Source organism: Hibiscus syriacus, unplaced genomic scaffold (assembly GCF_006381635.1).
Source record: "Hibiscus syriacus cultivar Baekdansim isolate YM2019G1 unplaced genomic scaffold, ASM638163v2 tig00111166_pilon, whole genome shotgun sequence".
In the NCBI taxonomy this organism is placed as follows: domain Eukaryota; kingdom Viridiplantae; phylum Streptophyta; class Magnoliopsida; order Malvales; family Malvaceae; genus Hibiscus; species Hibiscus syriacus.
The window spans coordinates 798,221-870,309 of NW_024063008.1; the positions used below are offsets into that span (position 1 = coordinate 798,221).

The following is a 72,089-nucleotide window of genomic DNA, read 5'->3' on the forward strand; positions in this document are numbered from 1 at the left end:
GATCTATACCCGCATCTGGACTCGCGTGTTTTTAACATAGAGTGGGGTAATTGTCGTTTGGTCCCCCATTTTTTTAAATCCTTTAATGTTAGCTGCAAATCAATTTTAATTTCCCCAATTGCTTTCGAATTTGGCCCCAATTTCGACTTTTCTTTCATATTAGTCCTTTATTTATTATGTAGATATTTTTATTTATTTCCTTTTATTATTTGTATTATATATATATATATATATATTAATCTTTTTTTTATTTGATTATTTTTATGTTATATATATTAGTGTATATATGTATGTATTTTTAATATTTTATTTATAAATTTATTATTATTATACGTATATTATGATTATCTTTGTTTGATTATTTTTCTATTATACTTTGTCATTATATATATATATATATATATGTATGTATACTATTAATATTTTATTTATATGTCTATTATTACATATATATTAATTGTTATTTTCTGATTTTATTTTTTATTACTTTATATTATATATGTATATATTTATTTATTTTTACATAATATTTTATATCTTATTATTTTTCCTGACTATCATTTTTACCTATTATATTAATTATGATAACTTATTATATATGTATGTATATATTCTTTATATTTTTTTGTTATAATTATCTTTTTACTTTTGTGCTCGTTTCATTTCCATTTTGTCTTTATTTTTACTATTGTTTTGTTTTTATTTTTTCTTTATATTTTTACATTTTTTCCATTATTTTTTCCATTTTATTTTCTGTTTATTTATTTTGTCATTGTATTCGTTTTCCTTATGCTATTTATTTTATCATCATTTTCATCTTTTTTGTTTATTAGCATTTTATATCTCAACACAATTCAGCTTCTCATTCCAAATTTAATATTTAAGTCTTTTTAAGGATTTTCGTTCAGCCAATCAGAGGTAAGTAATTCGGATCAACTTTTACCTTTTAATTTAAAATTATGATTTTCTTAATTAAATACAATTGTAAATTACGTAGTACCGAAAGGGCAGCTCAAGGGTGCTAACCCTTCCTTGACTGTAACCTACTCTCGAATCTGACATATCACAATACAGAGCTGAAAGCCGACATGTTGAGAGAGGGGAGAAGATGGAGGCTAGGTTTTGTTACTTCTAGAAGGTTTTGCGTGGAGTAAATGATAAGAGAAGAAAATAATAGAATCTGAGTAGGAAAGGAGACAAAGAAAGAAACTTAAATTAAAAGAAAAGAGGGAGAAATTATTATTTTTTCAACCCCTCAAAACTTTATTTATGGTCCATAATTAATTAATAAAACATTACTATTTTTTTCATATCTCACCTTCATTTATGATCCGTAATTAATAGAAAAGTTACATAAAAAATATTAAAGTTTCGTCTTAGGATCTCATATTGACATCTAACACACGAGTAGTATTATATCAAACGGTTATGGCAAAATCCACGAGATAATGTTCTCTAAATTTTTATTTCACGATATAATGCTTTGGATATATTATTTGTTGAGATAGTGTGAATTCTACAGTGAAGCCATAGGTCGCCATGCACTCCGGGCGACCAAGGAGGTCATGCACACAGGGCGAGCTATACAGGGAGCTGTGCATGGTCCATGCACATCGAATTTTCTTTGTGTAGGTCGCCAAGCAGTCCTGGCGACATGGTAGGTCGCCATGCACGCCCGGCGACCAAGCTGGCTACCAAACTTTAACCCTCTGCTCCCTCATGCATGAGTTACATCTATAGATGGGAGATTCCTGCATCCATAGCTGGGAGATTGCAGCCAAGCTTTAACCATATGCTCCCTTATGCATGCGTTGCATCCATAGCTGGGAGATTCCTGCATCCATAGCCGCATTATTGCAGCGTTAATTTAGCTGCTAAATGCAGCAAATATTGTTGTTGAATTGCAGCCTTTCAAAGCTCAATAGTTATACGATTCAATGCTCAATATTATTTGCTTCAACAGTCAAATTTAATGACGCTCTCCAACGCTCATTTACTTTATATAAAGGATATGGGGGTTTAGGGTAGAAGCAGAAGTAGCACATATAGAAACTTTGCCGAGAGAAAGAAAAGAAAGAAGAAGATAAAGGCTCAAACATTCTTTTTTGAAGTAATTTTTTATTATTTAATTTAGTTTATTATATGAAATTATTAGTTTGTTAGTTTAGGGTAAAAATAAAATTTAGTTAATTAGTTTGTTAGTTTAAGTTATATTATATTAGTTTGTTAGTTTAAGTTGTATATTATATTATATAAAAAATTAGTTAATTAGTTTCTTAGTTTAAGTTATTAAATATAAAAAAAATTAATTAATTTGTTAGTATCTTTAAACATATATTAGATTGTTTGTTGCAGTTATATTATAAAAAAAATTAATTAGTGCTTAATTAGTTTGTTATTTTAACTAAGTTATATTATAATAAAGAAATAGTTTATTAGTTTAAGTTATATTATAATATATTAGATTATATAAAATTAATTTGTTTAATTTATTGTTGTTTAAAGAAATATTTTTTTTACACATACAGGACATTATTCCACAACATTTTCCCACGTACAGATTGATTCGAATAAAGAAATAAGAAAGGAAAGGAAGAAGGCATAAATATGCGGGTAATTTATTATTTTTTGTTGTCCATTTTTTGTTGTTGTGTATTTGTAAATTAGTTAGTTAGTAAGGTTATATTAGATTATATAAACTAATTTGTGCGAGATAATTTATGTTTAAAAAAATATTGTGTTTAAAAATATTTAGTGTTGTTTTAAAAAATATTTTGTTTAAATTATATTATATGTGTAAATTAGTAAGGAGTAAAAATTAATTGAATGAAATAATCCGGCCAACGCATTATCTCGTGAAATAATTCTTTCGAGAACATTATCTCGACAGTTTTGCCTAACAAATGTGTTTGATATTTTAAAAAAATAAAAAAATATTATCAAACTACTCATTATTATTAGTAATCGTTACTAAATGATTAGTATCAAATCTAAATCATTAAATATTTATAATAAATAATTATTAGTAATCATGACTAAATCATATTATTATTAAATCATTAAATATCAAATCATTAGATTAATAATAATTATTAAATCATTATTAGTAATATTAGTAATCAAACAATCAAGTTAAATAACAAATTTTATTTGATCGTTAATATAATAGTATATTATATTATATTTTAATGATTTATGAAATTATCTTATATAATTTTTTAATCTAAATTTACTTATTTTTTATTTGTAGAGAAAATGAGCAACAACTTTTTCACGATTGTCCATTATAATGGACATATTATGGAAAATGAGATCGGAGTAGTTTTTCAGTATGAAAAACCAATAAATATGATGTTAAAAAACGACATCACATTTATAGAAATGAAGCATAAGATAGAAAGAAAATTCGAGCTGCAGTTGATGGTTTGAGGTATAGGTTTATGATATGCCCCAACCCAGTCAGATATGCTGCAGTTCCACTTGAAGAAGATGATGATATTGGAACCATGGTTGGATTACATGAGTCAACCAATATAACAGATATTGAGTTATTTGTTGATGTGCGTAACATATGTGATATTCCTGGGTCATCAAGAGGTGTGGCTCAAAATCTATCTGAAATGGCTTTATATAGTCAGTTTGAGGAGCCAACATACAGGTTCCCGAACAGTTTTATGGTACTATTGGAAAGTGTAAATGAAGTGGAAGGGACATCTGCAGCAACAGAGTATGAGACGAGAAACATACCGGAATTGGTTGTTGATATTGATGCTGAAAATCGATGGGGAGAAATTCATGATGATTCAAGCGAAGATGAAGAAACCGAAGAACCCGTTTTGGGCGACGATGAAAATATTTTTGGTAGAGGTGCAATTGATGAAGTTCCGGCACCGTATGAAACTACTCCTCATATGTACGAGATAGATTATGATGTGATGAGGGCACTTGAATTCCCAGACATGCCACATTTACCTCCATACCAAATGACTGAATCATTCGATAATTCTGGTGAATTTTCAGTTGGTGTGCAATTTAGAGGAAAAAATGAAGCTACGCTGGCGATTAAAGAGTACTGCATAAAATGTCATGTTGATGTCCATATTGCAAACTCCAACCAAAAAACCCTATACGCGAAGTGTGTAAAATATGGCCCAGAGTGCAAGTGGAAGATCAGAGTGTCGAAAAATCAAATGCACGATGTTTGGGTCATCACGATGTACAATGGTCCGCACACATGTTTGCGATACTCCATCGAACAAGACCACCAACTATTGGACTCCGATGTAAAATACGAATACGTGAAGGCGATGGTTGAAAGGGATCTAAGGATATCTTGTTCAGTGTTAGTTGTATCTATTCGAAGCCAATTTGGATATCAAGTAAAATATGGAAAGGTGTGGAATGCGAAGATGAAGGCAATGAAGCTGACGTATGGAGATTGGGATACATCGTACAATGAGCTACCACATTTGCTACAAGCAATGAAGCGATTTATCCCAGGAACCATAGTGAAGTCTCAAACCATGCCCGCATATGACGAAGAAGGTCAACTTCTGCCAGGGAAGAAAATATTCCATAGACTATTTTGGGCATTCAAGGCATGTATTGAAGGATTTCCATTTTGCAAACGTATGATCCAAGTAGATGGTACGTGGTTGTATGGTCAATATAGGCATGTACTTTTGATGGCAGTTGCTCAAGATGGTGAGCGAAATATCTTCCCAATTGCATTCGCCATTGTTGAGGGAGAGACAACAGAGGCTTGGGATTTCTTTCTGACCAATCTACGTCAATATGTCGTTCGTGAAGATGGAGTTTGCTTGATATCCGATAGAGGAACAGGTATTTTGGCAGCAATTGAACGACCAGGAAGTTGTTGGATACCACTGTATGCATATCCGGCATTTTGTATCTTTCATATTGGCAAGAATAGTATCGACCAGTTTCATAACGCACACATTCGTAGCGAGATAGTCAGCATGGGTAAGTTTTATTTTCAATATTTGTGCATTTTTACGTGATTTTTTAATTGCGGTTTAACACAATATTTTATGAAACGGGATACGAACTACGTCGACCACATTTTGACAAGACATTGGAGAATTTGAAGGTATTTTACGATGATCAGCGTGTTTGGAAGTGGGCTTCAAAAATACCGCAGGAAAAATGGTTGCAAGCATACGATGAAGGTCGGAGATACGGACATATGACCACAAACCTTGCTGAGGCCATTAATTCGGTACTAAAAGGTACACGCCATCTCCCAATAACGAGTGTGATGAAAGAGATGTACTTTAGATTGGCTAAAGTTTGGTCGGACAAAGGCAAGGAAATTGAGAGTCTCATAAATAGAGGTAAAACTTGGGCTCCTACAGTGGTGGAATCAATGGAAGCAAATGAGTGATTGGCAACATCAATGGTTGTTCATAATTTCGACCGTGTTGGTCATACTTTTTTCGTGTCGTGCATACGCCATAACGTCAGAGGAGAAGACCAAACATTTAGAGTTGACGACACAAATGGTGTGATTGTGGTCGTTTTCAGGCATGTAAATATCCATGTGCTCATGCAGTCGCTGCATGTATGTATGCTGGTGTAAGCGCATACACTTATGTTGATGAATGCTTTCACCTACGTAGGATATTAAATGTCTACAACTATTCGTTCAGATAGATCTCGAATGAATCATATTGGCCCAAAAAGGATCATGATGAATGGCTGTCAAATTCAATGCTTCACAGAAGTCCAAAGGGTCGACCTGAGTCCACTCGTATTCATACCAGTATAGATTTTCATGCTAGAGAGAGTGGTCAAACAAAGAGATGCGGATTATTTAGGGGTGAAGGTCATTCAAAAAACAATTTTCCTAATTTACCAAGATATAGGCCTCATCATTAGTAATCATATATGTATTTCTATGTATTTATCCGGATTTAAATTTTGTAATGATTTATAATTCGAGGACTTGAACAGATTTGAATGGACGTGTGGTTCAATTAACGCCATTTTCGTTACATAACTAATACTCATCTATGGAACACTTGTTTGATTTGTAATAATGATATGATTTAATTTAGTAATGATTTGGTAATCATGATTTAATAATGAATTTATATTTAAAATAATTATTATTATTTAGTAATGATTAATAATAATGAAATTATTATTATTATTTAATGATTTGATAGTAATAATTAGTAATAATGAAATTATTATTAATATTTAATTATTTGATAGTAATGATTATTAATGATTTTAATATTATGATTTAATAATGTTTTAATAATGATTTAGTAATAATCATTATAATAATTATTTAATAATAATTTAATAATGACTAAAATATTTAATGATTTATTGATTTAGTAATGATTTGATAATAATCATTATAATAATATTTAGTAATAATCATTATAATAATGATTCAATAATGATTTAATAATAATTTAGTAATAATCATTATAATAATAATCCAATAATGATTTAATAATGATTAAAATATTTAATGATTTGATGATTTAGTAATGACTTGATAATAATTATTATAGTAATATTTAGTAATAATCATTATAATAATGGTTCAATAATGATTTTAATATTTAATGATTTAATGATTTAGTAATGATTTGATAATAATAATTATAATAATGATTTAGAGTAGGATATTATTATTACTATACGGGTATTTGAGTGTTTATTATTAAATATTTGAGAATCTTTAGAATAAATACTATCTTGTAATCACTCCAGATTAATTAAAAAATTTCAACTCGACTTTATAGGTTTACGAGTAACACGATAATTTTTTTAATATTTCTAGAATGTTGATTGCCTTTTGAGATTAGTTATGCATCGTTAATTTTTTTTCTTCAAAATTTGTTGTAATATGTTAGGTTGATGCATTTGTGAATTGTTACTTTAATTGTAATATGTTAGTTTATTGTATTTGTGATTGTGAATGGTTACTTTGCAGTTTATATTTTGAAAATTTTTCACATACTATTTTGATAACTTTTTTTTTATTAATTTTAATAATTTATGTTAAGCTTTATATAATTTTAATAGATTTTAGATATATTTTTAAAAATAAGATAAAAATTTTAGCGAGTAAAGAGAAAGAGTCAAGTCGAAACAAGTCAAAACAATTTTCAAATCAAGTTGAACAAATAATTTTGATTTAATAATATTTTGGTTCGTGTAAAAATAAATATTTAAATTTAAAAAATAAAAAAATATATTAAATATTTAATCAAGTAGGGGTTGAACTAAAAAATGATAAGTTTGTCTTCTCAAATTTTTTGTCTAATTACAATTTAAGTCATTATAACTTTAAATATTAGACAAATTAGAAATTGTTTTTTAAATTTTGAGTTTTTTTTAATTTATGTTTAATCAATTAGGGGTTGAACTAAAAAATGATAAGTTTGTCTTATCAAATTTTTTGTCTAATTACAATTTAAGTCATTATAACTTTAAATATTAGACAAATTAGAAATTATTTTTTAAATTTTGAGTTTTTTTTAATTTATGGTGAATACAAGGTAATATATGTACAAAGACTTTCAACTATTTAACAATGTACGCTCATACCCCTAAATACATGCTTAAACTCGGGACCTCAAGGATAACAACAATCCCTTAATCACTAAGGTCGCTTGGTTCATGTAGAATTTCGAGTTTAAATACATAATGAGTATTTATATTTTCTTAAATAATCTTATATTTCGGCTCGATAATTCTTGCTCCGTCGCTGGTTAAACTCGTAATGAATTTGCTCGATAATCACCCCCAAAACCAACAATAATTTGAAAGATCAAAGATTTAAGCAGTTCCTTTTTCATTTAAAACAGTAGAACAGTTATTGGTTGTCGTATAATGAAGCAACCATAGAGCAAAATCACCAGCCAATTCTCTTACAAAGCTTATAGCCAGATAAGATAGCACAGATTGCCATAACTATAAATGTTGCGAAGGCCATGCTGGTCGATACTACGGCTCCCTTCCGAAGAGGTGTGCCTCGCTCAACCTCTCCAATGATCGGCACCGCCACTGAAGCCGATGAGATGAGAAGGTAACCCACCAACTGTTTACAAAGCAACCCCATACATTAGCTACAGTGGCGAAGAAAAAACAGTAAAGATAGATGGTGTTATTATGACGGGGGGTTGCACTAGCCTGGTCGAGGACGAAGCTTACGTAGTCTGAGGCCATATCTGAGATCAGAATGCCTCTGTGAGCAATGTCACAAACACCTTTAAACAGTTGGAAAGCTGTGTATAGGAAAGCTATACTGGCTACGATGAAGTAGTATCTTCACCGAGACAATCAAAAAACAATATCCGGTGATCTGAAATATTATGTTGTAATCTTGTAAATAATTAAAGGCAAAAATTATGTTTTGCTTACATCAATTCTGGGTACTCGGTGAAGCTAGGAGATGGTTGGTGTTTCTTCTTTGTAGAAGGCGCAGCGAGTATAAGAGCCGAGATGAAGGAGAAGAGAAGCACCGAGAACCGGAGTAGGAGAGTCGAGTGATGATGTATGGAAGATCTGGAGCTCCACCCAGTAGAAGCCACCGAGAAAGAGAACGGTGAAGGGGTTGGAAATGGCTGCTGCTGAATCTGAGAATTGAATGCCACAGGTGAATCAGCAGGCGTGATCCTACAACCAATCGTCAAAACATATTCTCTTTCATCTTTCACTGATTCCTTTATCTGCTCCATTCTTCAGTTGATTTGTTCTGGTTAATATTGGGGACTCTCTGATTTGTTTCGGAGTTGGGTTTTTGTGAATTTGGAGATCCTTCACAAACAATAAGTTGTTGACTTGTTTCTGGGATTTTGATGGGAAATTTCCTGTTGGTCATGGTTGGTAGCGAGCAGCGCATGCCTAGTGAGACAAACAAGCTTACATAAGCTTGTTAAATAGATAAGATTGATGTTTAATGGCTGAAAGGGATTTGCATTGGTCAATTTAAAACCTTATGTTTAAATCCAAATGATAAAATATATCACACTTACAAAGACTTCTGCATGTAATCCAAAATCTTTGCACGTAATCAAAATTTTAGTAATTACTAAAGGTTAAACGCATCATGATTCGGTTTGTATCCATGCAAAAAGGTATATCGATGTGGGAATTTGATGCGGTTATTGATGATATTTCGTCCATGCTATATGAATGCTGTAATGTTTGTTTCACCCGTATGTTCTAAGAATATGTGATTTTCGAACTTATTGAGTAATTTCGGTAGTTAAAAATAGTGTTGTTTTCTTTTAAGGTCTTAAATTCGAATAATTGTATCTACAAGATGTGTGTGCGTTGTTAATGACTAAATAAGATTATTAACATATAATAATCTTATAATCACCTTAGACTATTAAAAAAAGAATGTGTGATATTGTACATTTTGACTTCTGATTTTAATTTTAGTCAATTCAACCGGTTTTAGTACCAAAACAACTGCTCCTAGTCGCGGTACCACCTGGGAACTGCAGGCAGCTTGACCACAACCAAGTTGAGAATTTCTTTCGAGAGTCATGAAATCATCCTAAAACTTTCAAATTTCTTAAACTCTGATCTACGCCATCCACTGTCAAATAGAATCTGTCTCGGGTTATGTACTTCCTCTCACCAAAACATTTTCTCTATTGCTTGCATCATCGAATGAAGCCCCTAATATTCGAGAGGCCCCAATCCAGAAATGAGTTTTTTTTTCGGTTAATTGAGTGGCTCGTTTATAACCTTTTGAAATCGAATAACCTATTTATAATTTTATTAATAATTGGTTGATATGCAGAGGCGGGGTTAGGCATGATCAACGTGCGCGATGGAACAGAACCCCAGAATAGTAAGGGTCCCAAAAAATTAGATTTATTACTATTGTTATAATAAAAAAACAAACAAAATATTATGGATCAGTGGTAAAATTTTTGGGTCCAAAACCACATAACCTGCGGTCGAATCTTATAAAGGTTTTCTAGTTAATAAAGTCATTTTTTTTAAAAAAATTGAGATTTAAGGGATTTTTTTTAAGAATTTGCACAAAGCCTCTAACGTCCTAACCCCGGCCATGTTGACATATAATGTAATTTACTCGATAAGAAAATGATAAAAAGAAAATGTTTACCAACAACACCTTCTAATGACCGTTTTTTTTTTTTTTTTGCATATAATTGTTGGTAGCTTGTGTTTTGACAGTGACTTTTTATTCAGTTTAAAGCTCAAATGAAAGACCCGGGTGCGCTCTAGATGGTGTGGGGATTGCAGAGTTTAGGGAATTCATTATGGAAGCAGAGCTTATTGGCATGCCTCTATGTGATAAGAAATTTTCATGGTACGGTCCTGGAATGAGAGAAGCGGTTGCTTGTTTCTTGTTTGTGCAGCAACGTTGTTGATTTGGTTGATGAGAAACCATTCTGCTTTTAATAATAAGGATTGGAAATTTCTCAAGTTAAAATTATGGCCTTATCTTCATTAAGATTTCCAAGTGATCAAGTAGCCGCCTCTACCTTCTATATAAAGTATAAACCCTATTCCCAATCCAACAAATCCCCACCTAAGAGCCAACAATGAGCTACTAACCATTCACTAAGCTCCCTCTTCTTCTTCTTCACCATCCTTTTTCATTTCCGCCAATGCAGCGCTCTTTGAGATCCGACACGAGTGCTCCTATACTGTGTGGGCAGCAGCCTCTCCCGGTGGTGGTCGTCGCTTAGACCCGTTTCAAAGTTGGACAATCAACGTGCCTGCTGGCACGGCCATGGCTCGTATCTGGGGTCGAACCAATTGTAATTTCGATAGCAGTGGTAGGGGCCGTTGCCAAACCGGTGACTGTGGTGGACTCCTACAGTGCCGGGGTTGGGGTGCTCCTCCGAATACCCTGGCCGAATATGAACTTAATCAATTCCAAAACTTGGATTTCTACGATATTTCCCTAGTTGATGGTTTCAACATCCCCATGGTGTTTGGTCCGACTAGCTGGGGTTGTCACAATATCCGGTGCACTGCAGACATCAACGGGCAGTGTCCGAGTGTAGGCTCCCGGTGGGTGCAACAACCCATGCACAGTGTTTAAGACCAATGAATACTGTTGCACTCAAGGTCCTGGAAGCTGTAATGCGACGGATTTCTCGAGGTTTTTCAAGATGCGGTGCCCTGATTCATACAGTTACCCACAGGATGATCCTACGAGCACCTTTAATTACCCTGGTGGTGCCAATTACAGAGTTGTATTTGCCCTAGAGGCTCGACTCATCTGGAGATGGTTGGAAGCAAGAGCCGTGAAGAGTAAAGGGATTGTATTTGGCCTTTGATTTCAAATGATGATGAACCTGTTGTTGTGTTTATACGTACTTGTTTTGTTTTATGTTGGATGTGTGTTTGCTTGATGCAAAAGCAAAAAATAAAGTTTATGATGACTCGGACATCGCCATTGAATACTGTATTAATAGGGTTTCAATGTAACAAGCTATTGCTTTCATGGAAATTTCAAAGTCATACGTATTACGTGGCACATACGCATACTGTATAGGTTTATATATATATATTCTCTTTGTCTTCGCTCGTCTTTCGAGATCTAACCTAACTATAAATCGGATCACGTAATATAAAGTTTGAAGACGTTCTTAACGTTTTTTTTACTCGAAGGTGTTCAAGCTGAATACTACTTTCTTGTGGTGCAATGTTTCCATGCACATATTGTCCAGTCAAACTAGCTATCGTTTATATTTCAATAGCTTATTACACACTATTTAGAGTTAATTATATCATATTTTTCTAAACTATGATTCTCATTTTAAACTGGTCTTTAAATTTTTAAATGTTCTATTTTTATTCCTAAATTATGACTCTCATTTTAGATTAATCCCCATATTTTTTTCCATCCTCATGCTATGACTCTCATTCTAAATTAGCCCCAAAACTTTTGAATCTTCTAAATTCATCTTAATATGTAAACCATAGCTATTTAAAAAATTTAGGAATTAATATTTTTTATTAAGCCAAAGGTAATTAAAAAATAGTATGCTTAGTACTATTAACCATTTGATAATGAACGCTCAATCACCTTCGCAGTCGTTGGTGCATGAACTCGTGATATCTAAGAACAACAACAATTCCTTTAACCATTAAGATAAGTTGATTCGTGCATTTAAAAATTAATTTAAAATAAAAATCATAATAATCCTTTATTTATAGTGAAGTTGATAGTTTGACGTTTAAGAGAAGGCATAATGGTTTAACTTTAAGTGGTTATTTTATTTTAATATATATTTTAATTTTTTTAGAATCTAAATTTTAATTTTTTTATTAAATTAAATTGAACTAAGGAAAAAAATGGTAAGAGTCATCAAAGTTAATATCAATTCAAAAAATATCAATTATGTTGTCTTTTTTCAATAGTAACCTTAATTAATTATATTTTTATTAATGTTGAGATTAATTATATTATTATTTTTAGATAAAAATTAAAAAGAAGTCCATAAATCTTGAGAAAGATTAATCTTTGAACCCACAAAGCATGAGAAAGGCCAGAGTTTCTAACGCCAACAAATCTAGAGAAAGCCTATAATCTCTAAGCCCAAAAATCCCCAGAAATGTTGGAGTTTGACCTTCAGAAAGGCCATAATCTCTACCGCCCAGTGCCCACAAATCTTGAAATAAGTTAAAGGCTTAATGCCCACAAAACCTAAGGAAGGTCGAAGTCGATGCTACCCACAAATCCTAAGCTTTGATATTAAAAAACATTAATTTAATTTTCTAAAACACAGTGAGAAACATATATTATTATTTAACCATGGATATATGATTTATTAATTGAATAATTTAAATCAAATACTATAAAAATTTATTATGAGAATAATTTTTTAACTAAGTTTTAATATTTATATTGATTATTCCTGTATGTGTATGTATATTTGAATATTTCAATTTTTAGATTATGGGAATTATAGGATATTTTCGAGGGTGATTGAATGTGAAAACCGATTTGTAGTGAAGATAGCGAACAACAATTGCAAGTTACAATCCACCTAAGAGCATGACGGAAATCCAATAAAGACAGCGGGATGGTCCGAATTCTAAATCCCATGCACCAATGTCCGTGATTGCGACGGCCATCTACCTCGTACTCAGAGGCATCCCCACTGCACATGCATAGATTTCATAATTTGTCTGCTTACTATAATTTGTAATGAATATGATCATACACATTTAAGTTATAAATACGATATATTTAATGTACACAATAAGATTGACATAGAAAAATAGAATCTAAAATAGAATTAAAACAATATCTTTTACACTTATATATAAGTATAATATTAATGTCTCAAATCTAATAGTAGTCAATATCGGACAAAAGAATAAAATTAATACAATTAAAGAATTTCGAAGATAAAATTGATACAATTAAAAAAGTTAGATAAAATTATATACATAAAATGACTACTTAAATACTAAATAAACAAAAAATACATTTTTTATTAAAAAAAAAAAGGAGTCAAAGGGTTGTTCAAAACATAATCAACATGATTAAAGAGTCCTAAATCAATTGTCCTAACACTGATATATATCAGTGACTCGATTAATATCATTAACAATTGAGTAATTATTTTAATACAAATCGATAATATTAATAATGCTAACACTGATATATATCAGTGACTCGATTAATATCATTAACAATTGAGTAATTATTTTAATACAAATCGATAATATTAATAATGGTAATCTAATTTTTAGACTTTTGTAGTAAAAAAATTTACTAATGACTATTGGTGTAATTTAGCTTAATGAAACCCTGTAGACTTTTAGAAATACTCCCGAAAAAAACCAGCAACAACGTTGAAGATACGCATGTGAAGTGATTAAGTTCCATAAATAATAAGTTACTTTATCACATTGGAAAATAGAAGCAACAAAAGAGGAAAAGTGGACCCAAAGAAAACTCCATGATCGGTGTAAAAAGCTTGTTGCCGCAGCATGCAATGCAAGCCCAAGAATATCTCTGGCCAGCACCAAAGAATAACCAGCAACCAAGAAACGAATCACCCACTTCTTCATTTCGCAATTTCTGATATACCAACTTACTTACAACTCTGAACTTCATTGAATGACTGTTAGAACTTACGTTAATGGCACCACCTCCTAACTATGACAAGCTGCCTCACCATCCTTCATCTCTCTGCTTTTCTTCATTGAATTTGATTCTACTCCTTATTGCACCTCTGGTTGTGTTTTTACTTGTCGTTTCTACATTGAGTCCTCAACAGCCCTCTACTCTCTATCCGCTGTCGTTTTCTTCTTATCATTCTTCGGTTGTGCAAGAGCCAACTTCTAATAATTCCGTTGTCAATGGATCCTCCACAGATTCTTCTTTCTTGGAAGCTGAAACTGATTTTTTTGCCTTCAATGTGCCCTTTTCAGATGCGATTATGGAGAAAGAAACGCCCCAACTTGTAAGAATTTCTTTCTCCTTTTTAAAACCACTTTTTCTTTTTTTTGTTTCCATGAAATTTTAAACTGTGGGATAAAGCAGGAGGAAATGTCAAAGAATAAGGAATCCGAAGATATTTCAAGAGAAACAGCAAGTTGGAGAGGATTGAAGCAAATTTGGCAAGAGCTCGGTCTTCCATAAAAGAGGCTGCTTTGGTTAGGAATTTGACATCGACCCATCAAGACCGTGACTATGTGCCCCAAGGTCCTATCTATAGGAATGCCAATTCTTTTCATAGGTATACTAGTTTAATCAATTGTTAGTGTTGGTGTTTTCTCTTTATCCAATTCCATTCATTCAGTGACAATTAACCTGTGGGATTGGAATGAATCAGGAGTTACTTGGAGATGGAGAAGCTGTTCAAGATTTACGTGTACAATGAAGGGGAGCCGCCCATGTTCCACAATGGTCCTTGCAGGAGCATATATTCCTCGGAAGGGAGGTTCATTCATGAACTGGAGAAGGGCAAATTTTACAGAACTCAAGACCCTGACGAGGCATTGGTTTATTTCCTTCCATTCAGTGTTGTCATGCTGGTTCATTACCTCTATAATCCCGAAACCTTCAAAACCGATGCCATCGGACGGGTTGTCGTGGATTATGTCGATGTTATTGCCGGTAAACATCCTTACTGGAACCGGAGCCTCGGTGCGGATCATTTCATGCTCTCCTGCCATGATTGGGTAAGAAATTGTTCCTTTCAAGCTTAAGAAAAACCACTCTACATGGGTTTGAATGATTGTTTTTGCTTGATTTTTTTCATTTTGTTTTTTGGCAGGGGCCACGAGCATCGTCCTATGTGCCACATTTGTTCCATAAATCCATTAGAGTTTTATGTAATGCAAACACTTCTGAAGGATTTAACCCATCTAAAGATGCCTCATTTCCAGAAATCAATCTCCTAACAGGTGAAGTAGAAGGGCTGTTAGGAGGCCCTTCTCCCTCTCGTCGGTCCATTCTCGCCTTTTTCGCCGGCCGTCTCCACGGCTACATCCGATACCTCCTCCTGAACGAATGGAAAGACAAACAGGACCCCGATGTCCAAGTATTCGACCAACTCCCCAGGGGCGTTTCCTACATGTCGAAGCTGAAGAACAGCAGGTTTTGCCTATGTCCGAGCGGATACGAAGTGGCGAGCCCGAGAATCGTGGAGGCGATCTATGCCGAATGTGTTCCGGTGTTGATTTCGGACAACTATGTGCCACCGTTCAGTGATGTGTTGAACTGGAAAGCGTTCTCGATTCAGGTTGCAGTGAAGGATATCCCCAACATAAAGAAGATACTGATGGGTGTTTCTCAAAGGCAATATTTGAGAATGCAGAGGAGAGTGAAGCAAGTGCAGAGGCATTTTGTGGTGAATGCAAGTCCAAAGAGATATGATGTGTTTCATATGATTAACCATTCGATTTGGCTTAGAAGATTAAACATTCAGGTTCGGGATTTCGATCATTCTTGATTTTCACGTCTCAAGTTTTGGGTTAATAAATCTGGTGGTGACTGAAAGCTACCGAATTTGAACAAATGTAATGAACCATATAATAGTTCTATTATGATCTTTTTGTGATCCCTTTTAACCTTGTTATTTTGTTGTATAAATTTTAGAGTCGAATCGAGATCCGTTAAATGTCTATCCCTGATTCCATACTAATACCCCATTCTTGAAATAGTTCCATGTGTTTTTGTTTCTTTTATATTTTCATTTTTATTGTTATAGGTAATTGCTTTTAGTAGTAGAAGAGTTAGAAATTCAGTATTGATAAAAATAAAAAGTGTTAAATACTTAAATTCATTTATCGTGATTTTCTTTTAATTATTAGAACTGAAAAGTAAAAATAGTCGATGATTGTATTACTGAATTTAAAGTAGAATTTTGATTGATTGATTGATTGATTGTGAATTAAATTTACGACATCCAATTAAACAATTATTCTTGGGTTGTCTCCGGAAAGACGAACTAATATACAGTTAATATACGGCGTTACCGGATATATTAAAAGATATTTAACAAATTCGGTTTAGCGCTATCGGAAATGTTGAGTAATAATAATGTTGTAGGTGTAAATCATGAAGAAATATTAAAAAATTTGGCAACCGACAAACTTAGTTTGTCGGTTTGTGTCTATACAAATAAAAAATGCATCAATCCATAGTAATATAACAGGTAAAAATATGACAAAACCGGTTTCATTATGACAAAACCGGTAAAGCGCTATCGGATATGTTGAAAGTATCGATTAGATTGAAATAAATATCGACACTTTTGGAATTTAAAAGAGAATCAGTAATAGCGCTTATAAAGTGTTAATACTTTATAAAAATGTATCGATCCATAACAATATAACATGTAAAAATATGACAAAACCGGTCTCGAAATGATAAAACCGGTAAAACGCTACCGAATATGTTGAAAGTGTCGATACTTTTGGAATTTAAAAGAGAAGCAATAATAGCGCCTATAAAGTGTCGATACTTTATAAAAATGTATCGATCCATAACAATATAACAGGTAAAAATATGACCAAACCGGTCTCGAAATGACCAAATCGGTTAAGCACTACCGGATATGTTGAAAGTATCGATACTTTAATATAAGTATCGAAACTTTTGGAATTTAAAAGAGAAGCAGTAATAGCGCCTATAAAGTGTCGATACTTTATAAAAATGTATCGATCCATAACAATATAACATGTTGAAATGACAAAATATGACAAAACCGGTCTCGAAATAACAAAACCGATTAAGCGCTACCGGATATGTTGAAAGTGTCGATACTTTAATAAGTAAGCGTAATAAATTATCGATACTTTTAAATAAATAGGTAAATATCCTATCGAAAGTATCGACACCTGACATAAAAGTTCGACACTTGGGTAATTGTATCGATTAAATATAAATAACATATCCAGTGAAAATATAAATGGCATAGCTAAATTTCCTCTGAAAATAAATAGAACACGGATGAGTTTTTGATATCAAAGCGTAATTGTTGCTACATTTCAGAAGGCGTTTCTAAAGCGAAGTTTGTTTGTTTGTTGTTGCAGTCGAATCGAAAAGTACGTTGTCGAAACCCTAGTTTTTTATTATTACAGTAATCAAAAATAGGATTTTTATGTGTAGTTTGGGTTTTCGAAGTTAAGAAGCATTTGAGATCGATTATAGGTAGAAAGTGATATTCAAGGTAAAATATAAATATACATACTTTTATTAAATATTATAGGTAGAAAATGATATTATAGGTTGTATAAATGTACCGATACTTGGAGTATTGAGTGTTCTCATTCGTTTGAAGAAAATAGGAATTAGGGTTTTTGGGTTTGGTTTAGGGATTTTGAATCGAAGCCAAGAAGGATTTGGGACCGATTATATAATATTATAGGTAGAAAATAAATATGGATACATATATATAATATTATATGTAGAAAATGATATTGTAGGTTGTATAAATGTGCCGACACTTATTGTAGTGGGCATTCAAATTCTTTTGAATGAAACCGTTTTAGTACAAGAGTAGTTATCGATATTTGTATATTGAATAAAGTATATGTAACCAATATTTGATTTGATTTGTTTAAACTGATATATGAAGGAAAAATGAAGTCAAAGGATCTTGCAATTTTTGGTGGCGAAGATGACTTTGAAATTGAGGTCGAGAGTCGAAAGCAACCAAAGGGTGGATATATGTACTTATAGTAAGTATCAATGTCTTTTTGTTATTATTGTTGAAATGGTAATTAGATTAAAGTATTTAAGAACGTTAAATTGATTACAAATTTTAAATGTTGACAGTATGATCGAATGCCAAAGGATGAAGGAAGCTGGCAAACACATCAGTTCGATATGTAAAATGAAATTGACATTGAGTATTATTTAGCGTTAATGTATTGATTAAGAAACGTTTATGCTTAATATTAGGTGAAAAATGATGTGTTGGTGAAATGAAAGTCGATGAGTGATGCTGAGAAGGAACCTTACATCATACAACCAAAGATGGATAGTGAAGAATACAAAGCATGGAGGAAAGAACATGAAAAGAAGGTATTCATTAAACTTGTAAATATGTTGATACCAAGATATATAAGAACAATAACATTATATATTGTTAAAAAATGTAGGAAGTGTCGACAATGTGAATCATAAAAAGGGTGAATTCATCAATTGAACACCTTAAGGAGAATGATCAGTTGAATGTGCTCGAAGAAATAGGGTTTGGATCGTTGATAGGAGTAAGGGATCGACCTATTTGGAGGGAATTGTGTCGATCCTTGATGGTGCAATTTGATGTCCAACAATGTATTGCTAAATATGGTGATTATTCATTTCCTCTGGGGGTTTGTTGAAACGATTTTTTTCTTGAAGGGTGAAAAAAAGGTAAGATTTAAAAAACCACATTGATTCTTAATTATCTCTTTTTAATTTAAAAGACCTCTCGTTTCGAAAAATTTTGAATTTCCCTTACGATCAAAAAATACGGTTCAAAGAGTCGCCACCAATCTTTGATTAAGGTGTGATTGGGCACCCAAAAATGCTTTGTCATTTTAAATAAAAATTAATTTTAATTAAAACAACAAATTGAGGTATGCGTTACCAAAAAAAATGAGTTCGGGAGTCGATTACGTGTGGGGAAGGATTAGCACCCCCCACAACGCCCTAAATCGGTACCTAGTCGATTAATTAACGTCTTTGCAATGAACTTTATAAATTCGAACTTAATTTGGCTTTTGATCCCGTAAAACAAAGATGTAAATTTAAAAAAACATTCAAAAGCATTCAAATAAATTAAATTAAAATTACCGAATCGTTTTAGAAAGATAAAGAATGTTCGATTATTTACAAATATCGAGACCAGATCTTAAAAGTTATAACAACCTTTTCTCGATAAATTTAAATAAACGAACATTTCCTTTTCTTTCGTTCCCAAATTTTAGGTGACGAATCAATTTTTGGTTTCACTTTCGGGATACACTTTTATTTTAAAATCATTAAAAGCGGACCTCAAATCAGTTATGACTACCCACTTCAACAATTTTAAATTAAAAGGGTATTACCCTTAGTCCGATTATATAATAGGTCGAGTTATGCACGTGAGGGTATCATACAAGTTGTGCAGAATGATTCAAGAAACCTATGCCTAGATAAATACACAAATGAATAAAAATGCCATGTCAAACAAACATAAGAACTGAAATGGAATGAGCCATAAACTTTAAAGTTAAAATCATAAATTCAGCATAAATAAAGTCCTAACATATAAAACCATCACATTCCATGTACCAAATTTGAAATAAATACCTAAACATATGTAGGACTGAAATTAAATTCGCAAAAAATAAAGGAACAAAATTACGAACATGAAAAATTCAGCCTAGGGATTCAAACGAAACATGCAAAAACATAAAAGCAAAATGCCTAAAATAACAAGAACTAAATGACACCACATTTGGGACTGAACTTAAATACGCATAAACTATGAAGATCAAATTAAAAATAATAAGATACTCTATTCATGGATTAAAATGAACTAAACCGAATAAATGCATGACTAACTAGGAAATAAATCCACAATTACATGCTGGACCAAAATGTAGATTTACAAAACCGCATAGCAAATGTACAAACAAAGAATAATTCAAAACAACTATGTTCAAGGACTAAAATAGAACGTGCAAACACTTGAAAACCAAATGTGCAAACGAAAGAAAATGTATACCATATCATTCAGGACTAAAATAAAATGTACATGAAAGATGAAGTCCAAATTACAAAACAAACAAGACTCGATTGGGACCAAAATGGAAATCAACGGCAGAGGTGTAGTGACCTTAAAGAAATTATCCCTAAAATTCTAATATTAAACCTACTTTAAACTAAACCTAACCCTCATTCTTCATATTTTCTTCTTCCTCATAGCCGCAATGCTCCCCTCTCCCTATCTCATCCCTTCCTCTCGTCTCACTCTCATCAAGGCGCCGCTCCTCAACTCTTCAAACTCTCAACCTTTTTCCGTTCAACCTTAACAACCTAGTACCTGGAAGCCCCAAACCGATGCTTAACACGACCAAAGGCCCTGACCTACGAGCTACGACCCCTAAGTTCTACGGCCAACGAGACTCCTCAACCAAAGGTAAATGCTTCACACTCTTTTATTTCCTTTCGTTCATATTTTTAGCCGAGTTCTATGGGTTCTTCGTTATTATTATCATTTTTTTAAAAAAACAGAAAAAAAATGTAATGAAATAATACAGTATTCACGCTGAAATCGTTTCAAAACAAAGAGAAATAACAGAAAATAAAATGAAATAGGAAAGTAAATCGAAAACCTTAAAATGTATATCCTGCTTGGTATTGCTTCTCGAAAAATTGAAGGTCGAATCCCCTGTCCCAATCTGATTTTATGGTATTGACGCAAATGGTTTCCGAATGATGATTTAATGCTCCTGAGATTTGCGTTTTGTATTTGCTGAAAAATGGATGTGATATGAAGAATGAATTGCTTTGGTTCTTTGAAAAGACCAATGAATTTTGTTTCCTTCGATCTCCAAAATAAAAGTAAAATTCAATACAATGTTCTTTTTCCAGTTTTCCTATTATCTGTCAAAAGTAAAAAAAACCCCAAAAAAATGGAGAGCCCCCCCGTAGTTGATATCCCTCTCTCTTTTAAATCTCATTAAAACTGATGATGGGTGGTTATTTCTTAAAAACTAAAACTGCTAAAAACCGACCCTCAAACTGCTATCTTCTTGTGCATATATCTGTTGTCCATTGGGCTTGAATGGGGCCTGTCCCGACCTAGACTCGGATAAAACCGAGCATCTACAGCTGCCCCTCTTTGCTCATTGTCGTGTAACGAGAATAGAGCAAAGATCAAAAGATGATCGAGTTTGTCCGGTCATGAGAACTTCAAAAGATTAAACCATTCCACTGTTACTTCAAGAGAAGTGATACTTGAAAAATCTTCAAATAACGGGTCTGCTCCCTTTTCTTTCAAGGCATATAAGACTCGAACAATCCTTGGCAAACGTGTCTGCTCCCTATTCATTCAGGGAGTATAAGACTCAAACAATCTTCAACAAACTTGTCCGCTCCCTATTCATTCAGAGAGTATAGGACTCAATCTTCAACGAACTTGTCCGCTCCCTATTCATTCAGAGAGTATAGGACTCAATCTTCAACGAACTTGTCCGCTCCCTATTCATTCAGAGAGTATAGGACTCAATCTTCAACGAACTTGTCCGCTCCCTATTCATTCAGAGAGTATAGGACTCAATCTTCAACGAACTTGTCCGCTCCCTATTCATTCAGAGAGTATAGGACTCAATCTTCAACGAACTTATCCGCTCCCTATTCATTCAGAGAGTATAGGACTCAATCTTCAACGAACGAATTTGCTTCACTACTCTTTCGTGAAGGCTTATAGATGATTTGCTTCAAAGGTCAAACCTGAAAATCAAACATTATTCATCATAAATGTATATTTGAAAAATATTATACTAAAAAATTTAGAAGTTGAGAAAATTTTTGAAAATCCATCTCCATCGTGAAAACTTGTCTGGAGCCATTGGATATTTGAATCTGCTTTGACTCAATTTTCGTATAAACATCATTCTTGTCAAAATCTCAAGACCAGTTATCTTCATCTCGATGCTTTCATATCTTCAATCTTTAACTATCCCTGGGAAACCTGTAGATATTTAAGCCATCATGCGATTATGAATGCCATGATCCTACTCATGCCTAAAATGTATGCAATTATGCAATTCAATGCGTTTTCTTCTTTGAAGGAACTCTATCTCCTTTTGATCTCGATGGAACTCGGCTTCATCTTGGGCACATAACGTTTGACCAGTTCACCCCAGTTAACAATCTCAATTCCATATCTCTCGCCTTAATATGACCTTGGTTCATTTCTTTCTTGAAACCCGCCAGTATCCCTGACCAACTTCTCGATCAATGATAACCTCCTTGGGCCATCTTTTAATGGCTGAAATTTTCTACGAACTTCAAGATCTCATTTTCCCGTAACCACACAAGCTTACATGTTTAAACCATTGTCAACTTCAGAATACCTGCGTTCTCCAAAACCTTTTGCACAATAATACAAAATGATCTCATGTACTTCAAGTTAAGCTATATGTTTTGACCTTTCAAAATAAGATGTTTGCAAAAGGGAAACGAACAAGAAAATACATCTCTTTATTTATATAATGCAAAGAATTTTTAGGTAATTTTATGGCAAACTTTTAACTGGAAACAGTAAAAGAACAAAAGAGTATGCGTCTTCAAATATCAATAATGCAAATGCTTTTAAACTGGCACGCCGTTAGAATGTCTCGAGTGTAGCTTCTGTCAAAAGGATCTCCAAAATTGTGATGCTTACGAGTATGAAGCTACTTCTAAACTCCCAAATCTCTATCATTGGATGCCCTAAACCAGTATTGAATCTCATATGCATTCAATTTCTCTTGGTTATTTCAATCGAGACTCATTAATCTTTAGTCTCATTCCTGATCACCAACTGTCATTGTTACTATCCATATCAGGAGCTCTTTCCACTTCCAAAATTGATTCAGAACCTCCACCATGCACGAATTCTGAATTTCAAACTCAACTCAAGTCGCCCTTTGCGAGTTTTCAACTTGAGACCTCCTTTGGTTCCAAGACGCCCTTTTCGGGTTTTCGTCTTGAACCCTCCTTTTATTTCTCTTTTTTTCATTTTTCTCTTTTTATTTTTCTTTCTTTTTTTCATTTTTATTTTTTCTCATTTTTTCTTTTCTTCTTTTCTTCTTTTTCTTTTTCTCATTTTTATTATTATTTTTTTTCATTTTTCATTTTTTTCTTTTATTTCTTCTTCAAGCGAAATATCTCTTAACAGCGTCGGAATTCACTGGATATGGTAATTCTGATCCGTCCATTTCAGTTAGGACTAGAGCTCCCCCAGAAAAGGCCTTCTTGACAACATAAGGTCCTTCCCAATTGGGCATCCATTTTCCTCTGAAATCCTTCTGAATAGGCAAAATCCTTTTAAGCACCAAATCTCCCTCATGGAATTCTTGAAGGCGAACTTTCTTACCATGTGCCCGTATCATACGTTTTTGGTACATCTGACCATGACAAATAGCTTTCAATCTCTTTTCTTCAATCAAATTCAACTGGTCATACCTAGCTTGGACCCATTCTGCCTCATCAAGCTTTACCTCTGACAAAATCCGAAGTGAGGGAATTTCCACCTCAATAGGTAAGACAGCTTCCATCCCATAAACCAAAGAAAATGGTGTTGCCCCAGTTGAAGTCCGTATTGAAGTTCGATAAGCAAACAGAGCAAAGGGCAACTTCTCATGCCAATCCTTATAGGTCTCAGTCATTTTCTCTATGAGCCTTTTGATGTTTTTATTGGCCGCCTCTACTGCCCCATTCATCTTTGGGCGATAAGTAGTGGAATTATGATGCTTTATTTTGAACTGTTTACAGACCGAGTCCATCATCTTATTATTTAAATTCAACGCATTATCAGAGATAATCCTCTCGGGCAAACCATATCTACAAATGATCTCCTTCTTCAAAAATTTGCATATTGTAGACTGGGTAACATTTGCGTAAGAAGCTGCTTCTACCCACTTGGTGAAATAATCTATGGCTACCAGAATGAAGCGATGACCATTTGAAGCTTTGGGCGAAATTTGTCCAATAACATCCATGCCCCACATTGAGAATGGCCACGGAGCTGTCATTACATGCAACGGATGAGGAGGAGTATGTATCCTATCTCCATAAATCTGACACTTGTGACATTTTCGGGCATAATTGATACAGTCTGTTTCCATAGTTGACCAATAATACCCAAATCTCATAATCTGCCTAGCCATAGCATGCCCATTAGCATGGGTACCACATATTCCCTCATGCACTTCTTCAAGAATCAATTTGGCCTCTTTCGCGTCCACACATCTTAACAAGACCTGATCCAGACTTTTCTTGTATAGAGTCTCACCATCAAGCACATACCCTGATGCCATTCTTCTAATGGTTCTCTTATCATTCTCAGTAGCCTGTTCTGGATAACTCTGATACCTTATATATTGCAAGATATCATAATACCAGGAGTTTCCATCTTCTTTCTCTTCAATATTAAAACAATGGGCTGGATACTCATAAGCCTTCATTTCAATGGGAATCATATTTGAATGCTCGTTCATCTTAAACGCTGCTGCCAGTGTGGCTAAGGCATCTGCCATTTGATTCTCTTCTCTGGGGAGGTAATTGAAAGTTATTTCTTTAAATTCTTCAACAAGCTCCATAACCAACTTACGGTATTCTACAAGCTTGGGATCTTTTGTCTCCCATTCTCCTCTGAGCTGGTATATTACCAAAGCTGAATCTCCATACACCTTGAGCATTTTTACTTTGCGTTCAACAGAAGCTCTAAGACCCAGAACACAAGCTTCATACTCAGCCATATTGTTAGTACAATCAAAATTAAGCCGACTGGTGAAAGGATAATGCTCTCCCTCTGGTGAGACCAAAATTGCCCCGATTCCATGTCCCATGGCATTTGAAGCACCATCGAAGTTCAATTTCCAATATTTGCTAGTAGATGCAACTGCTTCTTCTACCGAAATAGCCATTAAATCTTCATCTGGGAAATCAAAGCTCAACGACTCATATTCTTCCGAAGCCCTGCTTGCAATGAATTCCGCTATAGCACTTCCTTTAATTGCCGTCTGGTTTACATACTGGATGTCAAACTCGGACAATAAGATCTGCCAACGAGCTAATCTTCCAGATAAAGCAGGCACACCCATTAGATATTTCAAGGGATCAAGCTGGATATAAGCCAGTAGTATGATACAACATATATTGCCTAAGCCTTCGGGTAGCCCATACTAAAGCGCAACACACTTTTCAACGGGTGAGTATCTTGTCTCACATTCAGTGAACTTCTTGCTGAGATAATAGATAGCCCTTTCTTTCTTCTCAGTTTGGTCACGTTGCCCCAGCACACACCCCATTGAGTTTTCATAAACCGACAAATATAAAATCAAGGGTTTGCCTGAGATGGGTAGCGCTAAAATTGGAGTGCTCGACAAATATCTTTTCACTGCTTCAAAAGCTCTTTGACAATACTCACTCCATTCCCCTGAGTTATTCTTGCGAAGAAGGCGGAATATGGGATCACACTTTTCCGTCAGCTGTGAAATAAACCGAGCTATATAATTTAATCTCCCCAAAAATCCTCTGACTTCTTTTTGTGTTCGTGGGGGTGGCAAGTTTTGAATAGCCTTTACTTTATCTGGGTCTATTTCAATTCCTTTTCGGCTCACTACAAATCCCAACAGCTTCCCAGATGTCACCCCAAAAGTACATTTATTTGGGTTGAGTTTTAACTGGCATCTTCTTAATCTTTTAAAAAGCTTTCTCAAATTCCTGATATGTTCTTCCTCTGTCTTAGCTTTGACTATCATATCATCGACATAAACTTCTATCTCTTTATGCATCATGTCATGAAATAACGTCACCATGGCCCTTTGATATGTTGCCCCTGCATTCTTCAGTCCAAACGGCATTACTTTATAACAAAACGTTCCCCACATGGTAACGAATGTCGTTTTTTCCATATCTTCAGGGTTCATCTTAATTTGATTGTAGCCAGAGAAACCATCCATAAAAGAGAACAAAGAATTTCCAGCAGTATTATCTACTAGAGTGTCTATATGTGGCAAGGGAAAATTATCCTTTGGACTAGCTCGGTTGAGATCTCTGTAGTCGACACACATTCGAACTTTTCCATCCTTCTTCGGTACTGGGACAATATTCGCCACCCACTCAGGATATTTAGCCACTTTAAGAAACCCGGCATCAAATTGTTTCTTCACTTCCTCTTTAATCTTGAGCAGCATCTCGGGTCTCATTATTCTCAGTTTTTGTTGTACCGGTTTACATTCAGGCTTTATTGGCAGTTTGTGAACAACCAACTTTGTATCTAAACCCGGCATATCTTCATATGACCAAGCAAACACATCCTTGTATTCTTGAAGCAATTCTATCAAATCATATCGACCTCCAACTGACAGAGTGGTACCAATCTTTATTTCTCTCTTATCCTCATTTGTCCCCAAATTCAAAATCTCAGTAGACTCTTTATGAGGCAGAATCTGCTTATCTTCATTCTCCACCATTTTCAGCAATTCAGAAGGTAGTTCACATCTCTCATCATCATCACAATCTTCGATTTCCCCTTGACATATAGGCTTCTCGAAATCAATCTCTGGGTCAGAGTCATTGGCATTCATATTATTGATATCTGAGCTCCTGAAAAAATAATGAAAGAGAAGATATATATATACATATGGGAGGATCTTTTCCCATATAAATAAATAAAATAAAATACATACATATATACAACAAAGAATGAATGAATGAAATGCATGGGAGAATGTTTGCCATTTGGAACTAACAGAATGCATCCTTTATTGAAAGCAAGAAAAAACAAACAGCTTAACCCTTTACATAAAATCACCTATTGCCCCAGGGTATGAACAACAGGGAGAAAGTTCCAGTGCATTACTCTGTAAAAGATTTGTAAACTACAGGCAGTTCTTCCGCGGTCCAATTGTTCAACACGAAGCCCGGCGGTGCAGGATAAATGCCCATAGCTCTCATTTCCTCGGATTCATCATCAGTTATAACATTAATGCCTAAATCTCCCAAGGCATTCTCAACCATCGTCTCAGTGTTCCTTGAATTCCCTTGAAACATATGCCCCCCAGACATGAAAATGCTACTCAACGGCGGGAAGGTCATGGGTTCCCAGCTAAGGTCTTCACCAGCCAATCTAGCCTTTCTGATTTCTTGGCCCTTCTTAATTCCCCTCATCTTATCCCTCGAAGTTGGCTGATATCCCAAACCAAATCGATCTTTTTTAGTAATAGGGCATATGGGATTCACCGGTCCTTGCAACTGTCGGCCTAAACCCTTTCCAACTTTTGCTCCTCTTCCAAGAGTCAATTTAAGCCCCATCTTGGTACAGTTTGACAATCGAGGCTTTGGTATCTTCTTGCCTTCGGCCACAAACGTAGCATTGACAAACTCCAACGATCTGAAAGAACACTCGACGGCTTGCTCATCAACTTCAATATACGGAGCAGTAGTAGAAACAGAAGCAATAATGTCCTCTTCAGCATGAATACATACCAACCTTCCATCAATCACAAATTTCAGTCTCTGGTGTAATGTGGACGGAACTGCACCGGCCTGATGAATCCAAGGCCTTCCCAACAAACAATTGTACGTAGGCATAATGTCCATTACGAGAAATTCTACTTCATAAGTTGTTGGACCAATATTCAGAGGAACATCAATCTTGCCCAACACTTCTCTTTTAGTCTCATCGAAAGCTCGAACCACACTTTGACAGGTTCTCATAAGTGTACTATCTAATGAAAGCTTCTTTAGAGTCACTAAAGGCATCACATTCAAAGCTGAACCATTATCAACCAAGACCCGGGACAACGCATGCCCTTTATATTTAACTGTAATGTGCAAAGCCTTCTGACTACCCATCATCCCAGAAGGGATTTCATCCTCAGAAAAAGATAAAAAATTATCAGCTTGTACATTGGAAACTAAACGATCCAAATTTTCAATGGGCAACTCTTTCGGAACAAAAGTCTGGTTCAAAACCTTTAACAGAGCATTCCTATGGGCCTCTGAACTCAAAAGTAATGATAAAACAGAAATACGGGCAGTCAACTTATGTAACTGTTCCACAACACTGTATTCACTGTGTTTTAGAAACTTCAAAAATTCTACCGCTTCACTCTCGATTACTGGTTCATTGATAACAGGCTTATCCTCTTCTATCTGCACATCAACTTTTTTCCCCTTATCAACTGCAACCTTCTTCTCAGACTCTTTAGGTGGATTAAGAGAATAACACCTACCGCTTCTAGTAAAGTGTCCCACCTCATCTACTTCCTCATTCTCTTTTGTTACATCTCCCATCTGGCAATCATATCTCCAAGGCACTTGTTTATTATCCCGATATGGGAATGGAGATGGAGGTGTAATAACCACTTTCGGGGCTACCTTCTCAGCAACTCGATTTTTGGGAGTAATAATTAGAGGACAACTAGCATTGTATACCCCTTTAGACGATCCTTCTGAAGCGCAAACTTCCGCTTCCTCTTCTTCATCAATCTCTCTAAAGAACTCAATTTCTTTACTGTCCATCATGTCTTGTACCAAAGATAGGAAGTCAGGACATTGCTGAATATTGTGTCCTTCACTGTTATGATACAGACATACCTCTCCACTGTTAAACTGTTCACCTGTCAAACTGGGCTTCAACAATCCTACCTTGACCATCTGGCACCACACCCAACTCATGGGTGATACTACATCACTAACCTTCCTTACAATTCTCTTTCTTTTTTCTTCAGTAATCGCATTAACTCCTGCCCCTGCATGGCTTGGCAACGGATTCTGAGCTATATTTGGCTGCTCACTGTTACCAAAGTTGATGACATTCCTCGTTCTCAAAGCTTGGACAACCTTCTTAAAAGCAATACAATTCTCAATGGAATGCCCAGGGTTCCCTACATGGTACTCACACTGAGCACTAGCATCATACCATTTGGGAAAAGGAGGGTGCATTGGTGTCATGTGATATGGCGAAACCACATGTCGATCATACAAAATCTGAAACAATTCCTTATAAGTCATCGGGATGGGGTCAAATTGAGGCATCTCTCTCCTCTGGTCCCTTGCCCCTTGTCTATTATCATTTTGTGTTGACGACCCTGCTCCTTGAGGACGGGAAACAGTGATGTTATTAGAATCGTACTGCCTCACATTACTGACTTCGCTTTCCTTTTTCCTCGTCGGTGGCCTCTTACTAGACTCTCCTCCTTCGAGCTTTCCACTCTTAATTGCCATTTTAATCATTTCCCCTGCAGTAACCACATCAGCAAAACTTCGATAAGGATTACCGATAAGATGCGAGAAAAAAGGAGCCTTTAAGGTGTTGACAAAAAGCATATTTGTTTCCTCCTCTTCCAATGGCGGGTGGACTTGCACTGCTACATCTCTCCATCTTTGAGCATATTGTCTAAAACTCTCGTTAGACTTCTTTTCCATTCCTTGCAACATCATCCTGTTGGGCCTAACATCCTTCACATGTTTGTATTTCTCAAGAAAGGACTTAGCCAAGTCTTTCCACGATTTAATATTAGCTCTACTCAGCTGGTTATACCATCGGATTACCGAGCCAGTTAAGCTTTCCTGAAAGCAGTGTATCAACAATTGATCGTCCCCTATGTATCCGGTCATCTTCCTACAAAACATCGTGATATGTGCAGAGGGACACCTAGTACCATCAAACTTCTCAAAGTCAGGAACTTTAAACTTTGGAGGCAAAACCAGATCGGGAACTAGACTTAACTCCTTTGCGTCAAATCCATAGACACTGGTATCTTCCTTCATGGCTCTGACCTCTCTTTCTAACTGCTTCCATTTCTCTTCCAACAGATTGTTTTGGTCCTTCTTGGCTTCTTCATCAAGGTCCGGAACTTGATGATATTGATGTTCTTCCTGATACGAACTAGATCCAGGCTGTACGTTAACAGAAGCACCGACTGGATTAATGTGCACCTTTCCGACATGAACAGGGGTCACTTGAACATTCTGAGATTGTTCTGGGGTTAACCCTGGATGATGAAGTGGGTCTTCAGTTACACCTTCTGGCATAGGGCTTTTCTCATGTTCTGGATTTCTTCCTTCCAACATACTCGCAAACTTGGCAAACATCTCCTTTTGGGCATTCATCATATCTTCTTGCATTTTCTTGATATTATCTTGTAACTCCGACTGAGCCTTCTCAATTTGGGCAAGTTTGTCTTCCATAACTTTCTTCCTGGTTCTCTAGATATACTTGGGATTTTCCAGTATTACTCTGTCACAGAGTCATTTTGTTATCGCTGATATTTATTAATGAATATGAAATATATGATTATGAATGAATAAAATGCGATGCAAAAATTAAATGCATTAAAAAATGCATATGTAAAATGCAGGGTGTTGATCCTGGAACGACTCCTTAGAACAACTCTTTATATTAGAACGACGTTCAATTACAAAGTTGAAACATATCACAAATAAATCTGCACCATCTCTCCTATTTCTTATACGTGTGCTAGTAACTCTACAATCTTCTGGTTTTCTTCAGCCTCAGGATCCAGTTCTTCAGTCACATCAGCAGCTTCCTAAGATAGAATGACCAAATATTGAGCTATTCCCTGCGCGTGGTCTAGGTAACAAGCAATAAAATCCTCTATTTGCTTAACTCTCGCCTGAGCTCGCTCCCACCGAAAACGCCATTGTATATCCCCCTCATAAGGAACTATCGATAACTCACTTGCTTGCCTCTGAAAATCTTGAACCATGGCTTCAAGCTCACTCACTTGTTTTTTCAGACTTTCAACCTCCCCACGGCTCGAGCTACCTTCCCCGCTTAGGTATTGTCGTAATGCAGTCTCTAAACTTGAAATTTTCCCCTTCAACTTCTCATTTTGGGCTTGACTCTCTTGTAACTGCTGCTCTAAAGAATCATTTTCCTTTGATAAAATTTTAACTTGGTGCCTGCTTTGCTTGAGCTCTTCTTGACTCTCTTCGGCTACTCTTTTGAGGCTCGCCACCTCTTGCCTCAATTCGACAGACTTACTCGAGCTAGAACCTACTTGAGCTTTTACCATTCGCTGATAAGTTGATCGAAGATCATCAAAGTCTAGCCGAAATTGCTTCTCTACTTTTTCAATTCGATCTGCTCTACTCTTCTGAATGTCAATCTCCAATACCTTTTGATACACTTCATCTTCTAGCTTCTGTAAAGTCATTCTCCATTGTCTCCGTTCTGCTTCGAAATCGCGCTTGGCTAACTCTAATGGAGATGGCACCACTCTCAACTGTTCCTCCACCGGCTGAATATTTTCAGGATTCACCATCGGGATATTGTCATTCACTCGACCGCTTCTCCATTGCTCGTACTCTTGAGATAACTCGAGATCATAAGTGAACAGATTCACACGACGAGTTTGCTTCCAGGCCTCAGCAACCCCTTTAACTTTACCCTTATACTGATCTCCTTTGAATGTAAAATACGATCCTAACAAGTCCCACGTGGCTGGAATGAACTGCCTCGATCCATACTGTCTGGAAACTAGTAGTGGTGCATACCCAACAGAACCCCATATACCTGGCAAAGAAACCCAATCTCGCTCTCCACATCGGTAAAGTATATCCGAAGAGGTATTCCACGAAGCTCGCCATAAAATATCTCCATCTCTGATATCCTTGAAGATGACCATCCATTTTTCTTCGGTAAAACCCCCAGGCCATTCTTTAGAAAGAAAATCTTTCAAAGGCGAAAACCCCTCTAAAAACACTCGTCCTGGTGCTCTTTCAACATGTTTGAAATGACTTAGAATCCACACTAGCAGCAAAGGCGCACATCCTATAAAGCGTCCTTCTCCCTCGCGCCTACAAGAACTCAAAGACCGGAACGTCTCAGCTAAAATGGCTGGAACAGGATCCACGTGCTTGTCTAATCTTTCAAACAGGTCAACGACTGATACATCTACATATCCTAGCACCTTTGGAAAAACAACAAGCCCAAAAATCCCTAAAGCAAACAAGTCAAGCTTCTTTCTCTTATCAGGGTGATGATCAATTACTTCTTTCAAAGCAGCCCAAGAGATGCACTCACTGTCTCCCTTCTTCTTAATGTTTTTGACTACCCAATCTTCACTCATTCCGGTCATCAATAGCAATTTCTTCTTAAATGAAGGAGTGACTGGCAGCTTGGTATATACTCTATCCATCTGTGACCTCGAACAACGGACCAAAGCTTGATACTCCTCTATTGTTGGTGTTAGATCCACTCTACCAAATGTGAAACAACTATAAGCCGGGTTCCAGAACTGTGCCAATGCTCTAAACAGATTTCGGTCAATAGAAACATCCAGAAGATAAGGAATATCGCCGTACAACTGATAAAACATCTCCTTATCGGCTACTGTCAATCTTCCCCATATCTCCTTTAGCTCACCTAGATCATTCTGACGCACGTTGATGTGAGTGTAACCAAATAACTCTGACACATATCCAGGCATCACGCTGTCTCCATTGGTCAATTGGGATTGTTCCGACCACCTCAGAACATCTACATTGTCCTCAACCTCTTTCTGAACCGTTCGTTCCATATTACTGGCCTTCTATATGGACATCGACCCCAAATCAACACCATGTAATGGACAATGCAATGCAAAACAGAAAAGAAACAAGGCAAAAACAACAAAAGATCGGTTAGTAAACATGAAGCAATTAATTCAGGATAATAACTTGTTCAAAAATCCTACCCACATATGCTGACTACCCCATCATGCTTTATCAGATCCTACCCAACATGATATCTACCCCCATGCTTTGTTATCCATAAAAAGAAATCCTAACCGCATGATATCTAATTCGCATGCTTATTCAAAAAAAAATAAACCTAACCGGATGATACTCAAAAAAGCTTTTCCTTGTGTACCCTCCTCACGGGATTCTTAAGGTTCGGGTTTGGCTCAACCTAAGTTCAGGCTCTACGTTCACTATATGCCGGGTTAGGTTCTAAAGCAATAAGTTCTCGAATTGTCCTTGCCGGTGCCCCATTGGGCTGCCTAATCCTCAATCCTGGCCCATCACAGGCTTTAGGGGATCGAGTTCAATTTCGAGGGAACACACCTCCTTATGTCCATGCGGAGGTGATTACCATCACGAGGACCATAAGGCGTGAGCTCCAGGAGCGATCCACTATCCCATGCGGAGGTGAAAACCACACGAGGGCATAGTCTCTCACTCCTACTTAAATAGGACGGAGCGGGGTTTTAGCTCATGTTATGACAATGCAGCTGTGCAGTGTGTGAGGAAAAGCGAAAAAACAAACAATAAAAACACTCAAAATCAATTCCCAAAACACACAATTATTCTGAAATCATTAGCAAACAGATCAGTACAACTATTTAATTGTCAATCAAATTAAATTAAAGAAAACAAAATACAAACAAAACTTATTAAAAACCAAACAAGGGATCAAAAATCAAATTAAAACGAATTTGTAATTTTCAATTGCAAAGACAATTAATTAATCGACTATCGGCTTGACTCTCTAAAAAAGTCCCCAGCAGAGTCGCCAAGCTGTCGAAACGATTTTTTTCTTGAAGGGTGAAAAAAAAGGTAAGATTTAAAAAACCACATTGATTCTTAATTATCTCTTTTTAATTTAAAAGACCTCTCGTTTCGAAAAATTTTGAATTTCCCTTACGATCAAAAAATACGGTTCAAAGAGTCGCCACCAATATTTGATTAAGGTGTGATTGGGCACCCAAAAATGCTTTGCCATTTTAAATAAAAATTAATTTTAATTAAAACAACAAATTGAGGTATGCGTTACCAAAAAAATGAGTTCGGGAGTCGATTACGTGTGGGGAAGGATTAGCACCCCCACAACGCCCTAAATCGGTACCTAGTCGATTAATTAACGTCTTTGCAATGAACTTTATAAATTCGAACTTAATTTGGCTTTTGATCCCGTAAAACAAAGATGTAAATTTAAAAAAACATTCAAAAGCATTCAAATAAATTAAATTAAAATTACCGAATCGTTTTAGAAAGATAAAGAATGTTCGATTATTTACAAATATCGAGACCAGATCTTAAAAGTTATAACAACCTTTTCTCGATAAATTTAAATAAACGAACATTTCCTTTTCTTTCGTTCCCAAATTTTAGGTGACGAATCAATTTTTGGTTTCACTTTCGGGATACACTTTTATTTTAAAATCATTAAAAGCGGACCTCAAATCAGTTATGACTGCCCACTTCAACAATTTTAAATTAAAAGGGTATTACCCTTAGTCCGATTATGTAATAGGTCGAGTTATGCACGTGAGGGTATCATACAAGTTGTGCAGAATGATTTCAAGAAAAACCTATGCCTAGATAAATACACAAATGAATAAAAATGCTATGTCAAACAAACATAAGAACTGAAATGGAATGAGCCATAAACTTTAAAGTTAAAATCATAAATTCAGCATAAATAAAGTCCTAACATATAAAACCATCACATTCCATGTACCAAATTTGAAATAAATACCTAAACATATGTAGGACTGAAATTAAATTCGCATAAAATAAAGGAACAAAATTACGAACATGAAAAATTCAGCCTAGGGATTCAAACGAAACATGCAAAAACATAAAAGCAAAATGCCTAAAATAACAAGAACTAAATGACACCACACTTGGGACTGAACTTAAATACGCATAAACTATGAAGATCAAATTAAAAATAATAAGATACTCTATTCATGGATTAAAATGAACTAAACCGAATAAATGCATGACTAACTAGGAAATAAATCCACAATTACATGCTGGACCAAAATGTAGATTTACAAAACCGCATAGCAAATGTACAAACAAAGAATAATTCAAAACAACTATGTTCAAGGACTAAAATAGAACGTGCAAACACTTGAAAACCAAATGTGCAAACGAAAGAAAATGTATACCATATCATTCAGGACTAAAATAAAATGTACATGAAAGATGAAGTCCAAATTACAAAACAAACAAGACTCGATTGGGACCAAAATGGAAATCAACGGCAGAGGTGTAGTGACCTTAAAGAAATTATCCCTAAAATTCTAATATAAAACCTACTTTAAACTAAACCTAACCCTCATTCTTCATATTTTCTTCTTCCTCACAGCCGCAATGCTCCCCTCTCCCTATCTTATCCCTTCCTCTTGTCTCACTCTCATCAAGGCGCCGCTCCTCAACTCTTCAAACTCTCAACCTTTTTCCGTTCAACCTTAACAACCTAGTACCTGGAAGCCCCAAACCGATGCTTAACACGACCAAAGGCCCTGACCTACAAGCTACGACCCCTAAGTTCTACGGCCAACGAGACTCCTCAACCAAAGGTAAATGCTTCACACTCTTCTATTTCCTTTCGTTCATATTTTTAGCCGAGTTCTATGGGTTCTTCGTTATTATTATCATTTTTTTTTTAAAAACAGAAAAAAAATGTAATGAAATAATACAGTATTCACGCTGAAATCGTTTCAAAACAAAGAGAAATAACAGAAAATAAAATGAAATAGGAAATTAAATCGAAAACCTTAAAATGTATATCCTACTTGGTATTGCTTCTTGAAAAATTGAAGGTCGAATCCCCTATCCCAATCTGATTTTATGGTGTTGACGCAAATGGTTTCCGAATGATGATTTAATGCTCCTGAGATTTGCGTTTTGTATTTGCTGAAAAATAGATGTGATATGAAGAAGGAATTGCTTTGGTTCTTTGAAAAGACCAATGAATTTTGTTTCCTTCGATCTCCAAAATAAAAGTAAAATTCAATACAATGTTCTTTTTCCAGTTTTCCTATTATCTGTCAAAAGTAAAAAAAAACCCAAAAAAAATGGAGAGCCCCCCCCGTAGTTGATATCCCTCTCTCTTTTAAATCCCATTAAAACTGATGATGGGTGGTTATTTTCTTAAAAACTAAAACTGCTAAAAACCGACCCTCAAACTGCTATCTTCTTGTGCATATATCTGTTGTCCATTGGGCTTGAATGGGGCCTGTCCCGACCTAGACTCGGATAAAACCGAGCATCTACAGGGTTCCCATGTGCTGCAGCCGTCTTGGGGGTAGGAAATGAAGGCAAAAGTGTTGTAGAAGTCTCTAAGAGTAAGAACTGGAAAGCACTTGCCTCCAAATATGATTTGAAGCAAAATGTGACACATGTTGAACTTGAGGAGGAAATCAAAAGTAGATCTTGCGGGGTGATGACCTGAAGGCCCAAGTTCTATTGTACCTTGTTCGGATCTTTCTTTGTCCAACGGGTGATACGTCAACGAACAAGGACAATATGAAGCTGATTTGCGATGAAGGCTTGAATGGTGAATTAAATTGGGATGAATATGTCCATTCGAGATTGATTGAATCAATAATCATATTTCAAAATAGCAGCCAGAGATACCTCAAAAGGTGCATAACAATCTTATAGGTAAATGAGTTGAAGAACATTTTTGTTTTTTATATAAACTGTTAGTATAGTTATTATATAAAATGATAAATTTTATTATAAAAGAAGGTTGCACTGTTCGATTTTTGGTCGGGCTATGATAGTGTGTCGGCTTATGAAAGAAACATAGTGGCACGCATCCGTGCATGGGAGAAAGAAGAGGTGGTTAGAGTGATGACGTAGTTGAAGTTGGATAGACTGAGGAAGCAAGAAAGGGTAATAAATGTAATTAAATAATATTAAGAATGTAATCAATATATTAATATTGTAAATTAATTTTGAAGGTTATTGGCAAGGAGGTAGAGGCGGAAGAGGAGGAAGTGGATGTAGTGGAGGCTGTGGATGCAATGGAGGCAGTGGAGGAAGAGGAGAAGGAAGATGAGATGTTAGTAGGGGGATGACGGTGAGGGAAAACAGAGTAAATTTGACATTTTGATGTCTGAATTGGCGGATGTAAAAAAATTTCTTTTTGATATTTCGCAAAGACAATCAAGAGTCGAAGAGGCAATTGAGAGGCTTAAGGGGGAAGTGCGTGGAAAAATAGATGGAGTGGTGAAAGAAGTTGTGGAGTTGAGGGGTGAAGTTAAGATGGTGACGGGTGGAAAAATTGATAGAGTGGTGAAGGAAGTTGTGGATTTGAGGGGTGAACTTACGGAGGTGAAGTGAGTGGTTGAGAAAAACTTGGATGAAGGGGAAAAATGAAGGGTGAAATAAAAATGATGAAGAGTTATGTAGAGGAAAAATACGATAAATTGAAAAAATATGAAAAAGAAAAGATGGAGGAAGGATGTCAATGTGATCTATACACCGGAGAGTGTTATAGATACAGATTTAGATTCAGAGTGTCTTGCACCCAATAAGAAGAAGAAGAATGTAACTGAATAAAATAAAACTTAATTTGATTTTTATTATGTTGTTGTGACAAAAATTTGTATGCAAAATAATAGGTTGAAAAGCGGAAATTCCAAGCGGAATTGGTGAGCACGAAGCTGCAATGTGTGAATATTTATGGAATAGTGGGTTAGAATCGTCGTAAGTGAAATATATTGCTTTGTTAGTGATATTTAAATATTTCATGACAAAATATTAATCCTAATGCTTCATACAGACATGTTGTAATCGCAATGAGAAATCAATTCGCTACTGTATTCGACGTTCAAACGTTGAAGCCTATGGAATGGGTTGACGGTGCGGTAAGTAGAAAATAAAAATATTAAAACCTATTGAATATGTTCTGATTGTGTAATTAATTTTGTTAGGTTATTGATTTGCTCGTCTGGACATTATGCTACGATCCAAAAAAGTTACTCGGGAGGATTGACTACCTTCCATACAACTTAGCGGTGAGTTAAATTAATAAATGTTGAAAAGTAGTGTTATAGACGGTAAATTAATAATGATTGTCGCGTAAATGCAGCAACATGTATGACACAATGCTCTAGGTATAACACAAATTTATTCATGCTTATGCGAATTTAGTTTCTTCTTAGTAAAATTGCACCTGATTAATTTGATAATTGAAATTATTTATATATGTCCTAAGAAAAAGGCGATAATATACGAGAGTGAAAATTTGTTGAAGGCGCCTAATGTTTTAGGACTTCGTTAGAAATAACCCTTTTTCATCGGATTAATTTCGTTGTGGGTACATTATTTGAACATTGTTATGTATAAATTTGTTGTGTGTGTATGTATGTTTTGGTTTGATTATATTGTGTATATATTTTCATTCGATTCAAAATTACTAAAACATATAACACATTAACTATGTATTTTAATATTCCACAGTATAACATGTGATTTATATAGTAAATATTCCATTCGGATAGGTTGTGCCTAACAAAACAATCTATCTATCTCTTCCATGTGAGTACATTATTCTCATGTGACAAGTGTGACAACCCCATCAACTCACAACTCATCTTTGAACTGAATCAATATTTCATTTTACCTGCTTGATGGTTCATAACGCATGTTACTTGAACATTATGAATCAATTATGTATTTTTCATGTTTAATTTAACACTACATTTCATGTTCATTTAATATTTAATTGGAGTTTGAATTTAAATTTCAATTTGAGTTTGAATTTCAATATAAATTTCGAATCCACTATAAATATTAGCCCGAGCCTTTGTTCCATCCAAACAACAACTTACTCAAAGGAAGCATCGGGAGGTATCATCAAATTCCATTTCTAAGGTAACAACTTACCTTTTTCAAAACTTATTAACTTAGACAATATGCATGTTATCATTGATTATTCCTAATTTTCATTTTTCCCAACTTTAAATGCGAGGGAAATCCCAACCATCGTAATTTTTGGTTAACAAGCAGGAAGATTGAATATCCGAAGAATGCCTTTCGGATACTATCCATTTCAGCCAGCTCATTGAGATAGGTTAACCCTAAATTGAAATCGTCTTAGCCAAACATACTTGATGTAGAAGCAGCTGCAGATTTAAAATCTTAATGGTGATGCATTTGGTTCTCAAACAGTTAAAGCGTCAGAAACGTTTCGGACGTATGATCTGGGTGGTGTACGGGAAATGCAACAAATGACAACTAAAAATCCCGATAATTTAGGGCTACAACTTGTAATAATAAAAAAACAATTGAAGGGTACATGTGTATAAACTATCGATACTTTACTAAATTAACAATGTAAACGGTAAAATTCTACTGGTACAATGATAATAGGCGTACATGACAAGCGTCTCAACTTGTCATTTACGACTATTTTCATTATATCGGAGAACTTTTATCCGTTTACATTGTTAATTATACCGGTACTTATGTTTTACGTTTGTATCTTCCATTATTTAACATTATTATTAAAAGATCTAGCGTTTAATTCTCGAGAATTTTTTGATGCATTACCCGTGTACCACCCAAATCATAAGTCTGAAATGCTTCTGATGCTTTAAATGTTTGAGAACTAAATGGTTCGTCTTCGAGATTTTAAATATGCAGATGCTTCTACGTTAGCTATGTTTCTCTCAGACGGTTTTGGTTTACGGTTATCCTATCTTCATGAGTTGGATGAAATGGATAATATTCGGAAGGAATTATTCGCATATCCAGTATTCCTGCTTGTTACTCAAAATTATGATGGTCGGGATTTCCCTCGCGTTTCATTTAGATTGATTGCTCTGAATATATAACGACATTTGATCTCCGAATCGTTGTTGGTTGATTGGTCGGTCTTTATATCCATATTTTCTTATCTGTATACTGATACATTTGAGTTTTGTTGAAATATCAAAACTAGTTATTAATGTATTTTATATCTGCGTGCAAATGTATCTAAACACATTATTAAGGAATCGTTTTCTATAATCTTCACAACAAAGTTTCCATACTTAGAATTTCTAAATCGGTTAAAAATTGAGAAAACGATAAAATTTTAAACAATCGATTAAATATAACATATTGAAAATGGACACAATCAGTTTCTCTAATTTCGCCTATAAAGTATTGGTAACATACAAACATGTATCGACACATAAAGTTTCCAATAAAGTGTCGATACATTTATTAAAAGTATTGATCCTCAAAACATCAAAACCGATTATTATAAAATAATAGGTAAAATATATCGGTTTAATGAGAGAATAGGTAAACAAATGTGTCGATACATTTATTAAAGTATCGATCCCAAAAACATCGAAACCGATAATTATAATGTAATAGGTAAATTTACAATGTAACCGGTAGATATATACCGATTTTATGAGAAAATAGGTCTACATAATGTATCGACACTTTCTAAATTTGTGTCGATACTTTTTGTCCAGAATGAATGCTCAACGAGGTGCACGCATAAAGTGTCAATACATTTAAAATTGTATCGATCCTAAAAACATCGAAACCGATAATTATAATGTAATAGGTAACTTTACAATGTAACCGGTAGAAAATACCAGTTTTATGAGAAAATAGGTCTACATAATGTATCGACACTTTTTAAATTTGTGTCGATACTTTTTGTCCAGAATGAATGCCCAACGAGGTGCACACATAAAGTGTCGATATATTTAAAATTGTATCGATCCCAAAAACATTGAAACCGATAATTATAATGTAATAGGTAACTTTACAATGTAACCAGTAGAAATATACCGGTTTTATGAGAAAATAGTTCTACATAATGTATCGACACTTTTTAAATTTGTGTCGATACTTTTTGTCCAGAATGAATGCCCAACGAGGTGCAAGCATAAAGTGTCGATACATTTAAAATTGTATCGATCCTAAAAACATCGAAACCGATAATTATAATGTAATACGTAACTTTACAATGTAACCAGTAAAAATATACCTATTAATTAGAAAATAGGTCAACATAATGTATCGATACTTTTTAAATTGTGTCAATACTTTTTGTCCAGAATGAAAGTCAAACGAGGTGCACACATAAAGTGTCGATACATTTATTAAAAGTATCGATCCCAAAAACATCGAAACCCATAATTATAATGTAATAGGTAAATTTACAATGTAACCGGTAGAAATATACCGATATAATTAGAAAATAGATCAACATAATGTATCGACACTTTTTAAATTTTTATCGATATTTTTTTTTAAATTACGCATTTTTTCCTTCATTATTTATATGTGTTAAAAGTGTCGATACAAATCCCAAATCAAAAAACCCTAAAGGCAGAAGAGAACTCTTCCATTCCGACGAATACCAGCGTTCATAACAGTTGCGATAAGATCTTTAAGTTAATTTATCGATATTGTGGTATTCAAATTAGGTTTTGATTGTTTTCAAGATTGGAGACTTTTTTTTCCTTGATGCGTTTGATAGGTATGTCGTCGAAACCCTAATTTTTTAGAATGTTAGTCTTCAGAAATAGGGCTTAGGTTTTAAAGTTTGCTGTTTTCGAATGGTCCTATTATAAGTTGAAAGTTCAATATTTGTTCGCGAAGATGATGACCTTCAAATGGAGCCCCAGCGTATCAACATTGAAGAAAATCGAAAGCGACCAGTAAGTATCAATGTATTCATGTAATTGGTCTTGAAATGGTAATTGGATTAAATTATTTAAGAACTTTTAATTGATTACAAATTTCAAATCTTTACAGTCTGACTGAATGCCAAAGGATAAAGAAAGTTCATAATCATGTTGACTGCATAGCCAATAAAACCCCCTTGCAGGGTCCAAATGGTAAGATAGGAATTGATAAGGCAAGCTTCTTTTGAGGGTTTAGGGACTGAATCCCTCCAACGTAAGGAGTGCATGATTGAACATTACATATAATAGTTGTATTCAGTTGTTGAAGAATTGTTCTTCATTTTATATAAAGATAGTTGTAATGATATTCGTTCACGTTTCGGGACTAATTTGTTAGATGCATACAATACCTATATCCTTGAGGCAGAGCACAAGAAATCTGGTACTTAAAGATTTACCAAGAGTGATAGTTTTTGCTCTGCATGAAAACCGAATCTAGAATCAACTTTGTAATTATGGCTATCATGTTGAAGAGAACCTGCTGAATGATAGGATTTATACACAACTGCAAGCATTTTATGGGAAATCCTGAGATCTCTGTTGTATAATTTTAGTAGAGTAGTTGGGTTTAGGGTTTAAAATGCTTACAGTTGTGTGCAAATACTATAATTCAGCAAGTTCTCTTCAGTATGATAGGCATAATTGCAAAGTTGATTCTAGGTTCGATCTTCATTCAGAGCAAAAGCTACCACTCTTGGTAAATCCTTAAGTGCCAGATTTCTTGTGCTCTGCCTCGAGGATATAGGGTATTGCATGCATCTAACTAATTGGTCCCGAAACGTGAACGGATATCATTACAACTATCCTTATATAAAATTAAGAACAATTATTCAACAACTGAATACAACTATTATATGTAATGTTCAATCATGCACTCCTTACGTTGGAGGGATTCAGTCCCTCAAAGGAAGCTTGTATTACCAATTCCTAGCTTACCATTTAGACCCCTAGGTTTTATTGGCTATGAAGTCAACATGATTAACCTAGATAATCCCAGTTACATAACTGATTCCGGCCATGATTTGTGGGAGACTCTATTCTACAGATTGTTTGGCAAGGTTAAAGTATCAGAGTATCCAAGTACCGGTTAAAAGTAAGCAGTAATTGCATTGACACCCAATTGACGATTTCCTTTGCTTGACATCTTTCAAGTGCATTGTATATGTCTTTGTGTAAATCCAACATTATGATAACCCTTTATGAGCTTTGTATAAGTAATAGTTAAATTTATAAGGTACACGGTAAAATTATACCGGTATAATGATAATATCATAAACAGTTATAAGGCTCCGTTTTTAACCTCCGCACAGCGGAACTTCCCATTAATCTTAGATGCCGTGGCAGCCCAATGTGTTGCTTCATTCATCCTTCTCTTCTGCGAACTGTTTTGAGGTTTTCAATTGCAAAAAAGAAAAAGAAAAATGCAATGTTTTAATAGGTTTAATTAGATAAAACAGAGTTTAAAGTGGTCTTTACCTCTAAATTAGTTGATTAATAAATTGGATATCAATGATTAATTTAAAAAAATTATATATATACAACTGGGCAACTTTAGGCTTACAGGGGTGAGTTTACCCCTACCCAAATATACAAGCTTTATTTTTATTTTAACCGAAATTCTCACTTTAGTTTTTTCTATTTAAATAGTTTAATTTCTTCCAATTTTAAGAATTATTTTACGTTTTTATAAAATTTTAAATTCCCAGCAATATTTTAATTTTTTTCCTTTTTAATATTTTTTATATTATCGTCTTATTGAAATACATTAATTTTTTAATAAAAAAATAAAATGATGAGCAAAACAAAAAGAATATCAAGATAACTGAAAATAATAGAAAAACAAAAATAATCGATGTGTTGGATGAGTCTAAAATACAACTGGTTGATATAAGACTTTAAAATAAAATAAAATAAAATAATTGTAACAAAAAAATTTATTAAAGGTTTTAAAATAATTTAAATAATATTTTAAATTAAAATAAAAAATATTACGTTCACGAAATAAAACGTGGCCTTATCTTCGTAAAGATGTCGAAGTGATCAAGTAGCCGCCTCTACCTTTTACAATGATTTCTATTCTGCCCAATGCCGCCTATCTATACTTATATAAACCCTCTTCTCCAATGAACAAATTCCCACCTAAGAGCCAACGATGAGTTACTTAACCATTTCCCATATCTCCTCCATCCTCTTCTTCATCATCCTTTTCGTTTCTGCCCATGCAGCTCGCTTCGAGATCCGCAATGAGTGTTCCTACACTGTGTGGGCGGCAGCCTCTCCTGGTGGTGGTCGTCGCCTAAATCCGTCTCAAAGTTGGACAATCAACGTGCCTGCTGGCACTGCCATGGCTCGTATCTGGGGTCGAACCAATTGCAATTTCGATGGCAGTGGTAGGGGTCGATGCCAAACCGGTGACTGTGGTGGACTCCTACAGTGCCAAGGCTGGGGTTCTCCTCCAAACACCCTGGCCGAATACGCACTTAACCAATTCGGAAACTTGGATTTCTATGATATTCTCTAGTTGATGGTTTCAACATCCCCATGGTGTTTGGTCCGACTAGCGGCGGTTGTCACAATATCCGGTGCACCGCAGACATCAACGGGCAGTGCCCGAATCAGTTAAGGGCTCCCGGTGGGTGTAATAATCCATGCACGGTGTTTAAAACCAACGAGTATTGTTGCACTCAAGGGCAGGGAAGCTGTAGTCCGACGTTTTTCTCGAGGTTTTTCAAGACACGGTGCCCTGATGCGTACAGTTATCCTCAGGATGATCCTACGAGCACCTTTACTTGCCCTGGTGGTGCTAATTACAGGGTTGTGTTTTGCCCCCGAGGCTCGCCTCATCTGGAAATGGTCGGAAGCAAGAGCCAAGAAGAGTAAAGGGGTTATCCCTTGGAGCAGTTTATCACCAGCTGGGAATAAAAATAAAAAGTTACGATAATGAACCTGTTGTTGTATTTGTACGGTGGATGTGTTTGTGTTTGATGTAAGAGCAAAAAACAAATAAAGATAATCCTTATATTGCAAAATGAATCTGGGTTTCACGAAACAAAACTTTACAAGTTGATGAAAATTTCCAAGTAGTTGATGACATATAGTTTGCTAGGTCAAAGTATTTATTAATACTAAGCCAAAATATTAGAGGATTAGCTATGCATACAAGTCAAAAGTATTTATTAATACTAGCCAAAATTCTACGCTATAGCAGAACACCTTACCTAACAAACAAGACTACTCAAGTATACTTAGTTTCATACCACCTCGCACGAAAACATCTGGTTCCATATCCCTTCCGCCGAACAATAGTTACTGGTTTACTATTGTTCATTAGAAAAGTGGGGTTATGATGACGTACGTAACTTACGTTGTTTATTTCTTTTGATTTAGGTAGGATCTGTAACGGACTATTTTATGGAAAATGCATGATAAGTTTGAGACAATTAGAAAATGTATGATAGTTTATATATTGATTCCAAGTAATTATGTTAGTCCTAAACTCATGGTAGTTATCTGTAGACGATAATAAATTTGATTTTAACGTCTCTTAATGATCATGTCAATAGAATTAAAGATTTTGTTATGTGAAGTTTTACTAATGGTCTCGATACTCCGGAGCCTTTGACCCCCAAAAAGTATATATATATATATATATATATATACACACGGTGGTATATGATTCTGTTATACAATGTAAAATTATTTTAGTTTTATATAGATTTACAATTGTTGGATGAGTAAAGATAAAATATTAAGATTAACAGTAAGAAATAAAAATATATTCATTGAAAAAAAATAAAGAATCAATCTCAACCATGTATTTATAATCATCTAATAGTATTAAATTTATATAAAATTAAATAGTTTTATATTGTGTAATTACATTGTAACTATATATATATATATATATATATATATATGAAAGAGTAGGAGAAATGTGATGACTAGAGGGCAACTCGTGACAAGAAACCCAAACTTGCACGTATTTGTCTTGGTCTTTGGTCGTCTTTCGAGATAAGCGGCCTAACCAATTTTTTTTATCACGTGCTTTGTAGACTTCTTTACACATCTTTATTCTCTGTCTCCATCTTGTTTCCTTACTCAAAGAAATTGCTTTAAAATCAATTTCCTCATAAGTGAATTTAAATTGCTTGGCACCTCACGGACAGGATCATATTGCTCAATCAGTCAATTGTATTACAAATTTATAAATAATTTACCATATTTAGAGTTTTGTAAAGTTAGGATTATATGTGTGTGTGTGTGTGCTGGGATTTTGCTGTGAACAAATTATATTGCCAATTAGCTAGCATTTAAATTTCAAAACAAAAATTCAACAATGTCTAACGCATGATCAATCGTCAATTTGATCATTTGACGATTAAGAAAATGACAGCCACCGAATATTCAAAAGTTATGAGAATGTACCATTTTGTTTATGAATGATGATGCTATATTTTTAATTGAGATATTTATAGTCGATAATAATAATAATAATTAATTTTTCGTTGTAAATATTCTTTAAATGATAAATGATCAATAAATCTTATTATTTTCCCCTCAATTCTTATTTTTATATAGTATGATTATCATAGATATAGATTTCAATAAATACATATACTACTCTCATTAGTAATATATATTAGTTAATAGAGTACGTATAGGCTGCTAGTCGTATAAAAAAAAGTAGTGGAGCCTCATGAGCCTAACGCACATGGTTGCTAACTATTTTCATATACACGTCAACATCCACGTCTAATAAATTATTGGATTCACTTGGTCGAATTATATATATTCGCAATGAACGGACGTATTGACATGTTGTCTCTTGTTAACTTGGAGTTTAAGTAGTTATAAATTATAATTTATATGATGTATGTGAATTTATTTAAATGAAAAATATGATAGATTTTATTATAAAACTATAAAAGAAACATTGAAAAAAAAACAATCGATAGACAGCCCTCGGTTTCCCAAATATTTATTTTACCAATTTAATGTAAAAATGTAGTAAGGTGAAAGGAAAAGGTGGGAAGGAGAAAGGACTGTAAAGGAAGGAATAGGGAGAAAGGGGTGAAAATAGTAAACTCTCGAATCGTAGTCGATGGTAATAAAGAGACTAAAGGTTACTGATTGGTCGGAAGAGAGCCAACTCTTAGGTTGTGACGACCATAATAAAGGGACTAGGGGTCACTGGTTGGGCAAGAGAGAAAGTTTGGGTGAACTCTTTTGTTAATGAAACATATAAAATTAGAAACGAATTTAGATACTACAGTGTAATTCCATGATAATATAAGTACACTATATTTTTTTTTAGGGTTAATATTCAAATAATTGTCCAAACTATATATTTTTTCCCCTAAATAGGTGGTTATAGTATTTTTTTTTGGATAATCTAGGTGCCCAACGTTACAAACGTGACCACTTTAGGTGTACGGGACGTAACGGCCGTTAGTTTTCTTCGTTAAGTGACACATTTCACAATATGATAATTTTGAAATTTGTTTTTTTAAATATTAAAAATATTATTATATTTATAAAAATAACAAATTTCTTTTAAATTACAAAAAAGGCCTCAAAATCCCTTAAATCCTTAAATCCTAACACTAATCGTCGTCGCCGCCCTTTTCGACCACGACCATTGCCGTTGACGTAGTCTCCATCATCATGCTAGTTATAAGCCGTCGTAGTTATCGTCGATTGGCCATCGAAATCACGTGGGATCACAATTTTCATCCTAGGATTCGTGTGGTATAGAACATCAATTCGTCGTCAGTCGGCTACGATTTCATAGGGTTTTGGTCGTCGGGGGAGATGAGGTCGGGTGGAGCTTCGTCAATGGAAAAGGGCGGCAAGCGGCATGGTTTTAGGGGTTGAAATGAAGGTTTTCAAAGATTTGAGGTTATTTCAAAATTTATATGTTTTCTTTTTTAAAATATATATATAATTTTATTTTTTTAATTTTATATAAAATTTTTAAAATTATCAGATTGTGACACATGTCACTTAACGGAAGAAATTAATGTTGTTGACAGCCCAAATACCTAAATTGGTAACGTTTGTAATGTTAGACACCTGGATGGTCCAGAAAATACTGTAGGCACCTATTCCGGAAAAAATGTATAGTTTGGGTACTTATTTTGGTATTAATCCTTCTTTTTATTAAAAAAACCGTTTAACTGGTTATCTTGATAATCAAATCCTTAATTACTTTTACATATTGATAAGTGTTTAAAATTTTCTTAAATATGCCATAACATAAGATTTGGAATCTCAGCCATACTCCCCCATCCTCCATCGAATTTGGTCTATCTTTTGATTGTGGTCATTTTTTCTCCATCATACAAGATCCGTGCCACTTTCACCTATAGTTGCAGCAGCCGTTTTGCTTTATTTTACGGAAGAAGGAGCGAAAGCCACTCGACTGTAAGGAGAGGTTACTAAGTCGGGAGGTTTATCTAGACATCTAATCCATGCGGGTAGGGCTGTAAATACAGGTAATCGGTCTGGTTTCAGTCGGATCTTGGCAGGTCGGGTTAAATCGGATATAGGTCAATTCATGTTGATTTGACACCAGATCCAGATCGGGTTTAGGTCAGGTCAAATCAGTTCGGGTTATTTTCAGGTTGATTTGACACTAGATCCAGATCGGGTTCAGGTCGGGTCATTTTCAGTTCGGATCGATTTCAGTTCAGGTCAAAACAATTCAGGTCCGAAGCAGATAAATACCAGGTTAATTCAGGTTCGGGTTGACTTCAGTCGGATCTCGTTCAGATCGGGTCACATCATTGACAGATAAAATTTAGGTCGGATGTTTATCGGATACGGATTGAGTTCAGGTCGGGTCGTTTTTATTTTTTTGGATTAATTAATTTTTCATCTTTCGTGATTGTTGAATTGGAAGTTGTAATTGTATATGATTTCGAGTAAAATAAGAGAAAAATAAATAACCATGGATCAATTTTGTAAAAAAAATAAAATTAATGACAAAATTGAAGAAATGTAAAATTACAAATAAAATCTTAAAATATAAATTAAACAACACACATAGGTAAGGGACTAAATCGAAATAAATTTAAAATGTGAGGTTTAAATTAATATAAAAATGACTAAATTAATCATGTTTTATATAATTTACATTTAAATGATTTTATTAATTTTATTAAATAATTTTATATAATATGTATGTATATATTAATGTAATAATGTTATTCTTTTGTGATTTGAAAACGCGGGAATGATTTTTTGTGCGGAAACAATTGCGCCATTATTTGGCAATTTGGCAAAGTTTTAAAAATATTAGCTCTGTCACCAACTTTGAATTTTATTATTTTGAATTTTAAAAACAAACGCAGGAATTTTATTTGACAATTTGGGAAACAATCGTGCCTGAATTTTATTGATTATAATTTTTAATATCTTGACTATAAATTCGAATGTATGATATGTATATATAATTTATTAATTCATGCATGTATGTATAATATGTATGCATATATGTATAATTTATTAATGCATGTATGATATGTATATTAATGTAATATGCATAGTGTTTCTATAAACTATATAAGCAATTTACTTTATATAGTTTATATATATATGCTATATAAAGTAAATTACTTATATAGTTTATAGAAATACTATGCATAAATTATATAAAGTAATAAAATATATAGTTTATAGAAACCCTAAACTCTAAACCCTAAACCATACACCCTAACTTTAAACCATAAACACTAAACCATAAACCCTGATATAAATAGACAAACACTAATATGACATGTACTACTATTTATGAACCATATAATATGGAATGTGACATACTAATTATTTAACACCTAATTAATCATGTTTTATATAATTTACATTTAAATAATTTTATTAAATAATTTTATATAATATGTGTGTATAAACCATGTATAGTATATATATATATATACATATATAAACTATATAAAGTAATAAAATATATAGTTTATAGAAATCCTAAATCATAAACCATAAACTTTAAATCACAAACACTAAACACTAAATCATAAACCCTAATGTAAATAGACTATCACTAATGCATATATATTTGTAATAAAAGAGTAGGCTTGCATTGGGCATATCTAAATTAATGTTAATGGACTAGCACTATTACAAATGGACTTATTTTTGGGTTTTATTATTACTTATTCATAACAACAAAATAAATGGACTATTAATGTGAATTAACCTAACATGCAACTAAAAAGCTAATTATGCAAATGAAATTAATATGACATGTACTACTATTTATGAACCATATAATATAGAATGTGACATACTAATTATTTAACACCTAATTAATCATGTTTTATATAATTTACATTTAAATAATTTTATTAATTTTATTAAATAATTTTATATAATATGTATGTATAAACCATCTATAGTATATATAAACTATATAAAGTAAATTACTTATATAGTTTATAGAAACACTATACATAAACTATATAAAGTAGTAAAATATATAGTTTATAGAAACCTTAAATCATAAACCCTAAATCCTAAACTTTAAACCACAAACACTAAATACTAAATCATAAATTCTAATGTGAATGAACTAGCACTAATGCATATATATTTGTAATGAAAGAGTGGGCTTGCACTGGGCCTATGTAAACTAATGTTAATGGACTAGCACTATTGCAAATAGACTTATTTTTGGGTTTTATTATTACTTATTAATAACAACAAAATAAATGAGCCATTAATGTGAATTAACCTAACATGCAACTAAAATACAAATTATGCAATTTAAATTAATATGACATGTACTACTATTTATGAATCATATAATATGCAATGTGACATACTAATTATTTAACACCTAATTAATCATGTTTTATATAATTTACATTTAAATAATTTTATTAATTTTATTAAATAATTTTATATAATATGTATGTATAAACCATGTATAGTATATATAAACTATATATATAAACTATATAAAGTAAATTACTTATATAGTTTATAGAAACACTATGCATAAACTATATAAAGTAATAAAATATATAGTTTATAGAAACCTTAAATCCTAAATCATAAACCCTAATTCTAAACTTTAAACCATAAACACTAAACCATAAACCCTAATTTAAATGGACTAGCACTAATGTATATATATTTGTAATAAAAGAGTGGGCTTGCATTGGGCCTATGCAAACTAATGTTAATGGACTAGCACTATTGCAAATGGACTTATTTTTGGGTTTTATTATTACTTATTCATAACAACAAAATAAATGAGACATTATTGTGAATTAACCTAACATGCAACTAAAATACAAATTATGCAATTTAAATTAATATGACATGTACTACTATTTATGAACCATATAATATGCAATGTGACATACTAATTATTTAACACCTAATTAATCATGTTTTATATAATTTACATTTAAATAATTTTATTAATTTTATTAAATAATTTTATATAATATGTATGTATAAACCATGTATAGTATATATAAACTATATAAAGTAAATTACTTATATAGTTTATAGAAACACTATGCATAAACTATATAAAGTAATAAAATATATAGTTTATAGAAACCCTAAATCCTAAATCATAAACCCTAATTCTAAACTTTAAACCATAAATACTAAACCATAAACCCTAATTTAAATAGACTAGCACTAATGCATATATATTTGTAATAAAAGAGTGGGCTTGCATTGGGCCTATGTAAACTAATGTTAATGGACTAGCACTATTGCAAATGGACTTATTTTTGGGTTTTATTATTACTTATTCATAACAAAAAAATAAATGAGCCATTAATGTGAATTAACCTAACATGCAACTAAAATACAAATTATGCAATCTAAATTAATATGACATGTACTACTATTTATGAACCATATAATATGCAATGTGACATACTAATTATTTAACACCTAATTAATCATGTTTTATATAATTTACATTTAAATAATTTTATTAATTTTATTAAATAATTTTATATAATATGTATGTATAAACCATGTATAGTATATATAAACTATATATATAAACTATATAAAGTAAATTACTTATATAGTTTATAGAAACACTATGCATAAACTATATAAAGTAATAAAATATATAGTTTATAGAAACCCTAAATCCTAAATCATAAACCTTAATTCTAAACTTTAAACCATAAACACTAAACCATAAACCCTAATTTAAATAGACTAGCACTAAAGCATATATATTTGTAATAAAAGAGTGTGCTTGCATTGGACCTATGCAAACTAATGTTAATGGACTAGCACTATTGCAAATGGACTTATTTTTGGGTTTTATTATTACTTATTCATAACAACAAAATAAATGAGTCATTAATGTGAATTAACCTAACATGCAACTAAAATACAAATTATGCAATTTAAATTAATATGACATGCACTACTATTTATGAACCATATAATATGCAATGTGACATACTAATTATTTAACACCTAATTAATCATGTTTTATATAATTTACATTTAAATAATTTTATTAATTTTATTAAATAATTTTATATAATATGTATGTATAAACCATGTATAGTATATATAAACTATATATATAGACTATATAAAGTAAATTACTTATATAGTTTATAGAAACACTATGCATAAACTATATAAAGTAATAAAATATATAGTTTATAAAAACCCTAAACCCTAAATCATAAACCTAATTCTAAACTTTAAACCATAAACACTAAACCATAAACCCTAATTTAAATAGACTAGCACTAATGCATATATATTTGTAATAAAAGAGTGGGCTTATGTATTGGCCTTTGTAAACTAATGTATTGCCAAAATTATTTATATTAATAATGTAAAACGTTAATATATATTACATAATAAATAATTTCATTATTAATATTATTTTGTCTTTATATAAATTAAACTATATAATTTATATAAATTAAACTATATTAATTTTCCTTTGCATTATTAATCACGTTTTATCTAATTTACTTTTAAATAATTTTTTAAATTTATTAAATAATTTTATATAATAGGTCTATTTATTAATTTAATTATCAAAATAAATATTTTATTATAACATTTAAAATGTAATCATATTAATTTTTTAATTACATCATAAACTAAAAAACTCATAATTTTATTAAAATCTTATAATTTCATCCATGGTAATATATAAGTCAGGTAAATATCAGATCAGGTCATTAACAAGTTGGATCATTTACAGGTCAGGTTAAAAACAGGTCCGGTTGAAAATAGGTCAGGTTAAAAATAAGTCAGGTTGAAAACAGGTCAGGTTGAAAACAGGTCGGGTAATACCAGTTATTGGCCAGGTCAATCTCGGGTTCGGGTTCATATCAGTCGGATGCAGTTCGGGTTCGGGTATCATATTTTCGGTTCAATTCGGGTTCAGGTCGTTCTCAGGTCGGATGCAGGTCGGGTTCGGATCCACAATTTCCAGGTCCAACTCGGGTTCAGGTCAACACCAGTTCCGACTCGAGTCGGTTTCAGATCGCCACAGCGCAGGTCAAAAACAGTTTTGACTCGGGTCGGTTTCAGTCAGTTTTACAGGTCGGGTCAGCTTTTTACAGCCCTACATGCGGGTATACCGGATGACTCTCTCTTTGTGACGAGGAAGGGAAATGGAATTTATAGGAAGAAACCTCTGTGATGTGGTATAAGATGGCCAATTGCATTAAAAGAGTGGCTAAATATGTTTTTGGAGAATCTAAGGGTTAAAATCATTCACATAAAGAAAGTTGAAGGTCGAACCAACCTAGATGTATGTCGTTCAACCCAACCTCAGACTCTTTCTTCCCGACCTATTTTTACTTTTTGGCCGTAGTTATTTAGGTGGTATCCCGAGATTGAAGAGATCAAATTCCTCCCGGGAACACACGTTATGCTGCCATTTTTCCAATATCATTCAATAGCATGGCATGGAGCTAAGGTAACTCAAGTGGGAGAGTAGTGTTATGGGTGACCTTATTGCACGGTTCAGAGAGAAATTGTGTTTGTGATGCAAGTGAACGTTGTACGAAAAAACTGTAGTAAAATTTCTTTGTTAGTTTCGTCTTTGACCTTATCTATGTTTCTATGATGGCCCAAGAACACGCTCATTCTTCAGCCGTTGAGAGACTTTTGAATTGCACAGTACCATTACGAGCTCAATACATACGAGTGTTATTCCGTGAAATAACCTGAATTTCAAATCATTCACTTGTTTTAACTACTCATGCTATGGATGTGGGAGCATCAACTCCTTCCTGTATGCTTTTGAGGAGTGGGATGAATTGTTGGAATTCTATGAAAGAGTCTAGAGAGCTAGGATACATGCCAATTTCATACGACCAGGTGGAGTGGCACAAGATCTGCCTCTTGGCTTATGTCTAGGTATCGATTCCTCCACATAATAATTTGCTTCTCGTATCGACGAATTAGAAGAGATGTCAACCGACAACCGTATCTGGAAACAACGATTAGTGGATATTGGTACTGTCACTACACAGCAAGCAAAGGATTGGGGATTCAGTGGTGTAATGTTAAGAGGTCGTGTGACATGAAGACATTGATAGCAATATGGAGGAAGCTCCCATCAGGCAACAACGGTTCTGCCTAACCCGCCTTACCTCGACCCGAAAAGCTGACAATCGGTTCCGGGATAGCGAACTCTCTTTTTCCGTCCTCACTTCAGCGAAGGCAAACTTTTTTTCACTATATGATTAGGAGATAGTATCCGATTCGGGTTTAGCAACCGTTATTGGACCGACTAGCTTTGTTTAAACATCATTTTTTGTATAAATACAGAAAGAAATTCAATACCAGTGTCACTTCCTATTCAAGGAACTCTTTTCTATTCTCTAGGCCAAGATTGTCGTTTCTGTGAACACTAATTTTCGTCTGACCATATATATATTTATTGTATTATTTTCATTATTGTGGTATAGTATATATATATATTTTTTTTATTATATGTTTTTTTTATTTAAAGGCCCACAGTCAAATACACCTATCACCCGTTGCAGTCCAAATAAACCCAACAGTGACCAACAAGTAACCCGGTCCAGCGGAGCAACCCGCGACCCGGACCCGAACCGGCCACAAGGTTCACTCGAATAAATTAGGGTTTTTCCAACCCTAATTTTTCCCTCCCTCAGGCGCCGCATGCGAGAGAGCCGGTCCAACCAATGACTCTTTGTGAGTCCCACTCCTGCCACACCACTCACACCACCGAAATTTACGGCGCACAATCAATGCAAAAAAAAAACAGAAAAATAAATTAGTATTCTACTCACAATAGGAGTCTAAAATCAAGACTATAAATATGTGACAAGAGATCTAGCGGGGGGAGATAATCGAGGAAAAATCAGTCGAAAATGGGAAAAACAGTTTCGAAAGAATACCAAGAGAAATATTCGAAACTAAAAAAACAAAGGATTCGCTCTAACAGAAAAAATACGGAGAAAATAGAGAGATTCGAAAAGACCATCGGAGTTTTGAGCAAAAAAAAACCTTCGAGGGAAAAGAAAACCAAAAAAAAAAAGAAGAGAAAACATACCTTTTTAGAGAAGATCCGACCTTTGGTAGCTTCACCGGAGCCTTAAAAGTCACAAACGAAGCCATCAATTCATTGTGGCCGGAGAGACTTGTAAGTCTCACCATTCTCTGCGGTGGGAAGGAAGTAGAAAGGAAAATGAGAGAGCTTTAGGTTTTAGAAAAGTGAAATGAAATTTTGGGGCCCGGTTCAACTTTGTTTTGGATTACATGTTTGGCGTGAAATGATACCATTTTAGGTGTTAGGGTCCAACTGTGGGGCAAAAAGAGGTTTGTATTTGGTAAAGTTTAAATTTCAGTGTTGTGTTTTGTAAAGTTAAAATTTCAGTCATTGAATGGAATTTATTTCCTTTTATTTCGAGTTTTTATTTATTTGTACTCTTATTTTGATCATCGTTTATGATAGATGCATTTATGAAATTATTCAACTTTGGTTATTGTAGATGCTCGTTTTTGTCCGGGGCTAAATCGGAGCAAGCCCGGACCAATGGATTGGTTGGTTGGAGTTGTCTAACCATACAACTGCTTGGATGTACTGTAATCAGAAAAAAAGGATTTTCAGCCACGTATGATAACTGGTCAGTTATCAGCAGTTAACTAAAATAATTGGGGGAATCAGTTTGTAAAGGGGGAGGATCACAAAAAAAGGAGAATATACGAGAGAGATCAGTTTTTTTTAAAAACATTACACAAGGGAGGAAAGGAAAAAGAGAGATCACGGGAGGGACGAAGAACCAGAGACCATTTTTTTAAAAAGGCAAGAAAAGCACGAAAGAGTTTGCTCCTTCATTTGTTTTTAACACAATAGAGTAACAAGAGAAAGACAGTGTATAGAGGGTTCTATTATCCTATTCGGAAAAAAAAACAGTGTGTAAAGAGGTTTTTCCTCCAATTCGAAGATTATTATAAACACAAGGGCTCTTTCTCTTTCAAAGCAATACAAAGCAAATCCAATTCGTGTAAGATTTTCTCTTCATGATTACTTATGGTTGCATTTTTTTTTCATTTGTTTAAATAGATTTCAAAATAAAGCAAAACAAGAATAAAAAATAGTAAAAAGAGAGAGTGTTTAGGTTACCTGTGGTTGAAGTCTAGTCTAGAGGAGTCGAGCGGTCGGAGGGTGGTAGAGTCGTCGATCCAAGGCCGGGGTGAAGATTTTAGGCTTTAGTTCGGTTCATTTAGAAAAAAGATTAAGCACTCGGAAAAGGGGTGAGATTGGTTGCCATTGATTCTTAGATTTGTTTTTAAAGATGAGGAAAAGAAAAAAGAAGAGATAGGGGAAGAAGGAAGAGAAAGCTGCGTGAGAGTAGCGGTGAAGGAAATGATAATTAGGGTAGCCTATATGTGTACGAAAGGGTTTATTGCCTCATGAGTCATGTCAGTTCCCACTTTGATTCAATTTAGTCCTTAAATCCAGTTTTACGAATTTACAATTTTATCTTTATATTTCACACGCTCTTTCTTTAGTCCAATGTTGGGTTATTACTATTTTTTTTGCTGTTTTACATTTGGAATTTGTTTTTCTGATTTTTATTGTAATCCTACGCATGTTTTGGGTTTACGTTAATTCTAATGCTTGTAGTTTTTGTTAAATTCCATTTTACCCCTCTTTGATATGCGTTTGTTATTTTTATTTTTTTGATGCTCTCCACGTACCATGCTTGAATTCATACGTGTCCCTAATTTCCTCTTTTAATCAGCCGTTATTATTATTATACTTTTTTTATTTAATTGCGATCATGCATGCTCATATGTCTTGTAAATACATGGTCATGTAATTCATGTGCACTTTTAAGTTCTTTGATTTCCAAATTACGGGTGATGCACTGCAAGTAAATACATCTACGTATAATTACTTCATGCCAAATGTATGTGCCTTATAATGTACAAGTGTCCCTTGCCATTTATTATTATTGTTTTTCATGCGGCACAAATGTATATATACATTTTTTAAATTTTTAGTTTAGCATGTTATGTTTTTGTTTTTATATTTGAGTCATATTTGTACATTATTCGTTAATATGCATAATTTATGATTTTTAATTAAAACATATGTATATAATTTTTTGTATGTCACGTTGTATGATGTTTTTAATTTTGTTTAATTAATTTTGGCATGACATCCACTTTTTGCACAATTTGTATGATACCCTCACGTGCATAACTCGACCTATTACATAATCGGACTAAGGGTAATACCTTTTTAATTTAAAATTGTCTTGAGTGGCATGTCTTAACTGATTAGAGGGCCGTTATGACTATTTTAAGTTAAAAGTGTATCTCGAAAGTGAAACCAAAAATTGATTCGTCACCTAAAATTTGGGAACGAGAGAAAAGGAAGGGTTCGTTTATTTAAATTTATTGAGAAAATATTGTTATAGTTTTTAAGATCTGGTCTCGATATTTGTAAATAATCGAACACTCTTTATCTTTCTAAAACGACTCGGTAATGTTAATTTAATTTATTTGAATGCTTTTGAATGTTTTTAAATTTACATCTTTGTTTTATGGGATCAAAAATCAAATTAAGTTTGAATTTATAAAGTTCATTGCAAAGACGTTAATTAATCGACTAGGTACCGATTTAGGGCGTTGTGGGGGGTGCTAATCCTTCCCCACACGTAACCGACTCCCGAACTCATTTTTTGGTAACGCAGGCCTCAATTTGTTATTTTAATTAAAATTAATTTTTATTTAAAATGAGAAAACATTTTTGGGTGCCCAATCACACCCTAATCAAAGATTGATGGCGACTCTTCGAACCGTATTTTTCGATCGTAAAGGAAATCCAAAATTTTTCAAAACGAGAGGTCTTTTAAATTGCATTTTGTTTTTAAATTAAAAAGAAGAATTACTGTGGTTTTTAAATTCTCACTTTTAAGGAAAAACCGTTTCGACAGTTACTACATTTATAGGTGTTTATATTTTAGCCTATGGTTGTTTGTATTCATACATATATGGTATTTGGACTTTGGCCATAGTATTTGAGAGACTTTCGTTTTGGTTTTAAAGATTTGTTTAGAAGATAAGTGTTTAATTGGTATTGTAAGATCCTATATTTTAAATTAAATTCGTTTCATACCTTGCTTTTTTAGTTTCGAATATTCACTCCTATGAATTCATTGCATATTTTATTATTTTCTTAATCTTGTTATTAGGTTTAACTTATTCCTTAAGTCTTTCATAATTTATTTATTTCATAATTTTATTTTTTTCTTTCTTTTTATTTAATATTTATTTGTTTTTTATTTTCCAATTTAACATTTTTTTGACTTTTTTTAGAAGAATTCCAACCGATCAAAGGTAAGTAATTCGAATCGAACATTTTAAATTTTAATTTTAATTTTCGCAATCAAATACAATCGACAAAATAATTGGTACCGAAAGGGCAGTACAAGGGTGCTAATCCTTCCTTAGTTGTAACCGACTCCCGAACCCGACACATTTATGGTAAAACGCATATCAAGTAAGATGATGTCCGATCCACCTAAATGTTTTTAAAGTGATCAGTGGCGATTCTAACCAATTATTCAAGTTGAAGCCTAATTCCGGACCCAACCGAAAGACGGCCGCGATAGTTTCTTTTCTAGGAGAACTTTTACAGGCGCCGTTCTTGGCTAGGCTAGTTCTTATAGATAGAAAGAACGCAAACGGGTATCAAATTAATATATGATTTTTATACTTCGCCGCCAGTATTTGTGTTTGTTTATATCATATATATATATATATATATATATATATATTTTGAGTTACTTGATCCAGTTTTTTTAAATCTTTTATGTGGAACTATTTTCATTATTTAGTAACCAATTTATTCTCCTTGGTTGATTTTAAGAAAAAAGATTGGTTAATGTGATCAATATACTTCAATGAGACTGTAATTTTATTGCGTTCTCTCTTTATTTATTCAATAAAATTATTAATTAAAAAAGAATAATGATCATTTAACTATATTTGTAATTAATATATAGTTTTGTAATTCGATAGAAATGACTATTCAGTGCAAATACAAATGTGAGAAGAAAGTGGTACAAAAGGGGGGGGGGGGGAAGGCAAGATATAGATAGTCTTGTAAGTTCTTTGTTCCTGTAAACAGATGGTGGCTGTTTACATGTGTTCCCGATCTCTAAGCAATCTTCATCCTCTACAACCTGCATAAAATTAGTGCTATTTTCTGATTCGAATTCCAGATATATCTTTCAAACCCATTTTTAACGCTGTCTTCCTGAAGAGTGAAGGAGGTCTTTGCAAGCCAATTGAGTGGGAGAACTGGTTGGCCAGCTCAACAAGCGTAGTTTTATCCCTCCCAATTTCTCTGATTGAGTTATAATAACCAAGCCAAGCATGATATGCTGCTTCTTTCACACTACCATCAATCTTCCCCATTGAATACTCCAGCTGCAACAACCATTACAAACTTTTTGTAACTTACAGTTATGAATGAGCTAAATATTTTAACACTTTGCAAGAGAGGCAAAGGGAGGATTTAATGCTCCTAGGCTATGTTACTTGGACCCTTCATTGTTCTTTAAGTTCCCATATCCGACACTCATGTTTGACATATAGATATGGGGATATGACCTCCAAGGATCCTTCAAATACACGAGAAAACTTTAAAAAGAATCTAACTCTACCTGTGTCGGATACATACCCGTATCCGGCATTCACACGGTCACACCTAAATCTAGGTAACATAATAACCCCTACGCACATCTACAATGGAGTTCACCAATTAGTCTGGAAGGGATATCCATAAAAAAACTTAGTGATAAAAAAAAATGTATATACTTCCAAAAAAAAAGCACCAACCACTTGGAAGATACTTCTGATGCATGAAGTGTAATACTTTATAAGTTAGATGCAGACCTTTTGTTTGACATCTGGATCCATATCCGGTAAAGATAGTTTCTCAAGAGGCAAGTCCTTAATTTCATCCAAGAAATACTCTTCCCAGGGTGCAATCAATAAGATACCTTCTCCATCCTTAGCTTCCCGTCCTGTTCTTCCTAGGCGGTGTATATATTGCTCTCGGTCAGAAGGAATTCCCACCTGGTAGTAGTAAAACAAATTCATATCATTTCATTAGAAAAACAGAGGGATACACCGCAATATATGTATTGATAACCAGATGGAATTAATTAACCCATGGACGAAGCAAAAAAGGTTCAAGAGATCTTATCATTTAAAGGATTCTCATCATGGTCGAATAATATCATATTTGGAAGGTGAAGCGTAAATGTATATATGCATGTGTTTTGAACTGCATGATAAGCCAAACAAGTGCTCAAGTTTTAGGTTCAAATGTACCTGAATAACCAAAGTGACGTCAGGGTAATCCATTCCTCGAGCCGAAACATCAGATGTAACAAGAATTAATCTCTTAGATTCTCTAAATTCATCAGAGATACGAGTTCGATAGATTTGAGGTTTTCTGGAATGGATCTCCTTAACATTCATTTTCATTTCTCGAAGAACCAAAAACATCAGTGATGTTACCATCCCAGTCGTACAAAAAACAATGACCTGAGTGCTACAATAATTAGATCTCAAAAAAGTCTGCAACTATTAAAATTTAGAGGTAAAACATTTTACCTTGTACTCCGGTTCTAGAGCTACAAGCTTCTTCAAAAGCTGGTGAACAATCTGAAAGTGCAATTCATGTGGTGCAACAAGAAGATATTGCTTAACCTGCAATCAGCAAGGGAAATTCTGCATGTAACATCACTGCTTCCAGTACCTAGAATATTTAAATTCATTGTTACAGAGAAGCATGAACCTGTCACCATTTATACCTTCTCATGAGTTTCTATACAGCCTAGCCCCACTGTATCAATGAAAGCATGTTCCCTTTTCAAAACAAGCTGAGATATTCGACGAACCTGTATAAGCAAGCAAAATTCATATCTATGTTGATTCATACAAGGAAATCGGACTTGTCAACGAAAAATATAAGGTCAAAGAACCTCTTTTGGAACTGTTGCAGAAAACAACAATGACTGCCTTTGACGGGGCAAACAATCAACAATTTTCTCAACATCTCTCCGAAACAATAGGTCTAATAAGTGGTCAGCTTCATCAAGTATAAGCATTTTCAATCCCATCAAACGCACAGACAAGGTAGACTTGTTCTCAACATGATCCAGCAATCTCCCAGGTGTTGCAACAACTATCTGTGGAAAGTTTCAACCTAGATAATTAGAAAAGGCTAATTGTGTAATATTAGAATTAAGAAGATTCTTTAAACATTTTATTATGCTATAAGAATTCCCAGACCTAAAACATAGGCTAACCTGACATGGTTCTGATTCAAGGCGCTTCTGATCAACTTTGAAACGTGTACCTTCAACTAGAGTCTGGACACCTATGCCATTATGATACTTCAGCAGAGCATTTGCTTCAGCAGCAAGCTGACTTGCAAGTTCTCTTGAGGGGCAAAGAATTAGAATAAATACTGAAGGCACCCGCTGAACGGTATTACTACTAACATCCTTCAGAACTGTTTCAATTGCCGGAAGCTGTTTTTCTTTACAAGAAAAATTCGTAGAATAAACAAGAAACTACAAGTTCATCTATAACAACTAAGGACTGGAAGTGTACCAGAAAAGTTGCAGTTTTTACTGTGCCTGTTTTAGCTTTGACCAAAGCATCTTTGCCTGCTTCACATTAGAACGAGGATTGTCATTTAGAATGTTCAACTTTTCAAATAAATCAAAACATGTTAAAAGGAATATAATGACCAGAAACAAAGTTAAAGAAAATATTGTACCGGAAATATTGGAAAAACCCCAGCCACAGAGAATTTTTTATACCCAAAGGACCATGTGAAACCCAGTGACATCTCAAGCAAGGACATAAGCGACAGTGACAATTTGCAATGTTAATTTTTAGTTTACCTATCTTCAAATTCCTATATTTTGTATGCCCTCAGCAAATCACCTTTATATAAGACCTAATCTTGCATCTTCTACAGATCTACTACCTATAATACCTCATGTCATAGATTGAGCTTCCAGAATCAGGTATGTTCTGGACAGTTTAGGAACTTCTACATCAATTTTAATAGCCCACTGCATGTACACATTTGCATTAAGGGCTACCAAAGCACAAAGAATGAACAACTAGCTATAATTCTATAACAAATGTAAATCAAATGCAGAGCAAGCTTTTAAAACAATTCATGGAATAACAGAGTCAGTTCCATGAATATAATACAGAACCACACAATAGCCAATAAGCAATAACACACACCCTCAAGGCAAACAGAAAGAGTTGCCTCCTGTACTCGAGTCATCTGAAAATATCCAGCTGCAAAAGTGCCTTGACTGTCAATGGGGATATACCACATTCATCAAACCTGTAGAAACAAAAACCCAAAGATTCACAAATTTTCTAATCACCGAAACATACCATAAATACATTTATAACTGAAGCATTCCAACATCTTAGCTTGTCTTTTTTTACTATAAATCGTTTCTCCCTCCCCCATTTTCTCTTCAATTTCAGCCAACTTATTCTTCTCCAACTCCTTCCTAAGCATCGCCACTTGCTCCGAAAAATCCATCTCCTTCTCAAGTTCCTTCAATGGAACTCACCTTTTAATCTTCACGTCATACTTTCCCAACGAGGAACTACTGCCTGATTTCTTAACATCCTTCCAGTCCCCAACTCCTTTCACTCCATCTTCCAAATCGGACTCCCACTCATCATCACCCGATGATCTGTCATCCCTCCTAAACCTCCTCCTCTGCATAGCATTCCTACTCTTTATAAACTTCTGAATACTCTGAAAATTCACCTTCTCGTCTTTACCACCAGGACCAGAACGCTTAAATGAATTATCATTTGACACGGAATCAGATTTATATTGATTAGAAGAAGTCTCATTCTTCCTAAACCTTCTTTGTGCTATATTATTATGCCCCAAATGCTTCAAGGAATCATCCTTTGAGCCGAAATATGATTGAATCCCAGCAAAAGAACTCTCGTTCACCTTGAACTTCCCGTCAGCCTGAACTGAATAGCTCCTACTCTTAACAAATTGACTATTATTTACACACTTGGTTTCCCATTCTCTCTTCGACCATCAGATATAGGTTCCTTTATATTAAGCGGTGTATGGATTAATCCTGACCGTGGATTTCTAGCCGTTTCAACGAACTGTAACCGTTCCTTTTCCTGTTCCTCTGATTTCAACGGACCGTCATTTTCGTTCCACAAATCCTCTGCTCCTTCTTTCATGAACCGATCAGCCAGGGCTTTGATGTGGTCGTTGGGGCTCATGGGGTTATAATTTGTAGAATCCGGACTGGGGTCCGGTTTTCCGGCTAGTTTGGATCGTATTTGGGATCGGATTCTGGCTTGGTAAAGTTGCTTCTCTTGGTCGAGGAGTCTTCTCTCTTTCTCCTTGGCTTTTTTTTCGTGGAGGCGCTTCCATTGCCACTTGTTGAGGCCGCCGGGGAAGGTCCGTGGACCGCCTCCCATGGCTCGGGTGAAAATATGGGTACGGAGAAGCGAGAGGGTTTTGGAGCGTTGGAGGAGAACCGCTGAGAACGTGGCTAGGGTTTAAGAGAAAGGAAAATTAAGGGTTTAAAATGAAGGTTACTTTTTGCCTGGCACTACAGTGCCCTTTCCTTAAGGATGTTCAAATCCAATCCAATAAAATAACTTAAAAATGATCAAAAAAAATGATAATCGAAAAAAATCGAAATCAATTTAGTGTGTTTAATTTTTTTTTAAATTGATCGGTTTAGCTCGATTTCGGTTTAGAAATCTGGAACTGATCCAAACCGAACCTATATATCTTACAATTAAGTATGAACTTGAACGGCACCGTTTCAACTTTAAGTTCAAACCTTAGCCCACTTTTGACTCCGCCTCTTCTCAATGTTCTCATCCTCCTCGAGCAGAGCACAAGTGCACAACCCCTCACTAGTCACTCACAAGCCAAACCGGAGACCAGTAAGCTAGTATTCTCATCGAAATCTTCTTTCTTTCTGTTTTGATTATCATCTAACCATTCAAGAGCTTCTTTCAACGTGATTTATGGCAGTAACAAGATAGAGAGTATACAACTAGTGTCGTGACAATTACAAGTGCTGAAACAACTCTGCCTCCGCATCATCCTCGGCTCACAGCCCAGTTTAATGTGAGTTTTTTGTGTCATTTTCTGTTTGGGTTTTGTGTGAAATTGATGAAGATTCAGAATGCCAATTACATGCAGATTCCTAATTTTCTTCGATGGTTGCTCTTGTATTTTAATATTCTGATCTTGAACAACATTTTATATTGTCTCGACGGGTATAGATGAACCTATGATTCTCCTGATATCACTTGAAAAATTAAGTCTATCACTGCTTTGATTTGTTTGGTCTTCAACCTCATTTTCCTTTGGTGTTGACAAATCGTCGAACACTTGGGGGATCTTTGTGCTTGAACTGTCTTGCTTAGTAACAAGTTTACCTGGCAGTCCCAACTACATGAAACACGCGTTCCCGGTCAGTTAATCTTTTTATTTTGATGAGGCAGAATATATCGTTTTTTTCTCATTTGATGTTGAATTATATTTAATTCTTTACAGCATGATGGGTTGAAGCCTCTTACCAAAAGCTTCACAGATTCCTTTTGTGAAGAAGGGTTTATCTCTGTAAGATCCTTTTCCATTTCATAGATTATTTGATCTTTAGTTTACAATATTACGTTTCCTGATTACTCGTGCGCTTGAAATAATGACTGAATGAGTAAATCACAAAATTAGATGTTCTATGCTGTACTCATAATTCCTAGGTTTACAAATTCATGACATTTTTGTTTGATCATCAAATGAATTCTTATGTTTTTACCAACCTTTGACTTGTTTGAGTGACTTAATTAATGTTTATGTCAGCTATAAGGACCGGTTTATGGCATCACTGCCTTCTTCAAGGCAGGCGAGTGCAGACTTCACCAGACCAGTGTTCACTGCTGTGGCATTTTACTTATGTGCAACAAAACATAAGGTAATGCACATTTAATCATTCTATAAAATGCTTTTATTCCTCTATTCTACTTGTTTTTGACATAAACTCCATACTTTCCAGCTGAAGATTGACAAGGATAGGTTGATTGAGGTTTGCGGAACCTCTGAATCCGAGTTTTCTTGTATAGTAACATGGTTTTTTACCTACATATTACCTATCTATTGTTAATTTGTAAATGTTTAGTGCCCTGAGCATTATTTGGAACTTTCAATACAGGTTTCTACCTCCATGAAAGATCTGTGCCATGGAACACCCCTTCTTTACAGCTTGAATTATATAAAACGCTGGCTTGTGTTATCTAGTGTTTGAGTATCATATTTATTTCCAATCGATGTTAGCTTAGGATGTGAAATGGTGAAATTGTTTGACCGCTTTGAATTATTTTTGAAAAATTAGAATTCAAAAACCGCACAAATCCAAACCGAATCAAACCGTATTTAATTGGATCGGATCTAATTTTTTTTAGAAACATCCAAACCAATTCAAACCGTAAAAATTTATACTTTTGGATCGGATGAATTTTTAGCCAAAAATCAATCTAAACCGTCCGTGAACACCCCCCTACTTTCCCCTTGTACCAATCGGAAATGCAATGAAGTTACTAACAAATAAAGGAATCATTTATGGTATGCATTTTCCGCAAATTTAATTTTTTTACGGTAATTACATTCTAGTCATTGTACTATTAGTACTATTACATGTTCTTCACTTGACTTTAAAAAATTACGTTTTCATTACTTGATTAATAGTTTGTAGCATTTTATTCCTTATTCATTTTGATAAAAAGAAAAAAATAATTGGCATTAGCCCAATAAGAATGTTATTTTAAATTATTAAAAAAGTATAGTATTTTTTAAATATTAAAAATGATAAAAAGAAGAAAAAAAATTGCATTAGCCTAATAGGAATGTTATTTTTTCCCTTGATTCAATTTGATAAAATTTAGAAGTTAGTCAAAAGAGATTACTTGAACATTTTGTTTGCAAAAAGGTCTTGAAACTAATATGAACAATAGAAGATACAGTTTTACAGTGACAAGTTACTATCAATCAGACAGCAATCCAATGTTTTGTAAGGAATATAAAAATTAATCTGAAAAGGAAGATACATGGCTTGTGTTATATTGCAGCATGATGGAACGTGCTGATAGTGATATTTGCCCCACCAACACCAAGGCTCCCCCCATGGTTGTTTCTCTTGTCCCCTGCCGAAAGTACCCCTTGGGGATAAAAGGTGTCCCAAATTAAGTGGAATACCCCCGTAGTATGAAAAAAGAACCCTATACCACTCTATTTGTGCATGAATGAATTCTGGATTTCATATCTTCCTTCTCCAATGTTGCTTCAACAATGACCTGCTCAATATATTTATCATTCAAGAGGGTCAAACTGAAACGAAACTAAACAACTAATTTGTGGTTCGAAATCATTTTGATGATAAATTTTATATTTCTGAGAATCGGAGAAGTTTCCCATAGAGGCTTATGCTGAATGCTAGACAGTTGACGGAGCTACGAGTTCATGGAAACCATACCTCTTGTACTTTGTTTCCAGATCGAGCAAGTAACTTATATTGATTCTCAAACATGGATGCCATATAAACCTGCACCAAAAAACCGATTGCAACAGATAATTTCAAATCATCTGAAAATATGATTGATGATGACTGAGCTATTATTCAAGGGATATTATTATTTCTCAACTTTCAATAAAATTAACATGTATTAATAGGGACACTATACAAACAAATGTCTATCAAGACCCATAATCCACAAACTAGTAAAACTTCTCAAACCAGAGGCAAAATATGTTGAAGAGAATTGTTCTATCTAACATTCACCACATTGGCCTACTGACTGAATCCCTTCAATCTGTTCCAACTCTTTGATAAGTGATTCTACATCTGGCCATTGTTGACATTTATTTAGTGTGTGAGTATTAGCCCTGCAAACAAGTAATTCCTAATGCTAGTACAAAAAGGATAAGTATAAACATAAACCTCAGAGTCTGCTTCTGCCGCTTGTAATCTTCCATCTAAGTTATCATGATCACCAACCACAGTCTCCAAGGCCTCAATAAGTGGATCTGGCTGTCATGTGAAAAAAGAAAAAGAGGGTCACAACATAATAAAAAAATGGCCTCAAATAAGTGAGATTACTTTAAAATTCATAAACCTACTTGCTTGTCAATTACCGTTATCTCCTTTAACGATAAAAATATACGGTCCAGTGTGAAATCTAATTGGTGAAATTTTGCTCGACAATCCGAAATCATGAAGAATATCTAAATATAAACCATTCCAGGTCTTGCTTATTTGTCATTCATTCCTTAAAACAATAGGTGACTCTATTTGCTATGGTTTTAATCTACCGGTATACTCAAATACCTGACCAATTTTGAAATATGACGAAGGATCCAAGGTGGCATTCCATGATACTTCGGTCTGGTGAATCAGAGCAGGAACACCTTCAACCTATTTAGTACAATTAAATCACAATGAGTGAAAAAAAAATTAAAGGGCCTATAATCTCACAGACATGGATGTCATGGCTTCATGCTAAAGAAGCATATGTTCATAAGGAAAAGCAACACAGAGGAGCAAAAATCCGCATGACACTGTTGCCAGACCCGGACTACAAAAACTTCTCTTCTAAAAAGCATCTATTATAGTAATTGCTAACAAATTGTAAGAATGCTGAGAGATCTTTTACCTCCACAAATATACCAAAATAAGTGATTTTTTTTTATAGAAGTAGGAGGTCTCATTAAAAACCTCCCTCATAGTAGTCCTTTACTCTAAGGAAAGAACCGACTAGCGGAAGAAAGAAAAGAGTACCTCAGAATTTTATTGATAAATAGATTACATAAGAATTAAAAATCACCTAATACAACTGTTTTCTAAAGACACACAGAACAACTTAATAAAAGACTTACAAACACCTAATCCCCTTCTTTGCTAGCTTATCAGCCTCACAATTACAACCCCCTAGGAACCAACCTAATAATAATCCCCTTATCTGAAACAATAGACATAATGTCCTTTACTAAATTAAAGAAGAAAATAGGAGTCGAAGAAGGAGATTTAATCCAATCCACTACTGCCTTGCAATCACTTTCAACAATCAGCCTACCCTTCGAAACCCATTTTGATAAGAGAAAGATGTCGATGCCTTTTTTTTATAGCTTTCAATTCTGCTAGAGGGGGAAGGCTAGGACCAACATTTTCTGAAAAAGACAGGAGAATAGAGCAATTCCAATCTCTAAGAATACCACCTATACTTCCTACCATCCCAACACAACTAACAACCTCATCCACATTCATCTTAAAGAAATCGCCTGGAGGAGGACTCCAACAAAGCACAGGCCTACTCAGAACCTTTAAACCATAAATTTTGCCTGCCAGGGAAATGTTTCCTATCAACAAATCCACCTAAATAGGGACCTGAGGATACTTTGCTAGAAACCATTTCACCAACCTAAATCGAACAATGAAAAACAGGGATGATCTGTCCAGCTTTCCTTTATAAAAAAACAATGTCATTCCTCATTTTCCATATTGACCAAAAAACTGCCCCGAAATAAACTTCCATATAGACGATTTGACCCTTAAATCAGCCCACGAACTCAGCAAGGAGGGAGGATCACGAGGCAGGGCTAAGGAATGTCTCAACTCTTGGAGGAACTAAACTCAACCATACCCAATTCTTCCACAAAAATTAATCCTCATAAAGCAAAGAAAGGGACTTCTGCATGATTTAACCGAGAACAACCCATCACCCGTCCCATTCCACACTAAAAAGTCATCCACTAAATCAATCAATCTTATGTTTATCCATTAACTCCCAACCATTCGAATCAAAACTACCAAAATCAGCCACATAACCCCACTTATTGGATGAAAGGGCATAAATCCTAGGAAATAGGATTTTCAAAGAAAAATCCCCCATCCAAATATCATTCCAAAAAGATATTGATTTACCATTACCAACATGAAACTTCGCAAGGGATCTAAGGCAAGCTCCAACAGAGTCATCCTTCATGAAATTATTTACAATTCCTCTCCAAATCCAAGAGTCTTGGGGAGAGAAAACCTTTTTGATATCCATGGTATTGCAGCTGACATTGTTTTTGCTGCATAATAATTTTTTCCACATCAAATCTTTTTCATTAGCAAACTTCCACACCCATTTTCCCAATAGAGCAGGATTGGAAAGATTCAAATCAAAAACTCCCAGGCCTCTATTACTTAAAAGTTTGCAAATTTTCTTCCAACTCACCCAATGAATTCTTTTCTTCTCAACCCCACCTACCCAGAGAAAAATCGCCATCAAAGAATTGATCTTCTGACTAATTTTACAAGGCATCTTAAAAATAGATAAGAAGAAAATGAGTACGGAAGACATAACTGACTTCAAAAGCACCACTCTGCCCGCCATAAATAAACAAGCTTTTCACCCTGCCAATTTCTTATTGAAATTCTCAATGACTGGTTCCCATAATGACTCGGAATTTTTTTTCCCCATGTGGTAGGCCAAGATGCCGAAGGGGAAGAACCAATTGATCATCCAATTGCCGAAGCCCATTCTTGAAGGATTTCATTTTCTACATTTATACCATAGAGTTTGCTCTTAGCTAAATTAAGATGAAGTCCCGTCATTAAGCTAAAAATCCTTAGAACTCTTTTGACATTTTTAATTTGAGATAGAGAAGCCTGGCAGAAAATAATAAGATTGTCTGTAAACTGGAGATGAGACAGTGTAAAAGGATTTTCAGACTTGCCAATAGAAAACCCGTGAAAGCGACCCACTTCAATAGCTTTAGACAACATCAAATGGAGCAATTCACCAACAACATTAAACAAGAGAGGAGAAAGACTAAAACCTTGTCTTAAACCTTTAGCCATAGGAAACTCTTCTGTATGAGAGTCATTTACTAAAACAGAGATTGAAGCTGAAGAAAGACAGTACGAGATCTACGCACACCATCTCTCCAAAGCCCATCTCTTTTATTAATCTTAGAAGAATTGGCCATTCCATAGTATCATATGCTCTTCGGAAGTCCACTTTAAATACAACCCTTTAAGCCCTTGTTTCCCAAAAATCAATGCCTTCATTAGCTAAGCACGCACAATCCAACAACTGTCTCCCCGGGATAAAAGCAAAACTGGGATGGGCTAATAATTTCTTTGACACAAGATATGAGTCTTTAAAAGGACTTTAGATAGAATTTTATAGAGACTACCAAAAAGACTAATTGGTCTATAATCTTCAAGACTCAGGATTACGTTTATTTGGAATCAAGGTAATAAAAGCATGATTAACCCCATGATCCCACTTCTTTCCTCTATAGAAATCTTGAAAAAACTTCATAATCTGCTCCTTTAAACTCCTCTAGTACTTTTTGTAAAAGCCCATAGTAAAACCATCCGGACCAAGGGCTTTTGAACTGTCCGAGGAAGAAATTGCTTCCCACACTTCTTGTTCTGAAATTCCTCAAGACATGCACTTGATAAGCTGTCAATTGTGCAAAAACTAAATTGATGACCTCGACTTCCAACGTAGAACTGGAATTGTACAGCCTTGAAGAAATTGGAAACAATAGATTTAATCTTTTCTGGCTCCGAGATTACCTCCCCTTCAAATTTCAAGGAATGAATAGCATTGACTTTATTCCTTTTCATAGCACTGAGGTGAAAACCTCGTATTTTGTCTCCATCTTTGATCCATCTCGCTCTCGACTTCTAAAACCAAATGCTCTCATCTATCAGCAGCCTCCAAGTTTCTTTTTGAATTGAATCAACTTATCCCACTCCCCTACAGATAGGATTCCTCCTTGTGACTTAATCTCCAAAGCACTTATTTTACTTCCAACTCTAATATAGACTCTGCCATCAAGATGACTGCTCCAGGCCAATTTTGATCTTCTTTTTAGTAGCCTGCAACATGCTGAAAATTCCCCCATGATTATTCTTCTTCGAATCTGCCACAGAAGCTTCGACCACTTCATCAAAACCTTCTTCCTCTAAAAGATAATTAAAAAATCTGAATGTTTGAGGCCCCAGTTAAAACTACTATCCAACACTACCGGATTATGATCTAAAATGGATTTCGGAAGAAGACGTTGGGAAATATTAGGCAACTGTTAAGAAAACTTTCAAATTAAAAACTGGTCGAGTCTAACCCATGTTGAAGTACTCTATTGTTACACCATGTGAAAGTTCCTCCCGAAAAGGGCAAATCAATGAGCTTCGCTTGTTGCATAAAGGAACAAAAAAGGTCAATGGCATGCCAATTTTGCGATTCCCTAACTTCTTCTGAATCAGATATGCCTTAAAATCACCTCCAATACAAACTGGCATCTTCAATGAAACTACATAAATCAGCAACTCCCTGAAAAACTCTTCCTTTTCAGATTCTATGGAAGGGCCATAAATAAGTGATTTTCTTGATGCAACATTTTACAACACCCAACACGAAGGTTGGCCTGCAACACGAAATGCCATAGGAGCTTGAAGTGTTATTGTTTTGTGAAGTTAAGAACAGTCATGACTTCAATTTGAAAAATATTTTTTTCCATCTCTCATTTTTGCAAAAAAATACACACTTTTTAAATGTATTTTCAGGAATTGTATTACTGCAAAAAAGTAAATCACAAAAAATAAATACAAAACATAGAAGACAAGCAATATATATCTATATAATATTCAAGTAAATATTGAAAAATCATATAGCTACTCACCATAACATCTCTTTTTCTCTATTAACTCTTCCTTTTATTTGGCCTCAGAGAAACTAAGTTTTCGAACTTTCTGTCGGCCATTAGCACATTTACTTTGACTTTCTGTGATTATTAAGCACGAATCAATATACAA

At 34.3% G+C, this 72,089-nt stretch overlaps 3 protein-coding genes, 1 long non-coding RNA gene and 4 pseudogenes across 6 annotated transcripts; 4 read left to right on the forward strand and 4 right to left on the reverse strand.

The window, feature by feature from the left end:
- Positions 1-7,816: 7,816 nt before the first annotated feature.
- On the reverse strand, positions 7,817-8,795 carry LOC120155243 (CASP-like protein 4A4). Of its 2 annotated transcripts, none has more exons than XM_039166816.1 (3): positions 8,407-8,795; positions 8,176-8,230; positions 7,817-8,083 (listed from the first exon to the last, which is right to left on the reverse strand). In XM_039166816.1, exons 1-3 carry the CDS (start codon positions 8,721-8,723, stop codon positions 7,898-7,900), a joined length of 558 nt encoding a protein of 185 aa, XP_039022747.1. In that variant the 5' UTR covers positions 8,724-8,795; the 3' UTR covers positions 7,817-7,897. The 2 variants fall into 2 exon arrangements, with proteins under 2 accessions (XP_039022747.1, XP_039022746.1); XM_039166815.1 differs by having other exon boundaries at positions 8,176-8,311.
- A 1,491-nt stretch (positions 8,796-10,286) lies between these two features.
- On the forward strand, positions 10,287-11,293 carry LOC120155283 (annotated as a pseudogene).
- A 2,842-nt stretch (positions 11,294-14,135) lies between these two features.
- On the forward strand, positions 14,136-16,002 carry LOC120155285 (annotated as a pseudogene).
- Positions 16,003-43,783: 27,781 nt separating this feature from the next.
- Positions 43,784-44,690, forward strand: LOC120155207 (protein P21-like). The gene is given in 2 exon segments (XM_039166790.1): positions 43,784-44,156; positions 44,159-44,690. Coding segments are annotated over 2 exon segments (726 nt in total). The 5' UTR covers positions 43,784-43,798; the 3' UTR covers positions 44,527-44,690.
- A 14,564-nt stretch (positions 44,691-59,254) lies between these two features.
- LOC120155136 lies at positions 59,255-63,762 on the reverse strand (annotated as a pseudogene).
- Positions 63,763-64,808: 1,046 nt separating this feature from the next.
- Positions 64,809-65,308, forward strand: LOC120155333. The gene is made up of 3 exons (XR_005518960.1): positions 64,809-64,846; positions 65,087-65,198; positions 65,280-65,308. It is a non-coding gene; the product is annotated as an uncharacterized LOC120155333 (long non-coding RNA).
- Positions 65,309-66,421: 1,113 nt separating this feature from the next.
- LOC120155143 lies at positions 66,422-67,962 on the reverse strand. Of its 2 annotated transcripts, XM_039166715.1 has the most exons (6): positions 67,930-67,962; positions 67,605-67,691; positions 67,412-67,482; positions 67,218-67,307; positions 66,753-66,821; positions 66,422-66,573 (listed from the first exon to the last, which is right to left on the reverse strand). In XM_039166715.1, the coding sequence occupies exons 2-6, from the start codon at positions 67,648-67,650 to the stop codon at positions 66,499-66,501; spliced, it is 351 nt and encodes a 116-aa protein (XP_039022646.1). In that variant the 5' UTR covers positions 67,651-67,691; positions 67,930-67,962; the 3' UTR covers positions 66,422-66,498. The 2 variants fall into 2 exon arrangements, with proteins under 2 accessions (XP_039022646.1, XP_039022647.1); XM_039166716.1 differs by lacking the exons at positions 66,422-66,573; positions 66,753-66,821 and adding an exon at positions 66,858-67,128 and having other exon boundaries at positions 67,412-67,481; positions 67,604-67,691.
- A 3,994-nt stretch (positions 67,963-71,956) lies between these two features.
- Positions 71,957-72,089, reverse strand: part of LOC120155286 — a 2,705-nt pseudogene continuing 2,572 nt past the window's right edge.

What these genes read in the sequence shown, in the direction of transcription:
- LOC120155143 (XM_039166715.1), bottom strand. Translation starts at nt 67,650, where the DNA reads ATGGAATGCCACCTTGGATCCTTCGTCATATTTCAAAATTGGTCAG. An exon ending in CATATTTCAAAATTGGTCAG is followed by an intron (nt 67,483 to 67,604) that starts GTATTTGAGTAT and finishes TCATGATTTCGG; the next exon opens with ATTGTCGAGCAAAATTTCAC. An exon ending in CGGCAGAAGCAGACTCTGAG is followed by an intron (nt 66,822 to 67,217) that starts GTTTATGTTTAT and finishes TTTTTGGTGCAG; the next exon opens with GTTTATATGGCATCCATGTT.
- LOC120155243 (XM_039166815.1), bottom strand. Translation starts at nt 8,723, where the DNA reads ATGGAGCAGATAAAGGAATCAGTGAAAGATGAAAGAGAATATGTTTTG. An exon ending in ACCGAGTACCCAGAATTGAT is followed by an intron (nt 8,312 to 8,406) that starts GTAAGCAAAACA and finishes GTCTCGGTGAAG; the next exon opens with ATACTACTTCATCGTAGCCA. An exon ending in TAAGCTTCGTCCTCGACCAG is followed by an intron (nt 8,084 to 8,175) that starts GCTAGTGCAACC and finishes CTTTGTAAACAG; the next exon opens with TTGGTGGGTTACCTTCTCAT.